At 39.2% G+C, this 70,542-nt stretch overlaps 1 protein-coding gene across 1 annotated transcript; it reads right to left on the bottom strand.

Annotated features, from left to right (window-relative positions):
- Positions 1–10,013: 10,013 nt before the first annotated feature.
- On the bottom strand, positions 10,014–42,757 carry LOC129733020 (fasciculation and elongation protein zeta-2). Its single transcript, XM_055694560.1, has 5 exons — positions 42,118–42,757; positions 15,081–15,436; positions 14,789–15,028; positions 10,850–10,939; positions 10,014–10,790 (listed from the first exon to the last, which is right to left on the bottom strand). The coding sequence occupies exons 1-5, from the start codon at positions 42,579–42,581 to the stop codon at positions 10,708–10,710; spliced, it is 1,233 nt and encodes a 410-aa protein (XP_055550535.1). The 5' UTR covers positions 42,582–42,757; the 3' UTR covers positions 10,014–10,707.
- Between the last annotated feature and the right edge of the window lie 27,785 nt (positions 42,758–70,542).

Here is a 70,542-nt window from a genome sequence, read left to right as displayed (position 1 = left end):
CGTTGTAAATCTGGAGTTTTGTTCAGTTTCCAAATCACGTTGAAATGAAGAGGCTCAAAAACTTGTTCATTGTGATGGCCAAGACCTCTTTCAGTGTCTCTGCAGAACTCTGGTACAGGGTACTTGCCCTGGAAAGATAAGCTTATTTTGACGTAAAATTGATGCATAAATTTCAAATAATTTAAGATGCAAGTTTTTGTTTAAAATTTGATATTGAGTGATCATTATGGTGGTAACACATCGATACATAACAAATACCAGAATTCCGTTTTTTGAAAAACGTGAACATATTCACACTATTCAACTATTTGGGTAATGTCACTAAAGCGAGGAGTCAAATTGACGCAGACTTTCTTCCTAGGGTTAAAGATGTGGTATTTTAAAAAGAACGGAAGTAGTAGCTTTTTTCAGCTGCTGGCAAAATCAGAAATTGTCTCTTTGAACCCATGCTCGAGACAAAAAGAAAACCATTTATTATACACTGTTCTTTCACTATCCAGAACCTGGAAATCGCACTAATAATTAAAAATTTGATAAAGTAGTAGAAACAAACATTTAGCAGCGCTTGTCTTTCTAATAGAGAAAATATAATACATAATTTTTAAAATCTAAGTGTTAATATGTTTACGTGTGTGAATATTTATATGTGTTTGTGAGCGTTGGTGTGTGAATTTGTAATAAAACACAATGATTAATTTTTCCACATTCACTTCACAGAGAGTAACATTTAAATTAAACTAGAGCCACTAAGCCATACAAATAACATGCCTTAGTCAATTTGGAGAGTTAAATCAGTGGTGAATTATCATAATTGTAACAACACCAGCAAGTATATTTTGGTATAAAATGATTTTGGCAAGTTTTTGGATGAATTTCGATGATATTGCATGAATCGAATAAGAATTATTTTGAAATTTATTAACTAACACACTAAAATTGAGATTTCTCGAGATCCAGTCGGTGGATTTTTTTTTAAATTTAACCAGAGGTGTAAAATGACCTCAAGAATTGACCCCTATACTTGGATTTGATGGACAATTTTTTTTTATAATAATGGTCCAGCGGGGCAACGTGACCCTAATATTACCTATTGGAATCATAGCTTTGTGGTCTTTTGCCATTAATTTAGATAATAAAATTCCGATGATAATAAAATAGACCACTTTTTTTATTGTTTTGAAAAACTCATTTTTTATCACTAATCCTGAACCAAACTTCACTTTCGCCAAAGTAGAGTAAAGCACGAGTCAGAACTTAACATGAACTTCGAAGTGGAAATGAAGTACGACATAGACTTCTCCTGATTAATCGTGCTGATTAAAGGTACGGATAAAATTCTAACCGAACTTTAATTTCCAGCGGTTTTTAAGGTTCACGTGTGAACTTTGTGAGAACTTCAAGGTTTCAATGAAGAGGAGCAAGCAGCTTCTCCTGAACCTGCGTGCTGATTAGGAGTACGGATGAAATGCTAACCGAACTTGAATTCTAAGGGTTATGAAGTTCACGTGTGAACTTTATGTGACCTTTAAGGTTCCAATGAAGAGTAGTAAGCAGCTTCTACTGAACTTTCGTGCTGATTAGAAGTACGGATGAAATGTTAACCGAACTTTAATTTCCGGGGGTTTTGAAGTTCACGTGTGAACTTCATGTGAACTTTAAGGTTCCAATAAAGGGGAACAAGCAGCTTCTCATTAACTTTTAAGTTGGTTTCAGGTGTAGACGGTACTTTATTTAGAATGAAGTTCGGTTTGTGAGTAATGAGTCTTGTTGTTCAGCAAGAAAGTTCCGCGGAACCAAATCCGAACCTTATTTGAACTTCTAAGTTCATTTGTTAAGTGAAATTCGAACTTCTGGTTGCTTGGGGTTGTATCTTAATTCATCTTTAAAAATTCTTTAGGAGGGAGTCAATAAGGATTTCACTAATTTTTTTCTTTCTATCCTCTGCTTGCACGAACTCATCCAAATTAATAGCAACATGATAAGATATAGGATTAAAAAAAATAAAAACAGTGTAGAAGCAAAAGGGTCAATAATGGATAAAGCAACTTTTTAAAATTTTGTAAATTCTGTATTCGAATAGGGCTGACTTAGGCGTAATTAAATATTTTTGATTGTGACCTGAAGCGAGAATACTATACATATTAAGTGATTGGCAGCTTGTCATATCTGTGATATATAATCTCCATTTGCGAAATTGACACGCGATTTAGAGAAAACCCATCTAAAGCAAAATCTTAAGCGAATAAATAAGCTTTGCCTAATCGTATTCTCACATGTTAGTTTTGTTCCTCTCATATTAGGATTCCAGTTTTTTCCACTTTTGTTTTCAACATTATTCTAGTTTATTCCAAAATGTTATTGATAACCCTGTCAGTGACATCACCGCTGCGGGTGGCCTTATTCCGCGTAACTCAAACTTATTTGAATTGACTGTCATTGAAATCCACGAAAAGAAATTCCGTGACACGTCTGTTTGTCTGCGGTGCGGTGATACCTTTGTTCGCGTTTGTACTAAAAAACCATTTGAACGTTGGTAAAATAAACACATTGATAAAATAATTAAAGATTGAACAAAATTGGATATTTGCATTTTAAATAAAATTGAGATTTTTAAATAGAGAAGTTTTTGTTAGATAAGCTTTTTCTCCTTAAGAGTGCTCTTTTTTAAATGTTCCGAAAAGTTTCAGACAGCGTAAAGGTGCTGCCACACGAAGCACAAAAATTATGAGCTTATGAGGCTTAAAAGTATGCGATATAAATGTATAGCATGAGATTGTACTGTCAAAAGCTATAACATAGAGACTCTGAACTAATCCGTCAAGACGGAATAGTTCGTAGCCTACCATGCTTTATACGAACAACTATGTCTTAGAAACTATTGCAGTGGTGTATTGGCGTCTGAGTGGCGGCACCTTAATTGTTTATCTAAGAATCAATTGTGATAGGAATTTTTTTTAAATCAGATATGACCTTTTTTTAAATCACTTTTTGTTTCTAAAGTAATTTTCTTCAATAATTTGAAATTAAATTTCTGACAACTTCCCAAAAGACATCCCTTGAAAATTTTTCCCTTGTTCAGTAGATAAATCGAAAAAAATCAGTCTTTTTCAAATGCTAGTCCACATAATATTTTGAAAAAAAAAAAAAAATGAAGCAAGTATGCAAAATTGCTTAATTGCCTTCCACCCACAAAGTTTCATTGAATTGAAATGAGAAGGTGCTGCCAACTACTCAGTCGAATTGGTGCGAAATCCTTCTAGGTTGTTGAAAGCAAGGTGGAAAGGCTTTCCGCAAAATCCGCGCCATGGAGTAGTAAAAACGCGCCAAATCCGCGAGAAACGCAAAATCCGCAAAAAACGCAAAATCCGCGTCGACTGTAACAACCCTGTAACAAGTTTGCATCGCTGGTTGACCAAACTCCCGAGAAAACGGAAAAGAAGGAGAAAATGCCGCCTTTCTACGTAAAAGGTTTCCCCCTTAGACTAAGGCAACACTTCAATGAACTTATCAGCAAAGGGCTGGTAGCTACCCTGAGGCTATGCACGGACGGCTACAAAATCGTCGTTCCATCCACCCCACATTACAAGGCAGTAGAGGCTTACCTGAAGCAAACAAAAGCGGAGTATTTCACTCACGATATTGCAGCTACAAAACCATTTAAAGTTGTACTGCGTGGTTTACCGGAATTGGAACTGGACGAGTTAAAACGGAGCTTGTCGCTTGCGGCCTAGAAGTGGAAGCAGTATTTAAAATGATAAGACACAACAAAGCCATCAAGTATCGTGATCAGTTATGCCTGATCCACCTCACCAGGGGGTCAACTACAGCACAGTGAAAACAATCACCGCCCTATTTAACATCATCGTGCAATGGGAGCGATACAAACCGATTCATCGCGATGTCACGCAGTGTTCCAACTGCTTGAACTATGGACATGGCACAAAGAATTGCCACATCAAGAGTCGCTGCATGAAATGTGCAGGTCCGCATCGAACAGTGGATTGTCTTGTTGAGGAAGCCGAACAAATCAAGTGTCTCAACTGTGAGCAAGAGCATGCTACGAACAGCCGTTCCTGTCCAGAACGAGCAGAATTTATCAAAATTCGAAGTGAAATTGCCAATCGCCAGCGACCGTCGAATAGAAAAAGTGTACAACCTAGCCTTACACCAACCCCACCAGCCGTTGCCGTTACCACCTCCTCCAACTGGTGGTATTCCTAGCCGGGACCCCCCGGGATTTTTGAGTTATGCACAGGCTGCCAGCATGCCCCCAGCAAGTAGCAATTTGTACTCGATGGAACAGCTAGCTACGCTTTTTCTTAAACTCGATCAGCAAACAAAGGCTTGTCGCACCAACCAGGAACAGATTGCGGTCATGATGACTTTTTACTACCGTCATGGATCCATTTTTTCGAATCCTTAACTGGAATGCCCGCTCTGTGGCCAACAAGAAGTTAGAACTTCTACATTTTCTGAACATACACCACATCGATGTCGCTGCAATAACCGAAACACATTTGAAGCCGAACATAAACTTCTGCCTGCCGGAACATTCGATAGTCAGATAGGATCGCACAACCTCAGCTGGGGGCGGGGTTGCAATCACCATAAGGAGAGGACTACCATACAAATCACTACCGAGTTTCAACACAACCTTTGTCGAAGCAGTAGGAATCGAAATTACCACCACTGATGGACCACTCACATTTATTGCGGTCTATTGTCCAAAGCAGTCTCGACGGGCAAATGGAACCACGGTGAAATTGAAGAACGACATCCAAAAGCTGTCTAGAAGAGGAGGCAATTTTGTCATCACAGGTGATCTCAATGCTCGCCACGCCGCTTGGGGTGACTCCAGGTGCAACTCAAATGGTAACAGCATCGTAAAAGATTCCGAAGCTGGATATTACTATCCCGCTCATCCGGAATTGCCAACTTACATCTCCCCTGGTGGTGTAGGCTCCAAGCTTGACATTTTTCTGACCAACATCACCGAACGATTTTCGATTCCGAAAACCATAACAGAGCTCTCCTCGGATCATTTTCCGGTCATCGCTGAGATTGGTGCTAACGTAGAACGGCGCCAAGTTCAACAAAGAAGAAATTACCATCGTGCAAATTGGGTTCAGCTGCAGCGGTATGTTGAAAACCATCTTGATGCGGACATCACTTTGAACAGCATTGGAGACATCGATCGTACTCTACAGTCCATGATAGACGTCATCCAGGAAGCAGAGTGCCGCTACATCCCATCTGTTCCAGTGACACGTAAGTTTGCGCAAATCGACGATAACACTAAGCGCATAATTTCCTTGCGAAACTCGCTGAGAAGGCAATACCAACGTACCCGCAACCCTAGGCACCGATTCTACGCTAGACAGCTGACAAAAATCGTTCAAGAGCGTCTGGAGAAAGTGAAAAACAGACAGTTTGCAACCGAACTACGAAATTTGCCCAACTGCTCACGACCATTTTGGCGTGTGGCTAAAGTGTTAAAGAACAAACCAAAACCCATCCCGCCGTTAATAGTGAATAGTGAAACTCTGCTAACTTCCAGCGAAAAGGCTTGTGCTATCTCTCAGCAGTTTGCCGATTCCCACAATCTTGGTCGTGATATTGTGAGTGGAATCGAACCAGCTGTCAGAGAATCGATAGTAATTCTGGCGCACACACCGAATATCTTACCACCTGATCAGCGGATAACAGTGGACGAGGTACAGAACAACATCAAATTCTCTCGAAACATGAAGGCTCCCGTATTTGACGGAGTGTTCAACCTTGTGCTCAAAAACCTTGGACCAACAGCCTTGTCTGTGGTGGAAAAAGTGTTCAACCGATGCCTTGAATTGGCGTACTTTCCAGCAAAGTGGAAACTGGCGAAAGTGATTCCCATTTTGAAACCAGGAAAGGACACATGCCCCAAAAGCTACCGTCCCATCAGTCTGCTTTCTGCCCTCAGCAAGGTATTCGAACGATGCATCTACAGCCGTATTCTGTGCCACGCAGAAGTGTACAACATATTCCTGGACGAGCAGTTCGGTTTTCGCAGAGGCCATTCAACAACATATCAACTGCAGAGAGTAACAAAACTCATCAATCGGAACAAGGAGCTATCTAAAACAACTGCCATGGCCTGCCTGGGCATAGAAAAAGCATTCGACAACGTGTGGCACGACGGGCTTATCTACAAGCTACAGCGCTACAACTATCCCGTTTATCTGGTTAAAATTGTGCAAAACTATCTTACGCTGCGCAAATCTCAGGTCTGTGTGCTGGGTGGCCTGTCTGACCCATACGACGTAGGAGCTGGTGTTCCACAGGGCAGCATCCTTGGTCCTGTTCTGTACAACTTATTTACATCAGATATTCCTGAACTACCCAATGAAGGCATCCTGTCGCTGTTTGCTGATGATACCGCCATTATGTACGAGGGCAGACAGATCAACCAAATAGTTAAAAAGCTGCAAACTGGGCTTAACGTCTTTGTGAATTACCTCACCTCATGGACCTTGGTTTGACCTATGATCATAAGCTACTTTATCGCCCCCACATTGAACAAACAGTAACGAAAAGTTTAGTGCTAATGAAGAAGTTGTACCCGCTAATCAACCGAAAATCGAAATTATCCGTCGTGAATAAATTGACGGTATACAAACAGGTCATCCTGCCGATGCTCCTATACGCCTCGTCGGTCTGGAGAACCTGCGCGAGAACCCACCTGCAAAAGATTCAACGGATCCAGAACAAGTTCCTGAAAATGATCTTGAACGTGCCCTTCGGAACCCGAACATCAGAAGTGCATCAAATAGCTGGTATCGATATGACCGAAAACATAATCTCTATACACGCTGAAAACACTGAAAACAATGCACTTAACTCTAGTGTGGTGCTCATTCGTGAGCTTTATTTATAAGTAGCTAGGTATATTTATTTAATAATTAAAACTCTAATGCCGAGCATTGAAATGTAAATCATGTACGTAGAAAAGGAAAAAGTAGTAACACTTATAGTACATTAAAAACATCAGAGTTGAAAAGTTGATAAAATTGAATCTCTCACAATGTTCAAAAAACAAATGTATAATGAAAATACCGTTAGAAAAATAAAGAATATTGAATCCGAAAATCTTAAGCAAATCAGTTTACTAGCAGCAGGCAGCAGCAGCGGACATAAACACCGATGGCAGTAGGCTAAGTGGACCAGCATCGGGCAACAGCGGCGGTGGTAGTGGTTAGCTGCAGTTCTTACCTCTATCAGTTCGACTTCCCTTGGATCTGAGTTGGACCCCACCAGCGGTAATCCGATTCAGATATCGTTGGGTGAATACAACCCGAAACTGAAAGAGACTCGCACCGCCAGGTGGTTTGAGATGCCACCATCATCCAGCGTATGTATATATAGGGTGTGTGCACAGAACGTTGTGTGTCCCTAATATATAAGGTGTGTGGCTTGCTATATAGCGTGTGTGGCTAGCGTGCCTGGCTGGCTATATAGCGTGCGTGGCTAGCTGTATAGCGTGTGTGTATGTTTATAGCGTGTATGTGCATGTCTTTAGCTTGTGTGGCTTGCTATATAGCGTAAGTGGCTTGCTGTATAGCGTGTGTGGCTTGCTATATAACGTGCGGCTAGCGTGCGTGGCTTGCTATATATGCTTTATAGTTTATAGCATGTGTGGCTTGCTATATAGCGTGTGTGGCTAGCAGTATAGCAATTGAAATTTTCATATATTCATAATTGCTGATAAATCACCTCATGTATAATTTAATTATCACTGTTAATCATCCAAAACTAAATATAAAATTTGCCATGTTGAAAAAAAATTATTCAGTTGTCAATAAATGGCATTGACAAACACAATTAACCTCAAAGTTTATCTGAAGAATTTCTGAGCTAGTGAGCCTGAATCACATAATTTTTCGTGCAAGTCTTACTAATTGCAGCAATCAGTTGTAAAATTATCTACACTATCGTAAAACGCAGAAAATTGTTATTTGAACTGTTATATCACAGATGGAGAATGCACTATTTGCCCTTGTCTATAGCCTCTTCGTAGCCACTGCCTAAATTAAGATATCTTAGTGCAACTTGATACAAAAGACAGCCACAAAACAATTCAATTTCATTTTTGTTTTGGATACGGCAGCAAGTGAAACCGCGGTGCCGGCTACAGAGGTAAACGTCATCTGGAGCAAAGAGACTATTAAATTAATAAACCCCAATTGAGTGTATGTATTCCCAAACCTATTTCAAGAAAGACATTGACATAAGACAGGCTGTCGTATTCTACGTTACCTCTACGGTCGTGTCTTATAAACAACCTCTTCAACTTTTTTTATATTATTGAATGTCATTAGCTTTCGCTTAACTGAAAAAAAAAGGAATAAAACAAAACACTGCATATTCCGATAGTTTTGTTGTTTGGAACACCAACACTAGTAATTTTAGTAGATTTCACTATTTATTTTCTCGCAAAACACACTTTAAAAGAAGATAATGTTATTCATATTATTATTTTTCTTATTATGTGGGATAAAAGCGCGCACGAACAATCGGCCTTGTTGCCAGTTTCTCTTCTCCTGGAACGAGCTATCGACACGCGGCGATAAAACACCCCAAAATTGAATATGCTTTGTTGTTCCAAGGCCTCATTGCGTCGATACTAATTCCGGCAGTCTTACTTGTGTGATTGTGTCACTGGCCGTTGCGTCTGTTGCTCTCATTCATGCCGTCTTCTCATTCTGTCCTCGGTCGCACCTTTCGACATGTCCCATGCAAGTCCGTCCGCGTTACTGCTTTGCTTGCCATGGTTCTTTTGGTTGTTCTGATGATCTACTAAATATTTTGTCTCGCAACCGCAAAAAAAAGAATGGGAGTGGTTAATGACAAAGCCGAAGAGTACTGTCACATACATCCACATTCAGACCGTCGACATATACCACCACCCAATGGAATTCATTCTACCAAAAACGTATAACTGATAGCGAATTTATCCACTCCACTGGGTCAGTGCCAACAGCCGGAATAATGAAACGATACTGCGACTCACGACGTAATCTAAAGAGATGCTAGGCAGTTGTCTTCATTCAAAGCTCATGTATTGGTGTGTCAAAACTGACTTAAAATACGCTGCGCAACTATCCATTTTAGAGTGCCAACTGCGCAATAATGGGTCGAATCAAAGCGAAATAGAATCGTTTTGACAGCAGTTCTAGCGAATTTTTATTCCACTGGGTCAGTGCAAATCTACCCAAAAATAAAGAAACGGCATCACGATTTACGACGCAAGTAAGAAAGAGATGTCAGATAATTGTTTATGAACTAAGCACGTGCGGCGGTGGATTGAAACTGACAAATTTACGGTGCGCTTTGGGCAGCACGCCCAAATAATAATTACTTTTTTTTACTGGGTCAAAATCAAGCAAAAGTGGGTGAGCGGGGTGGAATAAAGAAATTGCAGAAATTGCCATTAGATCGCAACTAGGATTGACACTGGGAACAAATAAATTCGCGCAGTTAAGACAGCTAAATGAGAAAAAAAACACGGGTACAAACACATACACATGCATACACACATGTATAGATATATAAAAATAATAATAATAAAAGTGATAGTAGTAGTTGTTGTGAGAGAAATGGGAAGGGTTAGTAATGCTACATTATATCTATAAGTGCAATGGATGGATGTCACGAGGTTTTGTTAGTGGTTTTACGGTTAGTATAAACCTCGATTAAACCCTACAGACCCCGCCAGTATTTAGCTTTATTATGTCATGTGAAACAAAACCCGGCTGATAAGTCAAGCGTAATTAAAAAAAAACAAGCGAATGCAATTATTGTGTTGATCTTAATAAATTGTTACTATTATGTTATTATTATAATGTTATTCATATTATTATTTTTCTAATCAAGCTTTGTGTTCAGAAATACGCTTGACAAATCATCGTCAAGTCCTCCACCCATGTATAGGGAGGTAGTATAACAGTCGCATATTTATACACAAAAAATAAAAGTCGTTTGTATCTATTTTATCTCAGGTATTAGCAGACAAAGAATTTTTATTTAAAGATAATTATACAGTCTAAAGCGCAGTGTGTAAATTTTACATCCAAAGATCGCACTTCTATCGCCATGTACGATTCTTCACAATTTGTCAACGATGCGTATCCTTCGAAACAGTTGCAATTATTTTCTACTCAAGTATTCTGGAGTGAAAATTTTGTTTACAATTTATACCTTAAGCAACTAGGTTTGTCAAAATCAATAGTAATGACTAGAATAACACTTTGGACTATTCGATAGAGTATTGCAATGAAATTTCAAGTTTCTTCGATCTTATGGGACTTACTGAGAAAAATACATAGAAAAAATCTGAAGAAATACAAGGTACTAACAGATATTTAACTTCCTTCAAATAAAAAAACTACGTTATCATTAAACAGAATTGATACGGGATATCCCCGAGGAACGTTTTATTCGCAAACACAAGATAAAAGTAATTGTTTAATCCAAGAAAAACTACTTACTCAATGAAAAAGAAAAATCTATTCGCTATTTGGAATATCCAGATTTCTTATTCTTTATACATTATATTAGCATTATTCGATTAGTAATCAGGCTACACATGAATCAATAGCAATCACTGGCGTGTAAGCATACGTTTTAGTTAAGCTTCATTTGAAAGGTTGATTAATAAATATTTCGCACTGATTAGTTTGGACAGAGAACTTTCAAAATATAATCCGTAAGAAGGGTCGGGACAGTAGGGCTGTCTTCATTGATGGCCTTCAATACTAAAAAATAATAAACATTATTGATAATTGTATCACTACTGTAATGGAACAATTATTACTTTTAATAAGAATTTGCAGTGTCTGGTTTTCCGGAGTTCCGTCCAAGTTGTATGGAATAACAGTAGTCAAGTATTTTGGTTCTAGGCCACCTGAAACAGAGTAGTTGAATTAAACAAGCTTTATGTCTTCATACGATGAAATAAAACTAAGGTTATTTTTAGCAATGTAAAAAAATAGCGGGGCAAGATAGGTCAAACAGTACAAAACTGTGTTTGAATCTCGAAACACGCTGTACGGGTAGCACAAAAATGCATTCTCTTGATAAACAACAAAAATGAGGAATCGTCACGTTCATGTTATACCACGGTGGTCCCACAGACCATTATTATAAAAAAATGCAACAAAGGATCTAAGTACAACATTCGATTCGTTGTGACGTCCTGAATCTCTGGTCGAAATTTCAAAATCGGTGTATGGTACATTTTCGAGTATGTAATGCCCTTTTAAAGGTCGTAAAGTGAAGTTCGAGTCTCGGCTCGGGAGAGACTGTTAGTGCTAGTAGGATCGTAGCGCTAGCCCCGCAATTGTCCTTTACTCTAAACAGTCGGCTGCGAAGTCTGTGTATAAAAAACAGAAGGTCAAATACCGAATCGGAGTCTAGCAATGGCTTTGCTTTACTTTGCTTTTTTTAAGTAAAAAAGGAAAAATAAAATCGACGAAATACTCATTGTTAGGCACTTTTTTCAACTATCATTTCAAAAAATAAACTTCAAAATATTATCTGCATATCCAAAGTATTATATTTCATAACATTTACGATTGGTGGAAAGATTAATTCAAAATTCTTAAAGTGCACAGTGGTCTAAGCTCGAAAAATCGTGATCGTTTTAGATTTGTCTGTGACAAATTGATTTTATGTACTTATTGTTTTCAGCAAAGGCGTCGTACACAAATTACGTAACGCTGGAAATCTATATTTCAGACCCCTTTCCCCCTATGTAACAATAAGTAACGTTCGATATGACTCCCCCTCCCTAGAACTGACTGACCAAACATTACAGTACGTAACTGTCTCAACTACACCCCTCTCCTGTATCTAACAATATATAACGCAGACTCAACCCCCTCCTCCCCATTTATGCGTTACGTAATTTGTGTACGACACAAAAATTGTTTCACATAACCAGGCCTTATTTTTGGTGTTTTCGGTTTTTCGATCAATCCATCTGAAAGTTAGATAAAAAAAAACCTTTTTTCTAATCTACAGCTCTATCGTGCAGCAGCCCAGAGGTTTAGTCACCACATTCCATTCCCACTTATTAGTTTCCCGACATTCTTTCACAAGAATAAAGTGTCGATACTAGACATTGCGCAATGATTAGGCAACAAAAAAAAAAGAATAGTGATAAAGTTTTCAATGCCAAAAATACAAAGCTATAAAAGGACAGGCGGAATATTTAGGAAAGAAAATTGATTCTCTCCTAAGTTTCAGCAAAATTTGTTCAATAAAATCAATCTAGTAACATTGTTGAATTCGAGCAGTCACATTTTTTTCGCACGTACAGAGAATTCTGTTGACTCCCCCTCCCCTCACACTTTTTTTTACATAGCTGACGTAACAACTAACATCATCACTGCGATAAAAACGCGTTTTAATTTTTTTAACTCGAATGATCATATTGAGAGACAAATTCAACAAAATATTCTGTCAATTCCATAAAGATTAACCGCAAATTGTTTGCATAGGTTGGCGCAAAAATCCTGAATACCTACTTTTACGCAGCCGGTTAATTATCAAATATCGTGTACTGATCAAATGTCAGTGAACCTTCATTTAAATGACACAAGCGGTTTCAATGACACAAGCACACACACAAGCATGCACACAAATACACATAAAAAGTTGCATATTCAATTTTGGGATGTCATTTCCATTCAATTGGTCGCGTGCCGATAATTCACTCCACAAGTACAGTTTTGAAATATGATGTACGACAAACTTGTAGTCCTTAAGTAATGCTACAAGTTTGTCAAAGAAAGCAGTGCTCTATCTCTTATGCCTAAAGTGTGAGAGCTCATATTCAGTAAGCCATTCAGCCAATATTCGCGGTGAATATCATAATATTCACCGCGAATATTGGCTGAATATTGCGCTGAATATGGGCTCTCACGCTTCAGGTTTAAGAGCTATAGCATTGCACTATTCGACAAACTTGTAGTACTACTAAGGGACTACAAGTTTGTTATGTATTGTTTCTCAAAACTGCACTTGTGGAACGAGCTATCGGCAAGCGTCGAAAAAGCACCCCAAAATTGAATATGCAACCTTGCACACATACACACAAACACACTTACATACATAAGGACTATGTGAGTCAAGTGAGAGCAATCGCTATATCGGAAAATGAAAACTTGACGACACAGAGCCAGCAGCAGCACAAAGTCTTCCTAGAGAGCTATCGATCAATTGACTTTTGGTAGGTTCAGGATTCTTTGGAGCCTCAAATGGAACCACAAAACTTTGTTTTAGCAAATCGATTGAGTTTACTCAATCTAATATACACACGCATTCTAAACGTTTATTCTGATGCAAATATCCACTACTAGGGAGAAAGGACACGATCACTTCAGACCTTCCTAGAGCGTGAGTGAATTTATAAAAATCAATATACAATACAAGAATCTAACCTGTCCCTGGATGAACATATAATACGTTTTCATCTTAGACAACTGCAACTTGTATGGAGTGACACCAGTTTTGAAACCATACCAATTGGCAGTTACGCAAAAGTTTTTCCAGTATTTATCAAAAGTATCAAAACAAAATGGCCATCGGTAAATGGCAATCCAAAATCAACGCTTCTCTCCATGGTTACCAATCAATTATTAACAAAGAGAGTTGACAGAGAATTATCAGTGAAATTTACCGCTTCACAACATTTAATTGAATAATCCCAATCGAGTGTATTTCTAAACCTACTGCAAAAAATACATTGACATAAGGCTGTCGTAATTCTACGTAACCTTGCGGTCGTGTCTTATAAACAACCTCTTCAACTATTTTCATCAGGGGAAAAATGAAGAGTCGGTATAATCGAAAATCTGGATGGAACACGCTGATGTTCCAAATGCCACTGTATGTTTTTTTTTTGTATGCACTTGGCGAAAAAAAATTCAAATTCAAATTCCCTAATTTTCCCATATATTTCCTGAAATATAACCTAATTTTTCAGCATTCGGTACAAAAAAGTGCAACGTAAATGAACGCACCTATGAAATCTTTTTTGGAAAAACTTTTCGATCAGATGTGATACCGAACGGTAGCGGTCTCGAGTTAGCGTTTCAGTCTTTGTGCTGAAGAACCGTTTCAAAAAGAGTCGCGTATCGGTTAAAAATTTTCCATAATTATTTTCCGGTTCTCCCTGATCAAAAAATGAAATCCTTGACAATCCCTGTTTTTCGACAATAGTTCAAATGTTGTTCGCGAATTGACCATGAATTGAACCATGCAACGATTTATTTGAACAGCACGAGCGTTACAGGTATTGCTAATAATAGCAGGGAAACACTTCATCTTTCATGTTGTTTTCTTCTACCCAAAGCTTTTGTGATCCACTTTGCTATCAAACCTTCTGTTTTTTTGTATACAGACTCTGTGGCCAACTGCGTACAGAACTTTTGCGGGGCTAGCGCTACGACAGTAGCAGTTTCTTCCGAACCGGGATTCGAACATACGACAACTGGCTTGTCAGACCAGTTAGAAGGCTTCTTCTATTGTCTCTCTTTAACATTCTCCCACACCTATATCCCTACAACAACGCAACCCCTATTGAGAATGTGACATGAGCACGCCAGACCACTGTTCAAGTTCAAAGGTTAAATTTGATAATGTTTTGATGAGAATCACAATTCACATTTTTTATGAACTGTTCCAAATAATTTGCTTGATTGGATTGTTCAAAACACTATATTTATACAGAAAAATCAAATTTACTTACTGTTAGAGGGTGGCATTTGTTTTCCTTGCCCTTTTCCCTTTTTCTTATCAACATGGAATTGTCTTCTGCGGTTTTGAACGGCTAACAACAATGAGATAAATGTGTTTTTTAATTCCTTTTCGTACTCTAATTCATCTCTCAAAGCTAGTTCAGCTATTAATGTTTCACTGAATTCTCTAATTAATAACTCCATTTCCATATAAAGCTCATTAAGCTGTGTGATTGTTAAAGAACGAAGTTCTAAAAAAAAAAGATTAGTTGAGGAATGAAGAAACGCGAGGCTGTTACTTACTTTCTTCATACAATGGTGATCCAAGGACCTCTTTGGCCTTTTCCATTATTTCGCTTTCATTGATTCCATCTTCAGAAGTGCTTTCATCCATAATGTCATCAATTTCTTTTATAACCTCCTCTGCTGTTTTGATTGGGTCATTATCTGTGTGTAGGCCACCTAGTATAAGAGCATGCATGTCCAAATCATTTGCCACAGCTTCATCTTCTGAGCTAAGATCTTGAATATCATTGTAGTTGGGATAATCTGGTGTTTTAGATAATTTCAATGCAGGAACATGCATTTGACGAGTATAGGTTTTTGACCAATCAATCGGTAATATGTTTCCGAAATTACCGGTAATAGTCCACCACATTCTGTGAAAAGACGACCAAACAAGAATCAGTATTTATATAACTGTATTGTGCCGTGTCAAATAAATGTTGTGTGAACAAAAAAAAAGTATTTATACAGTCAAGAGCCGGAGAAAGGAAGGATCAGAGAAAACCGGAAAACTTGAATTGTGTAATTAGACGCGCGATCTCTTGATATTTTTTTGTAAAACAGAAACAAAAATTAATCCCATCAGAGAAATTTCACCGCAAATAGAACAATGTAAAGAAAAGCAAAGCCTTGGCGCTACATTCCGATTGGGAACTTGACCTTCTGTTTATTTATACACAGACTTCGCAGCCGACTATTTAGTGTACAGGACAATTGCGGGGCTAGCGCTACGATCCTACTGACACTAACAGTCTCTCCCGAGACGAGACTCGAACCTACGACGACTGGCTTGTTAGGCCAGCATCGTACCTCGAGACCATCTGGGATAATGAACAATGTACATGAACAATTTTTTAAAGAAAATTTTTCATGACTTTCAAAAATTTTTTTTTCCTGCCTTTTCTTAGGAGTTTTCCTCGATATTATGAGAATGCTTTTTAGTTAGTCTTCAAAAAAATTTACTATATTTTGGAAAAAATATTAAACAACGCTTGGTTCATGAGTTAGTATTTTCAGGAATTGGAATACTAAGAAACTCGGAAAATTTCAACTGGAGTTTTTCGGAGATGTTGACTTGTTGACTGATTTTCATAGAAATCTGAGACTATCCGTATCAAACCCGTGCGATAATAGAAAAAATTGCCCGGCTAATTCAACAATACATTACATAATTATATTACATTACATTACATAATTTTCGCGTAAATCATCTAACCAAGGTGCATTATTTGTATAATACCGTCGTCATTTACTATTGTTGAATTAATCCCGAATATGCATTTTTTATGCTGGGTAGCCGCATCAACTTTCAAATTCACTGCCTTGATTTCAAATTTCGCAGATATAACTTTCCGCATAATTTCAGCGGCACGGCGAACAGAAGCATATTCCGAGTAATTTCGAGATTACACGCGGAATGGCTCTAAAAGCAACTTTGATCTACCTTGGCATTTTCAACCTGGGGTATGCGTATCCCTAGGTGTACGCGACATAAAAATCAGTAATGGCGAATAAAGCAATTTTTTCTCTATAATACCTGATTTGTTGTTCGACCTTGCTCTTGTAACATGACTGTAGCAAGCAAACAAACCATAGTTCAATTTGAAACCTGAGCTAGGCTACGACAATATGATCTACCACTACTCTCTGCCAGTTTGCGAGAATATTCAAAGCCAGGGGGTACAATTGATTTGGAAAATATCGCCAAGGGGTACGCGAACAAAAAAGGTTGGGAACCGCTGCCTTATGAAACGGTTGTGCTCCGTCACCATTTGCAATGTGCCCAGGCGCACATTACCCCGCGTCGTATCCACTGTCACTTTTTGTGATTTTTGCTTCACTGACACGGTACCCGGCGGTTACTTGTACCCGGTTCTTTGGTGTCGATTACAATGGTCGTGCGTTTGGCCAGTTCTGGATGGCTTCAATTTATGTGCCGTTTAAAGTTGTAAGCGTTAATTTTTTTCTGTTGTACGTAAACACATTTTCTTTCAGAGTCTAAATCAATCAAGCAACGTTATTTGCTTCTATTGGTATCGTTCACTTCTCCCACCACATCCAACAATTTTCGCTTTAGATTTTTTTGTTTGTTCTCGCTTATTTACCGTCGGTCCAGTTCCGCCACTGTTTTTGTGCCAATCACCGACGCCCGGGAAGGCGACTCCACCCAGGACCCTTACTCACGACCCGTTGGTTAACGGACCGGCGCCAACGGCTTTACTTCCTCATGCGATGGAAGGCGTGATCCCAGAGATTTTTCGCCTCAGAAAATCTCCCGGTGTCGGCTAGGATTGAATCTAGACCAGTTGGGTTGGTTGTGAGTGGATCACGCCACCCCACAACCATCGACACCTATGTCGGCGGTGGGATTCGAACCCAGGCGTCGAGCGTGGTTGGCGGAGACGTTACCAACCACGCTAGGCCCCCGCTCTTAGATTTTCTTCTACAATCGGCGGGTTCATTACTATGGCAAGTTACATCCACTACGAAATTCAAACTAAGCTTCAACATGAATACACGTCGCCTTAACCCCTTGCAGATGAATATTTCGCTTCGGATAGAGCGAAAGACATCGAGCAAAACGGAATAGCAGAGAACACGAACACTCTCTGCCAGTGATGCCACATATACAGATTTATCTACATTTATACAGATTTTTTTCGTATTTTTCATACAGATATCTGCATATACAGATTACAGATTTTCTGGACAGATTTATACAGATTTTTTTGGTTTTTCATGGGGTCGTAAATTGAACTTCTTTATATAGTTGAAAAACATAAATTAACTCAAATGCGGTGGAGCGTGTCGGAGGTTTTATTATATTCATATGCTACGCATAAACGTGTGCATGAATGAATCACGGAAAAAATGTTAAACAAGCTATATTGCATTTTTTTTCGAGAAGGATATGTCCAGTACATATGCAGATTTTATTTTACAGATTTTTTCAAATTTTACCAAGGTGATAAGATTTTTTGAGCCCCAAAATACAGATGAAAATGTGGCATCACTGCTCTCTGCTTATGAACAGCACGCGGTAAATCGGAACGAAGGCATCGTCCGGTTCGCTCAATAATAGATACAGAGAGCTTTGTCCGAACTAGCTCGGACAAGGTGTGTGCCTTTGAGTGGTATGAGGTGAATATCAGCAACATTGTCAATATAAATCAAAGTATATACAAGTGGAAAAGAAGAAGTTGTATGTATTAGTAGCGAAAAATAGGCAAACAACACGTGGTTTTGGGATGCCACGTAGATCTCCAAAAACATGCGAGTGCCATTTTAAATGATATGCCTCATTGTTTAGCAGTGTAGGAAGGCATTTTCAGACGAAACATATACCAAAACATGTGATAACTTCTTTGAAAAATCTACCGAATATTGATTTTGCTACCGTCTGCCGGGGTGAGATTGTGCCAAAAAAGGACACGTTTTTGTTTCTTAGCTTGTAATGCACACATTTAGGCAATGAGTTTGATACAAATCACGTCAATGCATACTTAAATGTTAAGTTAACGACTGCCGCAAATATGGTCAAGTTATAATAAACTATAATTTCGCTAAAATTGAATGAACTTTGGCCTAATCTCACCCCTTCTATGGGGTGAGATTGTGCCAAAAACAAAAATTTGAATTTAATACCTGTTTAATGAACAGTAGTGTATCTACGAATGATTCACATGAATAACATGATAAAACAGTAAGTATAGGGACGACCATAAACAACATGGACTATTAAGGGGCTGTAGGGGGTTGACCAGAAATTACGTTTCATATGAATTATAGAAAAATGTATGACTGGATCAAATCAATATCTTGAGTAATCAGTTATGAGAACGTGGCTCATGGACAGTCTCTAAACACATAGTGGCGTCTCCAGGTAGCTTAGAAAGGAAAACTTTAGGACATAAAGCCTGAGAAGACTTTTCGTTTCAATTATTATGTGTCATTGACCACTATATATTCCATTGGAGATCTCAAAACTGCTGGAAACGTAACCACAACCCTCCTTCCTTGCTTTAAAAGTCATCAGTTTATATAGAATAGGTGTACAAAATTTTGTTACATTCCATAAGTAATTTCAGTCATTTTAAATTTCCATCTAACAGTTGTTAGCTTACTGTTCTCAAGCATTTAGTCATTATTTCAAATAATATCATAGCTAGACAACATACCCTATGTAAACAACGCAAGTGTTTTGGTGTATACTGATATAATTTTGTCGTGAATGTGAATTCCGCACACTGTACCGTTCATTATAGCTTGGCACAATCTCACCCCAAAAGGGCTCGAAAAGTGTAAAGTTTGGAAAAACATTTTTTTCTGAGCCATCACAGGTTCAATGCATAATATTTACTCAACACATTGGACACGACATCCTACCGTACCATCTGAGCAGTAACTTGATGTAATTTCTTGATCGGGTTGGTTTGCATGGGACATTTTTTGGTAACGTTATTTACGCGTGTTTTTTAGCCTGTACTTTGAAACATTATTTAAGTAAAGCAGTTCACTAATACAGGGTGGCCAGCAGATTTCCAATTTCAAATTTCCGGTTTTTTCCCGGTTTTCCCGGTTAGAAATTGGTGTTTTTCCCGGTTTTAAAACGCATAAATATAAAAGTTCAACCACGTTCATTCATTCACAAAATAAATTTGTGAGAGAATTTGGATTTTAATATGTATTATTATTTCATTTAAAACTCTCAAAAGGGCTAACTACTTCGGCCAACACCTATTTGCTGTTGATTTTTCGAATTTTCATGGCTGAGGAATGCAACTGCAAATCATTTTCTATCATTTCAAGCCTTGAGAAATTTCATCAATTGTTCTTAAGCTTTATTACTGATTTTGGCCTTATTCAAAGTGCTTATTTGAAAATAAAATATAAGATTTTTTAACTAAATTCCCCATTTCTGACATCATTTTAAAACTTAATTTTAAATTGAATTGACTTTAAATTTTTTATTGAATTGGTATCAGGTAGGTCGGCTAAAAAGCCATGGCTTATAACGGCACGTTCCCCTTAAATGTGGAAGATTTGTGCCTAACCGTAGGAACCTTCTCATCATTTACCTGACAAAAAGGAAAAGAAGAGATAGAAGAAGAAGGAAGTATTATTAGTAGAAGAGGAAAAAGATAAAGAAAGGATTGGAAACATAGAAAAAGCATGGGATATTTCTAGAGAAACATTTCAAAAGGTCCTATCTGCTTTGATCAATTTTTTGATCGATCACTTTCATTCAATCCCCACAACTCATTAAAAACCTTTTATGACACATTCTTTGCACAAGTTGATAGCGGAGGGATCACTCTAGCCTTCTGGACGAAAACCACGCTTTGGTGAGTTACTAGAACTGAACCATTACCAAATTAAAAGACGCTTCGGAAAAACGATGAAAGCAGATGGGACCTTTTGAAATGTTTGTCTAGATTTGTGTCCTAGGAATTATCAATGACAAACCATAAAGTTAGTCTTCCTAGTCCTAGTCCCAGCAAAAATTTAGAAGGCACTAGAGTTCTTTCACGCAATTGAGAATGAACTGAAGAATATTTTTCAAATCAAGAGATCTATATTCAGATTCATTTATGAGATGACGACCGAAAATCCTGTAACGCAGTTGGGCAAGTCTGGGACAACTACATACTAGATAAAAAGAAGACCCATAATCGCCCTCACAGAGGTCGCAGCCAAAAGTATTCGAACGATGCATGCTTGCTAAATGATAGTTCAAACTACAGTGGCCAGTTAGAACTCTTATCAGCACATTGCAGTTCTTTTTTGATAAATTCAAAAGATAGTTGCTAACTTTTAGAGATAAGCTTGGCAAATACAATTTTGTTTGGCGACAGGAGTCAAGATTTGTCCACAACCTGTTATGCTCAGATAATATGCTCTGATAACTTTTTCATAGTCATTTTTAGTGAATGAGAGGAAACATTCTAGTTGTTTTTCAGAGTTTTCAAAATAATTAGAGCACATTTTTTTGACCCCGAATCGAGATAGTTTTTCGCCTTGCCTGAAACTGCAATGATAGCCGTTTCTGGAAATTTTAAATTTGTTTGAGAATAAATTTTTGCACACACTTTTCTAGATTCAGTTTTGAAATTGATTTTACATTGATGTTGTTAGTTTCTTTCAGGCTTCAATACAATTTTACTGCTACTTACAAACAATTTTTGCCTTTTGGAGCTAAATAAGAAGCATGCTTTGTGTTTTCTGAATCTGCGTTCTACATTTCCGAATTTTCATCAAAAATGTATTTAAAAAATTGAATTTCTTACTTTTATATTATAACTGATTTTTTTTCATGATTTTGGTGCATTTCTGACTTTAAATTAAAATCTGATTGCTGACTTTTATCGAAGAGCTTCAGAAATATTTGAACATATTTATTATCTTTTTCTAGTCTCTGTAAAAGTTTCATGGCAATTGTGAGCTGAATTATGAACAATTGTGTATATTTCTGTCGTTCAAAATATTTTTTCCGTTTTCTTAAGGATCTCTTGAGGCTCAATCATTGCCTTGACAATAGAGAAAGGACTAATTTGATACCATTGTTATCCTTACGTAGTAGTCTGACCAGACGTACCGTTTTGAACGGGACAGTACCGTTTTTTAGACTATTTTCAACCGTCCCGTCTTTTGCCATTTTGTACCGTTTTCGGGGACTCCTTTAAAAATTCTTAAATAAGGCTTTGCATCAAAATTTTCTGTACCGCACCACTGAAAAGGACATCTAGCGTGAACTGATAAAAAAGTCGCGATTGAAAGTTGAGAGTATATGCAATCAAATAGTCAAAATCTCAATCATCCATGTGACAAATTTGAAAAACTAAAAATCAAAATTTTTTGACGTAGAATACGTCTTACGGCAACAATTACAGGGACCCAATTTCAATACAGGGATCCAATTTCAAAACCGAAAACATCGCGTCACAAAAATTGTCCAATTTCAAACGTTTTAAACCCAGTCAGTTTCCAACCGATTTCTGTCATTTTTGCAGCAATCGATTGGAAAATCATTTGAGCATCCGTCCAAATGCAGAAAATTGTAATCCGATTGTTCAAACTATTGTTATATTGAAAATTGTTGAACAATGTCGAAACGCAAATGTCGATTTTTGATTGGTCGCTTGCTGCCTTTCCCTAAATAGGACGACAGAATGGAGTACCTAGTTAGCCGGGAATGCACTCTTTGGGCTATATAAGAGACTGTTTCTCCTCAAGCAAATCAGTTTACTAGCAGCAGGCAGCAGCAACGGACATCAACACCGATGGCAGTAGGCGAAGGCAGCGTGGATCAGCAGCGGGCAACAGCGGCGGTGGTAGTGGTTAGCTGCAGTCCTACCTCTTTTAGTTCGGCTCCCCTTCGATCTGAATTGGACCCCACCAGCGGTAATCCGATTCAGATATCGTTGGGCAAATACAACCCGAAACTGAAAGAGACTCGCACCGCCAGGTGGTTTGAGAAGCCACCATCATCCAGCGTATGTATATATAGGATGTGTGCACAGAACGTGTGTGAATATTTGTAGCGTGTGTCCCTAATATATAAGGAATGTGGCTAGTGTGTGTAGCTTGCTTTGAAGCGTGTGTGTATGTTTATGGCGTGTATGCATGCCTGTAGCGCGTGTGTGCATGTTTATAGCGCGTGCGGCACCGCCACCACCACCGCCATCGCCACCACCACCGCCACCTCCATCGCCACCACTACCACCGCTACCGCCGCCACCACTACCGCCGCCACCACTACCGCCGCCACCGCCGCCACCATCACCACAACCACCACCACCTATATAATGACTGTTTCTCCTCAAGCAAAACAGTTTACTAGCAGCAGGCAACAACAGCGAACATTAACACCGATGGCAGTAGGCGATGGGATCAGAAGCGGGCAACAGCGGCGGTGGTAGTGGTTAGCTGCAGTTCTCTTTCAGTTCGGCTCCCCTTCGATCTGAGTTGGACCCCACCAGCGGTAATCCGATTCAGATATCGTTGGGCAAATACAACCCGAAACTGAAAGAGACTCGCACCGCCAGGTGTTTTGAGAAGCCACCATCATCCAGCGTATGTATATATAGGGTGTGTGCAGATAACGTGTGTGCATCTTTGTAGCGTGTGTCCCTAATATATGTGGCTTGCTTTAAAGCGTGTGTGTATGTTTATGGCGTGTATGCATGCCTGTAGCGCGTGTGGCTTGCTATATAGCGTGCGTGGTTTGCTATATAGCGTGTGAATGTCTAGCGTGTCTGTGCATGTCTATAGAGCGTGTGGCTAGAGTGCGTGGCTTGCTATATAGCGTACGTGGCTAGCAGTCTAGCGGTTGAAATATTCATATATACACTACCCGTCATAAGTTTGGAATCGCTTTACTGAGTATTGCAACACCTTGTTTGAATATTGCAACACCCCGAAAAGTTTAGTATCACTCAAAATGGGCAAATTTCTGTAACTGTAACTGTAATATGCTTGACCAGAACTGGTGGCACAAGCCGAACACCGCAACTTTGTGAGTAGTAATGATCACGCGATAAGTTGAAGTCTAAATATGAAAAACTGCATGCACCCTAGCGCCGCATAGCGGGGTAATTCAGTATTAAATTGTCTACCATGTAGAAGCCTTTAGCCTTCTTAACAAGTTTGCTGAACACCGCAACTTTCTGGCAGGTCGGAATCGTGAGATTAGTTAAGTTCAAAATACGACTCATTGTGTGCCCACTAGCATCACATAGCGGTAAAATTTCACACTGAATTGGCCACCATACAGTGGCCTTTGACCTTCGGAACAAGTTTGCTAAAAACCGCAACTTTCTAGGTTGTCAAAAACACGAGATATCCGCCTATTCCAGGTGATGCTAAACTTTTCGGGAGGCGTTGCAATATTCAAACTGGGTGTTGCAATACTCAGTAAAGCGATTCCAAACTTATGACGGGTAGTGTAATTGCTAACAAATCACCTCATGTAGTATTTGATTATCACTGTGAATCATTTAAAACTAAATAAAAAATTTGCCATGTTGAAAAAATATTCACTTGTCAATAAATGGCATTGACAAACACAATTAACCTCAAAGTTTATCTGAAGAATTAACCCCAATTCAGTGTATTCCCAAACCTATTCCAAGAAATACATTGGCATAAGACAGGCTGTCGTATTCTACGTTACCTCTGCGGTCGTATCTTATAAACAACCTCTTCAACTTTTTTACACTCTTCCACGCTAAATTCCATTAAACGCTAAGCATCGTATTAATAATTGTTTGCATGCTTTGGTTGGTAAAATTTTTCAAAAATCAATTTTATCGTGTGTCCCGTTTTTTGAACCCCTTTGTCCCGTTTTTATCCCGAGAAAACCTGGTCAGCCTATTACGTGGTATTTTTCCAGGATTATTTTAAGTGAATAATTTTCGCTATGACCCTTATAGTTTTAACTTTTTCATTTGAAAAATAAGTCTTTCTGATTTTGGAGGTGTATGCAAGCAATTTGAGAAAAAAAAAGACAGTCTCTGCATTTTTAAGCCTCTACAATACTATTTCATAAATTTTGAATTTATTTATTTATTTATTTATTGTTCATAAGTCTTCGAAAAAAAATCGTACAGACATTTCTAATAACTACTTATTCTAAGTCTAAACATTGATTTGGTCATATTAAAATCGTACACGTCAGAAACAATATTAAACTTACGACAACACACTTCGAATGGATTGTTTTGAGCAAAGTTAGTGCGGTATCTGGAAATCCGGAAAAAATCGCTTCGTCGAGTAAGCCTTTGTGGTGCGTTGAACTGAAATTTACTGAGCAGTTCTGGGCTGTCTAAGTTGTTTTCTAACAGGTCGAAAACGAAGAGACGTTGAAGCATGGTCCTCCTACTTGTTAGAGTTTGTAGTTGTATAAGAGAGCAACGATGTTCATAGCGTGGCAGTCGTACTGGATCATTCCACGGCAGCATACGTAAAGCGAATCGAAGAAACTGACGCTGAATACGTTCAATTCGGTTGATATGTACAGCATGATAAGGTGCCCACACAATCGCCCCATACTCCAGAATGCTGCGCACAAGAGCACTGAACAGTGATTTCAGACAGTATATATCGTTGAATTGTTGCGTGTTTCTCTTGATGAACCCAAGTACAGCATAGGCCTTTGCGGTTGTAGCTGAAATATGCTGAGCAAAACTTAACTTGGCATCAAGAAGAATGCCTAAATCCTTCACAGTATTGACTCGGTTGATACTGGCTTGTGACATCCTGTAGTCGTACATCATGACATGCTTTTTTCTGCAGAACGAAACCACATTACACTTTCGCACGTTTACTTCCATTCCATTAAGAGTGCACCAGCTTAACAAGGTGTCGATATCAGCTTGAATAGCACAGCAGTCAAGAGCAGATGTTCCTACTCGAAAAAATTTGAGATCATCGGCAAACATGTATTTGGGAGATTGTATGGTATGGAATTGAATTTTAAATTATTTTCGTTACCTCTGGTCTTTGAAAACGTAAATTCTTTAAAATCGATTTTTGAAATTTCTGGCCTCAAGACATTTTCTCAAGCGGATTTAAGCTTAACCCATTCCCGGTGGAGAAAAATCAGTTTTTACCTCAAGCAATGAACTTTAAACTCTTATTACTAATCAACTATATGCATAATTAACACAAACTGTATTGCATATTGAACATCAATCTATTCTCTAACAATGCTGAATTTAATATAATTGTTGAACTCAAATCAAAGTTCGAATGTCAGGTGATGCCATATGGCATCACCCGCCGGGAACGGGTTAGGTTACGATTTTTTTTTTATTTCTGCTTATTTTCTGTCGGTCTATTTCCGCCACTATTGTGTCAATCCCCGACACCCGGCGAGGCTACTCCAACTAGAATCTTAACTAACGGCCCGTTGATTAACGGACCGGCACCAATGGCTTCAATTTCCCATGCGATAGAAAAATCCAAAGATTTTTCGCCTCAGAAAATCTCTGGAGAATTGAATCTAGATCAGTTTTGGTTGAGTGTGAGTGGATAACGTCACCACACAACCATCGACACCTATCACGTTGGTGGTTGGTGGTGGCGTTACTTGTTTTGGGTTTTAGATATTTTTTATCATAGTTTAGTTTTTGCCTATTTCAAGTTAAAATATAAAGCCTAATTCGAGGCCTAATTGGAATCATTCTTGACTCCTCTGGCCTTCAAAACATTTTTTAGTGATTTTAAGTTTTAACCTTCCCTGGGTGTTGTAAGTTTTTGTTGGCGATTTGTAACCTAAGATTCAAATCTTGTTTCTTTTTAAAGAACATTTTTACGTCAATTATGAATAATTCGGTACACAACTTTGAAACATACTCAGACATAAATGACATTAGACGTTGATCCTGTAAAGTGATGATTGTTTTGATGTTTGATCGCCACTTACTGTTGAAGCCCTAATCAGTGCGAATGAGAAGGTAGACAAATTAGAGAAAAACAATCGCAGCGAACTGTTAGTGTACAGAACAATTGCGGGGCTAGCGCTAGGATCCTATTGACTCTAACGATCGTCTCTCTAAGCCGAGATTCTAACATATGGCGACTGGCTTGTTACTCTAGCATCTTACCCCGAGACCAACTAAATGGTTCCTTGAGTCTTCCAGTGTTAGTGAGATGGCAGAAAATGTATAGCGTGTTGAACTTATACAACAGATCCCAAGCAAGTAGTAAATGAAAAATAATGTTTAAAAAAAAAAAATGACAAATTTCCCGGTTTAGTATTGAAATTCCCGGCTTTTTCCCGGTTTTCTCGGTTCATTTTCGAATTCCCGGCTTTTTCCCGGTTTTCCCGGTTCGCTGGCCACCCTGCTAATATTATCTATATTCTTTTTCAAGTTGTGAATAAATATGTTATGTTTCATACAGTATTGAGTTTGAGGCATTAGGTTCAAGAAATCTCAAGTAATTTAACATACAAACATTTCCCGTTTTGGCTCAATCCCACCCCGGCAGACGGTATATTGTTTTTGAAGTACTACATCATCTATGTTGACAAACAAAAGCCCTTTAAACCTGAGAATCAAACCATTCTCCATACCGATTAATATTCCATAGACCATTTCACGAGCTGACAGACAGGTGTCACGGAGCCTGCTGAGGTTGATATTGCTTTTACGTGCGTTATGTCAGCAGTTCTACCTATTTTTCACCACTAATACAGACAAATGTCTTCTTCTTCCTCACCTGTACATACCTCATTGCTATAGACTATTTTACGAACTGATAGGTGTTACGAAACCTGCTGATGATGATGTTTTTACGTGCGTTTGGTCAGCGGTTCCCCCAGATGGTACGATGCTGTCTTAACAAGCCAGTCGTGGGCTATAGACCCAAGCGACGCTATTCGCGTTTACTATTCCATCGGCCTTACTGTTCAAGTTTAAGTTTTTTTTTTCAATGGTTGCTCTAGGGCAGGGGTTTTCAGTCCTTTTGCTCGGCGGAGCACTTTTTTAAGCATAAATATTTGGCGGTGTTGCGAAATTTCGACACTGCAAAATGAAAATGATGCAACAGCAGTTTCACTCCCACTCTCTCGAAACTGATATTGAGTATCACCCGAGTCAATTATTAGTGAAATAAATGATATGTCTCAATCAATACCGAAATTATTTGATCTGAGCAAGTCCATTGCATGGTGTCTATGAAGTAGGTAGGTATCGTCATCCTCCACTGCATAAACAACGCTAAAGTACCGTAGCGTGTGTAGTCACAGTAATGCTGCCAGCCAGCATTTTCACTGAAAACTGATTGGAGTAGAAAGTAATTATCACTGTCAGCTCTACCACGTTGAAACTGATATTCGTAGTTTTCAGTTTCAACTGAGAATCTATCAATAACAGTGAAAATGTGCAACACTGGGCGGAGCAGATGCATTTTTTAATAAATGAGTATGGATTCAAAACTGCAGGTTGGTTAAAAAATTTTGATAAGTGTAAATCAAGGTCCAACGCGACCTGTCACCTCTAACGAGAATGTCCTCAAACTCTTCGGGCTGCTAACTGGAATACATGTAACCTTAGTGAAGATCAGGTCTCAACCCCAGTGGGAATCTTGGCCGTATGCTAACTGTGAAAGGTTTCCGTAATCGTTAATTCCCCTATGTTGTGCGGCGTATAACTGCGTCCTATCCAGAACGGACGACTGACCTATGCAAAGCGACATAAAGATCTTCACCGAGGACTCAAACGCATAGGTTATACAGAAATAGTTTTTCCGGTTGACCCTAAGCTACCAGTAATGAGAATGGTCTGAGGTTGGTGAATTTCTCCGTAGTCAGAAAAAAATAATCTGTAGCACATATTTCGTACGAAGAGATATCCGGAAACACACATGGCAATACCTTAATGACGAATCCTGCTTTCTGATCGACCATATTCTGGCTGACGGATGGCACTTCTCAGACGTCGTCTGGCAGAGCTGCATGGCACCGCGGGTCGACGTGTGGCAATCGTCGAGGGCACACAAAGCATGTGCGACTACTGACAGTATCTAACAGTCCCGGGCCAGCAGCGGGAGGTCGCCTAGGGGTGGTGAAAGTCAAACGACAGTCGACTCCTCGCAAAAGCCACAAATACCCGGAAACACCTCTGATGGAGCGAGTAGGGCGGCTACCATCACCCAAATGCACTAACCCGGTGGTTCGTATACCTCTCGTGTTACGTTGGTCGAAGCACTCTACGTCCTCTTTGACAATGATGCTACGTAATTGCCTTGTATGACACGGTTTGATACGCGCATGCGATTCTCAGGCACCTGAGTATGGACGTTGCGACGCTAGCTAGCAGCAAACGCCTGCTGTTAAATATCGCCGAGATATTCGACATCATGCGCGATAATGCCACTATAGTCGTGTAAGCTTTCTTGCAGGCGTAATCGATGTGGTTTCCAAACGTGAGCTTGTCATCGACCATCACCCCCAAGAGTTTCAAGGATCGCTTCGAGGCGATAGTGCATCCCTTGGCACTGATCGCTGTCTTCTGTTCCGATTTGCGGTTGTTCACCACAATGACCTCTGTCTTATGATGCGCTAACTCTAATTTCCTGGAGTGCATCCAATCCTCAACTACGCGTATGGATAGCGCGGCTTTCAACTCAGCCTCACTGACCGACTCGCCGTGGACCTCTAGAGTTATATCGTCTGCGAAGCCTACAATCACCGCTCTCGGTGGAAGCTTCAGCACACCGTCATTTATGGCATTCGACACCCAGGATGGAACCTTGCGGTACCCCTGCGGAATCGATTGCTTAACAGACCGGTTTCACTCTCGGTGAATCTTACAAGTCTGTTGAGGATTACCCTCTCGAGCACCTTGCCCGCTGTGTCTAGCGGACAAATTGGTCTATATGCCGATGGATCTCCCGGTGGTTTCCCGGCCTTCGGCAATAGAACCAGTAGCTGTCGCTTCTAAACATGTGCGCCGACCATATCATCGGCGGCGGCGGCGTAGAGAACATTTTACCTCGACGGCGACCGGCGCGCCGGCGTGACGCCGTTGGCTTATATCGGCGGCGGCGGCGACGGCGTGTATCGGCGTAACACTAATTACCACTTATAAAATATTGCGCATAATGTGTGCGCTGAACTCTCAAATTTTCGGTTTTTTCGTTAATTCAACGTTAATAAAAAAATATTGCGTCAGGGTTAACATGATGCCAAAAATATAAATAAAAATGGTAAGAAATCAAGTAAATAAACAACAACCAGAAAATAATAAACCAAGCAGAGAAAGTAAAACAAGTGTAAATCCCAAAAAAATTACAAGGAATACTATTCCCAAAGACGTTTAGTTTTAAAAAAAAAAGGTAGATAGTTTTTCGATAAGTTCATTTTGATTTCGAGGATCTTCTCAAGCTGGAAATTTTCTCGACTCAACACTAGGGCACGGTGTATCGTTGTACTTATCCTACAACATGCAAAATGTGCCGAAAACAATATCGATAACGAATTCTCTCAACTAATCTAGTTGATCGAGACCGCTATTAGCCCCAAGGCTAAGCGTGCGATATTGTTTGTTGTGATGGGCCGAAAGCGATCCATTCTGACCGAAAAATCCGCAAATATCACCATGGTAGTGGAAAATAGCTGAAAGTGTTTTTTTCGATGCCTTAACGTTCAAGCAACAAAGTAACGAGAATTCAGCAAAAATATAGTCGTGTTTGAAAATGTTCTTTCCGATAATTTTGTTTTTTTTTTAGTTTTAAAGTTATTTACTTTCTAGCTCATATGCGGTAGCTTAACGGAGCAGTGTTCACAATGTATTGGCTTTTAAATTTGAAAAGAAGCGAATTTTGTTAGAAGGAGTGATCGTTACGCCCAATTTACTGGGGTTAGTATGGCATTGCCATTTTCTGGTTGGGAATTTTAAGGTTGGGGGTTGCATTTGTTTTTAAAGAACTGACTAACATGAAAAATAAAACTGACTTATCTCTAATAATTAATAACTATTCGCTTATAACTAATATCTTATAATTTACTTAGTTTTTCGAATTATTGCATTGCTTAAGTTAGAAGCTTGTATCGTGGCAGAGTCTCGCTATGAGTGCCGCGTTGTTTCCGCTTTGTGTAAGCTTTCTGTATCTCCAGTATGCTCGTCAATCAGTACATAGTGGGTTGGGTATTCTGATGAATATATAAAAGATATTTTTTTCAAACGTTAATGTCGGCATTTTTTAGGAACAAGTATAGTTCTGGCATATACTGGAAATCACCGCTTCCCAGAATATCTCTAACGGGAACGTTCGGTTGTCTTCCTCGGGCCCGAAGGGAATCTGTTAGCTTGGACCTAGCACCAAAGAATTCGGTACACGACCAAACAACATGCTCGATGTCATGGTAGCCATCGCCACAAACGCAGTGATTACTTTCTACAAGCCCTATACGAAAGAGGTGCGTGTTTAACGTGTAATGATTGGACATAAGTCTTGAAATCACGCGAATGAAGTCTCGACCTACATCCAACCCCTTGAACCATGCTTTCGTCGATACCTTAGGAGAAATGGAATGTAGCCACCGTCCCAGTTCATCTGAATTCCATGATAATTGCCAACTATTGAGTGTTCTCTGACGCAAAATACTATAAAATTCATCATAAGCAATAGGTCTTTCATAAATATCGCCATCAATAGCACCCACCTTAGCTAAAGAGTCAGCCTTTTCATTGCCCGGAATCGAGCAAAGAGAAGGGACCCACGCTAAGGTAACCCGGTAATTTTTATTTGTTAAAGCACTTAAAAACCATCGTATTTTCCCCAGGAAATACGGGGTGTGCTTCACTGTCTTCATCGATCGCAGAGCCTCAATGGCACTGAGACTTTCTGTGAAGATGAAGTAGTGGTTTATGGGTAGGGTTTCGATGATCCCAAGGGAGTACTGAATAGCAGCAAGTTCTGCGGTGTACACGGAAGCAGGAGCATCGAGTTTGTAGGAGGCTAACTAACATGTTTGAACTTATTGGAAAAAATCTTAGGGATCTCTTGGGGTCGCAATTGATCCGGGATACCAGAAATGTCTTGTTTCATGGTGGTGTCGAAGAATATAGCATTATTAGAAGTATCTAAAAGTGCGACATTGGAGGAATCGTATGAAGAAGGATTAATATCTTGAGCCATATAGTCAAAATATAAAGTCATAAATCTGGATTGAGATTGAAGGTCGACCAACCTCTCGAAATTTTCAATTACTAATGGGTTCATAACTGTGCATCGAATTAGCAACCGGTAAGAGAGATTCTAAAAACGATGTTTCAGCGGAAGAATACCCGCTAACACTTCAAGACTCATCGTATGGGTCGACTGCATGCAACCCAAGGCAATACGCAAACAACGATATTGTATTCTCTCTAATTTTATAATGTGCGTGTTCGCGGCGGAGCGAAAGCAGAAACAACCGTATTCAAGAACTGATAATATCGTTGTTTGGTATAACCTTAGAAGGTCTCCTGGGTGGGCACCCCACCAGGTTCCGGTATTCGTACGAAGAAAATTAATCCTCTGTTGGCATTTTTGTGTCAGATACCTAATATGACAAGCCCAGGTGCATTTAGAATCGAACCAGACCCCGAGATATTTAGCGACTAAAACCTGAGTGATCGTTTTACCCGTTAGTAGGAGCTGCAGCTGAGCTGGGTTATGCTTCCTCGAAAAAACGACCAGCTCAGTTTTCTCCGGAGAGAATTAGATACCTAGCTTAAGAGCCCATTCTGACAAATTGTCTAAGGTATCTTGCAATGGTCCTTGCAGATCGTTAGCCTCGCTTCCAGTAATGGATACAACGCTATCGTCTGCAAGTTGCCGTAGCGTGCATGAATTTGCAAGACATTCATCGATGTCATTGACGTCAAAATTATATAAGAGAGGGCTTAAACATGAGCCCTGGGGAAGACCCATGTAACTAAGTCGGGAAGTTGTCGAATCACCATGTGAGAAATACATATGCTTTTCTGACAACAAATTGAGCAAAAAATTATTCAAATTTGGTGAAAGTCTCTGCGAATGAAGTTTCTCGGTTAAAACTTCTACAGAGACAGAGTCAAAAGCCCCCTAATGTCCAAGAATGCAGAAGCCATTTGCTCTTTTCGAGCAAAGGCGAGTTGAATTTCAGTAGAAAGCAACGCTAGGCAGTCGTTCGTCCCTTTGCCCTGGCGGAAGCCAAATTGAGTATCTGAAAGTAAACCATTTGTTTCGACCCATTTGTCTAACCGTAAGAGGATCATTTTCTCCATTAATTTCCGGAGGCAAGAGAGCATTGCAATCGGCCTATGAGAATTGTGATCAGAGGCAGGTTTTCCGGGTTTTCGAATAGCAATGACTTTTACCTCCCTCCAGTCGTGCGGAACAATGTTTAGCTCAAGAAACTTGTTGAACAAGCCCAACAAGCGTCTTTTTGCAGAGTACAGTTTCCGGTACAGAGTCCGGGCAGACCTTTTTGGCAAAATCGAGTATCCAGCGGCCTGAATATTCCTCGCTCTCGTTCGAAACATTACGATTCCGCATGCGTCTGGCCGTGTCCCAAAGAGTGCTCATCGCTGTTTCCCTCGATAACGCGTTTACAAACCGCCGCCAGTATCCGCGTTTTTTCGCTTTAATTAAACTCGTCATCTGCCTATCCAGTACATCGTACTTTCGGAGCAGATCAAGAGTACCGTGTTTTCGCAAGGCCAAATACACCGAGGACCTTTGCGCGTACAGTTCAGAGCACTCTTTGTCCCACCACTTGTTGGGGGGACGCTGTCTAATCGTTACCCCGGGTATCGGTTTCGTCTGAGCTTGAGTCGCGGCGTCGATGATCAAGCCAGAAAGAAACGCGTATTCTTCCTCCGGAGGAAGTTCCTCGTGAGACTCGATAGATTCCGCTATGATCGTCTCATATGACTTCCAATCAATATTACGAGTAAGGTCGTATGAAATATTGATTGGGTCCGGGGGAGTTGAACCATTAGCAATTGAGATAACGATTGGGAGATGATCACTACCGTGGGGATCATTGATTACTTTCCACCGGCAATCTAACGCTAGTGATGTCGAGCAAAGGGATAGATCGAACACGCTTTCACGAGCTGGAGGATTAGGTACACGTGTCGCTTCCCCAGTATTCAAAAGTGTCATATTGAAGTCGTCGATTAAGTTACAGATTAAAGAAGATCGGATGTCGTCGTAATGCGACCCCCATTGCAAACAGTGGGAGTTAAAATCTCCCAAAATCAAAAAGGTGCGGGAAGCAATTCTGCTATATCAAAAAGTTGCCTCTGTTCAATCCGCACGGATGGAGGAATATATATCGAAGCAAGCAAAGGTCTTTTCCATTCGTATTCGTTCGAATGGCAACGACTTCAATATTCGAGAGCGAGGGGAGGTTGATTCTGAAAAAGGAATAGCACTTTTTGATCCCTAAAAGTACCCCTCCACCGTGTGAGTATCGGTCTCGACGAATTATGTTAAAATCGTGGAAATTGGGTTGGTCATTTGAATTAAAAAAGGTCTCGCAGAGCGCAAACGCATCACAATTGTATGTGTTTATCAAATGAGAAAATAGATCGAATTTGGGGATGATACTTCTGCAATTCCACTGTAATACATTGATAAAATTCTTAACCTCTTTCGCCGTATTAGTCATCGAAAGATATGATAGCTGGAATGAGGGGCCAAGTTGCTGCTAGTTGCTTCAAAAATGTTTTCACTGTAGGGAGAAGGGCAAGAAGAATGTTTTTAAGGGGATCTGTTATGTTGAATGTTTTGAATATCCAGTCCACAATATCAGAGAAATTTATAAACCCTGTTTCTTTTTTATCCTCTGATCGAGAAATGGGTGCACGAGGGGTTTTTGGTGCCCCGGGAAGCGGTGGATACTCCTGGTTTGATTTGAAGTTAAAACCGGGAGGTACTTGCTTCGGCTTTTCTTCACCGCTTCATTTTTGTGTTGGCTTATTGGTCATTCCGCTAGGGGTTATCTTGCGACCTTTGCAAGAAAGATTAGGAGAGTTAATAATTCTCCTCTTCCTAGATCCTTCTGGCATGGCATAAGAACACCCTTCGACGGGATCGTCAGATGTACCCTCATCGGTTGGCAAAAAGGAAAAGATGTTTCCTGTCGAGGGTGGCTCAGCCCTCTTAAGCATTTCTGCAAAAGAGCGCTTTGATCGTTCCTTGAGGGAACGCTTAATTTTCTCCTCGCGCTGTTTGTACGCGGGACACGCCGAAAGGTCATGCCGGGGACCACCGCAATAAAGGCACTTTTCAGTGTCCTCACTGCAAGCGGTCTCAACTACAAATAATATTTGTAAAATGTGAAAACAATTTTCCAAAATAAGATGTGTTAAATAGAAAAAAGACTATTGTATTGAGAAAAAAATATATATATAAAAAAATAATAATAATAAAAACAAATGTGAATACTTCACCAGACTATTCCAATTTCGACCTACGCGCCTCACTAGCTGATAGTTGGGTTGATCCAGTAGGTGGCAGGAATCGCAATCAGTCTCCTTCAGCTGAGCCAGCACTAGGGACTAACCAGCGGTTGGTGGTGGGGGAAGTATCCTTCGGCAGCTGAACGGTTTATATAGTACTGCACTGATAGCACAAACGACATGTGACCGTCTACACACAATGCACAGTTACCACACCGCTAGGGTATAGCCGGCGCCCAGCGGCGCGGGGGGTTTGCTTCCAACGGCTTTTGATTTGACTCCAGTATCGATACCAAAAACACAAGTAGCACGAGTATCGTCTGGAGACAATGCACAGTCTTCTGTGCCACAAGAAGTAACCAGCGGCCGGCGGCACGAGAATTTGCTTCGACTGCTGGACGTCTATTGTATACTTCACTATACCGAAAAAAACAAGCCACGCGCACACCAAACGGTATTGTTTGTTCGAGCGAGCAAAGAATAACGGAGCTGTGTTCAAATGCTTCCTTTCGCAACGGTAGCAGGGAAGCGAATGTCCGATAATTTTGATTGGTATGAAATTCATCGTGAGTTTTTGCGAAAAGAAAAAAAAAACTATCTACAAAAAATCTGCGAATGATAATCAAATATTTATTTGACGCAAGATTTCCAGTGAATTCTCGCATATTGATCTAAAAAAACTTAGTATTCTATAGAAAACTTAGGTCCTTACCAAAAAAATTGATGAAAAACCACAAATCATTTTTTCTAAATTTTTTGAACATTTCCTGACTGCTCATACGTTTACATAAAAATTAAAAATAAAGATAAACATAAACACATATGTTATAATGACTAAAACAATATTCTCGAAGCAAACTGGCCCCGTGCAAATCATTGATAATGACTTCAAAGTTTTTAATATCTTTCCATGAAAAAGACTTAAGTCTAAATATTTCATATCAAATATTGTATCAAATTTCCACAAATTAAAATAATTTACACTTGAGGAACAATCGTAAATGATGACACCCCGTTGAGCATACACACGGGAGGCATACGGACGCAAGGCATAGTACGCTAGGCATAATGGATGGCAGGCATACGGACATGAGCCATATTGACGCGAGGCCGAAGGGACTCGAGGCCGAATGGATGCGAAGCCGAATGGACGCAAGGCCAAGGGGAAGTGAGGCGGAATATGGCATTATCTTCATCATCATCACAGCCCTCTTTAAATAACATGTATTTCGCTTCAGAATGTCATTTGGGAAGTAATACACTCGAGGCCTTCGACCGACTCGCTGTTCGAACGAATGCTGTCGTTACTCGCTACCGCTCGTTCGGACTTAACTAAGGGAAAGAAACTCTGTTTGAGTAGATCTAGCAAACCAGTAGATCAGTCGTTAGTGTGCAAGAGGCCGCCGCTTCCGACGGCGGGTCGGCGGCCGGCTCGGACTGTGAAAACCACGGCGGCTTAGTGCCACCTCGTTTCCTTGCCCTCGATTATGCGTTTACGCCGCATGATTTAAAAAAATATGCCCAATCTAAACTCTTTAGGAATATACTTACACTCGAACTACTCATACGTAGAGTAAAAAATATCTGAGTTAAATATACAATTTATTAAATGACGCTTCTTTTCAATCATCAAGGGTACAATATATTTTTCAATAGATTCTGCTGCGCAATGGATGTTGCAAATCCGGAACACATAGTCACGATAAGTGGATCACATGCGATCATACAATATCGTATTCGGCCTCGCGTCCATTCGGCCTTGTGTGGTTTTGTCATCGATATACCAAAATAAGACTATTCTGGTTTGCTGTCGACATTCGAATGATTCGGTTTATTTTCACATGGGTACAAATGGTGTTTAATACAATGTAGACGAGAGCTTTTGGAAAGAAAAGAGAATAGGAGAGAAGAAAAAAAAGGAACCTGGTAACCTGTACTTGAATTTTATGACGGTCGGTTACCCGTCGTGTACTATCGAACTCTGGTAATTTGATATAATTATGGGTCATTCCATACGAAGTGTACATGCCACTTGGACACGACCATCACGGATTTGGCTCAAAGCTGGGAGAATTATTCATCTAGGTTCACTATGAAAAAAATTAATTAAATTTACATTTTTCGGCAAATGCAGCCATTTTTATTTTAAATTTGATAATTTCATCGTGTTCCTTGGAAAATTTCACGTAAGAAACAACTATCATCCCGAGGTAATATGAGCCAATCTCGAGATAAAACATTTTTACGAAAATAGTTGTAAGTTTCGTAATTAATTTATTTTATAGTTTATAGCCGTAAGACACCCGAAAAATAGTGATGAGTGAATTTTGAAGAAAATAAACCAAGGAATCCAGAAAAAATATAAGTTTAGACCGGAAGTGTTGCCAGATAGATTATTTTTCTATTTTAAAACTAAATTTGCATTTTTCGGCATATGTAGTTGAGGTTTATTTCAAATTTGAAGGTTTCGTCGTGTTTCTCGGAAAATTTTACATAAGAAACACTTATCACTCCGTGGTAATATGAGCCAATCTCGAGATATAGCATTTTTACAAAAATGGTTTTAAATTTCGTAATTAGTTTTTTGTCCCACAGAGCGGGGGGTATTCCAATCGACACAAAAATTGGGATTTTTCATAGTAAACCTAGATGAATAATTCCCCCAGCTTTGAGCCAAATCCGTGGTGGTCGTGTCCAAGTTTATTCTTTTCCGTGGTCACTTCGTATAGAATGACCCTTATTGAGATTTCAAAGCTAAGGTATGTTCTCGCTAAATTATCAATTTATTATACTTTATTATATTGTATAGTGCTTAAACATATTTCATACATCATATAACACGGGTGGGAGGGGCATCAGGGTATTAAACAAATTGATGGCTGGAGGACAGACGTGGTGTGACAGCCTGAATCACCTGGGAGAAACTGTTTTTCTTCCTAAAGGCCTGAGAAATGTTTAATGCGCCCTTCTAACAAACAAACCATCAGGCAAGTTCAGTTTGTACGGCGAAGTTGTTAATTAGGTAACTTGATGTTTATGTTGGAGGGGATGTCTTCACTAACCGTGGAAAGCGCGTAAGAGAATATGCTTACGGGTAAAGGGTTGGGCGGACCCTTCGGAACAACATATACGTGAAGGTTGCCGAATTAGCAAATTCGATTCTACAGTCAATCTTCTTGCATCCGTAGGCATAGCCTTGAACTGATGGTGGCTAATACTTACATACATACATACATACATGGTCAGGAGGGAATACACTGAGGCAAACACGTGTATTTCACCTGCTATCCCTTACTAACACGCAGAGAATCCTTCCCCAGGATACCTATAACTCGGTGACGGAATCGTGAAAGGAATCGCAAACACGATCCGGAGTAGCGAACCTATACATTAGAGAAATGACAAGACACTCACCGTTAATGCAACTGTCAACATCAAAACGGGCGAGCTGTATAAATTTGCATTGCCGTTATCCGTTTTGATATTGACAGTTGCCTTAACGGTGAGTGTCTTGTCATTTCTCTAATGTATAGGTTCGCTAATCCGGAGGATTCCCACTCACAATTCTTATTCTGAGGATTCTTTTTCAGGAATGCTTTTCAAGGACGCTCAGGAATCCAATGTGAGGAATCCTAAAGAATCTATGCGAATCGTATGTGTTCGTCCGGGATGTGTGATTTAACCCACACATGCTCAAATTCTTTAACTTTCGTTGTTTTGAGTGTTTTTGAACTATAGTTAGACGAAACAGCTATCTGTACTCCGCCGCCTGACTTCTTTTAGGACTCAACAAAATTCCTATCATCTCGGTATACGTTATAGGCGCTACCAAAAATTTCTTCACTTTTTCATCCCAGCTGGTTTCAGTTGCCAGAATAATAGAAAAGGATGTGATAAATTTCCTTCATTTTTTCTTATGCTATAACTTATGGTTTGCTTCCAGCGTCTTAAGGATATTTTGTGAGATGTTTCTGAGATGAGATGTCAGAGCCTTAAGATTTAGTTCGGTCACGAACTTTACCTGGCAGTCCAGGCAAAGCGGCAGCATGAAGGTGCGCAGAAATTTCTCGTGATTTCTTTGTGCACCTATGCACGCAGCATAAAATGTTCGGTTACAGATTCCGTGATAACGCCAGAGGTAGCGATTATCACCTTTCGCGCAGTTTACGATACCGCACTTCATTGCACTCGCGACGTTAACAAATGACCGTATCAAGAAAAAACAAACTATTTTTGAATGCTTGCGCGCGTTCCACACGTGGTCGGTTGAAGAAGAAAAATCACAGGAGGGTTGTGTGCAAGGCCACGACCGCAAGGTTGAAGTAGAATACTTTTAAACAGCTCTACTTACGGCTGTACATTAACCTACGGCCTAATGCGCACGGCCAACACAATAGAAAGGTGTTTTCACATTGAAAATTAGACACGGCTTTACTGGAGTAAGTGTTGGCAAATGCATCTACCGCTAATACCGCCGCTATCGTACGAAAGCGCCTCGTTTCATGTGGGGAATAATATCAACAACGAAAAATGACGCGCGTCTAAGCACACCCGAACTGTTTCGCCGTGCCGCTTCCATTTACTTTCTTATAACATCGGCCTCATGGAAGTACCGGCTGCACCTACCGCTGAGGCTGTTACCATACTGCTACTGGTACCCAAAACTATTAATTCTTCAAATCAAGTGTTTTATTTGTCCTCAGAAGAACAATTGGTCGGCGTGCGACCAGACCGAACCAAGCGCCAAAAACATTATTTCGAGTAATCGGCGATCAATGTTCACTCACCCCGTATGCTTCCTGCAAGCTGCTGCAGAGAAATTTTGCTATAATACCATTATAAACTGTTCAAATGATTTCGTTCCTTCGTGAAATATAGATTATCAATTTTAACATCCACTAGTGTTAAAAACTCAATTTTCAAAAAAATGGCGCTTGGTTCGGTCTGGTCGCACGCCGACCAATTGTTCAATTCCATATCGGATATAATGCAATCGCATCTCTGTAATATTACCGACAGTAATATTCTTCTGAACACAATGATCCAACTTTTCCATTAGAGGAAGTGCCGGCTGATGTACGGCAAAAATCTCGCCCGATCGCTCGCGTTGGCGTTCGTTCTCAGGCAGAGGCCTGAGACGTGGTGACCAACCACAGGGCAAGTGATTTGTTTATTTTGAAGGCAGCCACAGGCGCGACCCGCTGCTATGGTCTGTTACTGCTGAGTGCCGATATCTGCTGCTGCTGCTGCTGACAACGTTGTGGACGGTCCATCCAGTTCACCTTCCGACTAATGAATGTAGCTAGTTTTCCCAGAAACACTCTTTTATAGCCGAAGGGTGCTACGTAAAAGGCCACGCCTTTCAGTTCAGTTTTACCATTTCCTAATGTTCTTTAGACGAATTATTCCACAATTCGCATTTGATTTTTGTATCCAGCGAATAAACACCGATGGTGCTCTCACACACGCAACGGTTTTAACCCGTATCTTATTGCGATTTGTAACATCAAGCGATTTCGTTTGCTCGCTGTTGCGTGTTGCATCATGTTGCAACTTGGCAGCTGGGAGACGACGAAATTCTGTTAATGCTGGGGGAATTAAGATACACGGACAACATGCACTGTGGAAGCTATTTCACATACAGTAAATTAGACGGGTGCGACAAATTTAAATTGCTAGGATCCAACACAGAATCTTGCTTGCGTTGTCAAAAATTATTAACTTTCAATGACTTGTTTATTTGCCTTGAAAAAGGCATTTTGATTTCCAAAATTGGATTTCCTGATGGCAATCTTCATGCTGCCCCAACACGGGGGGAATAATAGCAGTCTGCCGACACACGCTGAGAAGAACCGCGCTGCTCCTGAGACGCGGTGACCAACCACAGGGCTAGTGCTGCTGCTAAGGAAGGACGACTGCTGTTGTCGCTGTCTAGAACTATTATGAGCGGCTCTGGCTGAAACAGGCTCTTATATAGGCCAAATAGCATGTTTTCAATTGCAAGGTATATGATTCTGTCGACCGTGCTTGGGAAGTAATCATATAACGACCAATCAGAGGTCGAATTTTTCGTTTTGACAAGGCTTGACTATTTTCAATAGTACAATAGTGTGAATAATAAAATTACAATTATCTTATTTTGGGAAGAATCTTAGAAAATTTTGCAATCTATTGCTGCAAGAACGAAGCAAATCCATCGGATACTAACCGATTTATTAGCATTTGAAATTGGACATATTTTTCCTTTTTTTCGGTTTTAGATTTTCATTTCACATCCCTATGTAGCAGAACTTCCTGAGAGAAGTATTCTACTTCAAAAAATGTTGAGGTACAAAAACAAGTAAACTAGTGAAAAAAAAATGTATACATATATACACTAGAGTACCGCACGCGCGTCCGAACTCGACGACGGTCCGTTAGTAATCAGTGGACACACACTAGGCATGCATGACCTCGGCGGTCGCCGAGTGCCGATTCTTGGGGGCGAGCAGCTCTGCTCTTCCTCGAGTCTAGACAATAACATTTGGTGAACTTTAAGAGTGTAATTTTTAAATTTCCTCCGATTTAAAACTTCTTGAATTATAAAAAATTGTTTATGTTTAGTGTATTACAAAAACCAAGCCTATTCAAGTAAAAAAAACTTTGAGTCGTCGCGCGTATAATTTTTATAAAACACTAATCATACTAAACTGAAAACCATTTTGTTTAATTTTTTGCAACCTGAATGAACCGAGTCCATAGTTGTTGAAATAAAAATTTAACTGTTTCGAAAATATATGTTAGTTTTAATATTTATATTGCCAGGATTAGCAATAAAATGTACAGATTCGGTCAAAACAGCCTCAATTTTGGTTTTTAAAATGCGCTTTACTTTACGCAATATTTTTGGCACTTGGTCCGAAATTATTGTACGCAGACCATATAATGTTCAACTTTTTCGTTGGCCTCAAGGTATGACCAGTCGAAGAAGGTGTCATTGTCACTATCGTAATGCTAGCCATCTTCCTATTTTCAGTCCAATGAACTAATAGTTTACTGATACATTTTCTTTTGTTCTAGATTTTTTTTTGTATTCTGGTACACGCAAAAGAAACGCACAAAATGATACTTACTGACATTCATTCATGATTTCATCTTGAGATCTCACTTGCACAGGGGCTAATTCTTCAACCGACTGCTCATAATTTCCAAAACACTGCGTAATTTTTTTATCGAATGTATTAACGAGATCTTCCAGACTGCCCGTAAAACCTTCGGCAAAATTATCAACGTTGTCTCTCATAGTATTGATTTTGTTGTTCATGTTCACTTTGCTTACTGCCAGACTGTTACCGTTGTAGCTTTTGATATCCAAATTATTATCGTTTACCTCTTGAAAGTCGTTATTGTCAATTTCACTTTTTATTGCTACACTATCTTTGTTTATAACTTTGACTGTGTTGATTATAGTAGATTTTTTTAACATACTTGAATTCGACGAATGATATTCAACTGGACCCCATTCGTCTGCTTCTTCACACTGAGCAAGAGGTGCCTCAAACTTCAGCTCTGCCATCTTATTTGCAAGATCCCGCATTACTATCTACAATTACAAGCTGATCTATGGGACAAATTGTTAAGCACTCAAGTATTTGATACTGCACTTTATTGAACTTGTGTAATAAACCATATTAGTCACTAAGCCTTTTTTACTCAAAATGCAAAACGTCAATGAAAAATACTTTGTGCTCTATTGATTTTATTTATAGGCAGAGATGCCAGATGTTTTTAAAAAATGTCTGCAACTGCTCGAAAAACCGGGAGAAATCTGCTTGGAATCTGAAAAAAAACTATCCGTGAATCAAACAAAATTCGCTCGCGCAGGCAAAAGTCTGCGAAAATCTGCACATATGTTGAAAAAGTCTGTGTAAATATAAGGAGACTCTGACAAAAATCTGCAGAAACTATCAAAAATCTACAAATATCTGCGAATCAATAAAAATCTGCACACGGACTCTAAAATTCTGCGTTTTGCAGAGAATCTGCACATCTGGTTTCCCTGTTTATAGGCACTGATCAGAGATGCCGGATGTTTTTGAAAAATGTCTAAAACTGCTCGAAAAACCGGAAAAATGTGCTCGAAATCTGGAAAAAATCTTTCCGTGATCCAAAAAAATTTCGCTCGCGCAGGCAAAAGTCTGTAAAAGTCTGCACACATTTTAAGAAAATCTGCGCAAGTATAAGGAGACTTTTACAAAAATTTGCAGAAACCGTGGAAAAACTGCAAATATCTCCAAATCGATAAATATGCGTTTTGCAGATAAATCTGCACATTTGGTGTCACTGGCACTGATAGTGAAGGGCAACGATGCCAAGTTGGAAGACATTACATTTGCTTGCTTAAGGCTATCCCAGATGGTGTTAGGTATCAAATTAACATCGGAGCCAGAGTCTACCAGCAAATCAAGCTCAACACCCCCATGGAACCACATTACCCTCGTTCCCAGAATAGAACGTATAGTATGTTTTCATTGCTGGTTCAACTGCATCATCTTTCAGTCTAGATGTGAGTTCCTCGACAGTCCGTACCTTCTTCACGACGGCATTTGATTTGGAGAGCTTACGATAGCGGCACCGTGATTCGAAATGGCCAACGCGCTTGCAGCTGTGGCATATTTTACCTTTTGCCGGGCAGTTTTCAGAAGAAGAAATGTGATCTCGGCGACCGCAGTTGAAGCAACTATATCCATCCTTGCCCTCAAATTTCCGTTTCATGACACCGGTATGCTGACGTAATCCTCTTGTGAAAAAACCAGGTTCATCCCGAACTCTGTGCACCTGTTGGTTCTCCGGTTGATTTGTTTCCGTCAGTTTATGCTTTCCATCAAAACCTTTTACTTGATAATCAATTCCTTCCAACGTAACACCCAAAGATTCAATTTCAGTAAACGGTCGATCTTGCTGTAGGATCCTGCGACGCAGATCTTGCGAAAGGCAACCACAGAGAACAGACGTTCATCTTATTTTCAAAAGATGTGTAAAAACATGCAACCGTCATTTGACAGTAAGTGGTAATGCTCCCGCTATGTGGCGCTCGTGTCACTTAAAAACCAAGCACATATATCGATAAAATATCGATACAGCGATATTTATGCAGTGCAACTGGGGCACCACAAGACAGATGTTGTTAGTGTATTAATGTATTTGGATTCAAATTTTTACACACGATTTTCAAATTTCTTTATATGAACATGAATGTCTGTTCTCTGTGAGGCAACCTTCGACCACAGCGTCAGTTAAAAATACTTCCGTCAAAATTGCTTTAACGTCCGCCGAATATTTATCAAATCCGCAATCAGAAATCTGCTGCCGCAACCGAAGAACAAAGTCAGCAAATCGTTCACCTTCCTTCTGTTTCATTTGCTTAAGCCTGTACCGTTCCAGGCAGTCTTGCCGATGAGGTTGGAAAAATGCATCTAGGGCATTGATGGCCACGTCGTACCATTGTTTCTCTAGGGAAACCAACGGGAAATTTTCTCAATCAGGTAAATTTTGAAACACGCGTTGCAGGCCACCGAGATGTAGAAGTTTAGCCCTTTTTTGTTTTTGATCATCAATACCGTAAGCGTCAAAGTAGCATTCTAAAGCACATTTCCAAATTCTCCATTACTTAAACAGTTTATGTTTTTCCACTTCATCGCATCGAAAAGGTGGTAGTGGACGAGAATCTTCCATCTAAAACAAATAATAATAACATTTTGGTTATGGTTTATTGCCCTGGTTATTGAGAAAAAGGACCATTGCATTTTCGTTTTTGTTTATAAGATCCACATTAGAACAGAAATTATTTGCACCTTGATTCAATATTCTAACATATCACAATTAATTCACATGACAACTTCCCGTGAACAAAATATGCTCACCTCCTGTTCTTACAGGTACATTCATAAAAATATTTTTGAACCCGAGAACATAACTGTACTCCTCCTGTATAGAACAGGTACACACTTATCTTTTTTTTCCGTGAATCATTCTCCTCCTGTTCATCACAGGTACACGCATTACTTATTTTTGCCCGGGAATAAACATCATTATTCCCCTCCTGAAAGGTACATTCGATAACTTAAAATTACTCACCTCATCATTTTTTTTTTTTGTAAAACACTATGATAAACGTCAGTTTAGGTTAAATCCTCAGGTTAACATTTTTAAGCTACTTTCATTCCTGCTCGAATACATTTTTATGTTTCACGCGAAAAAAAAAACGATGGCTTTTTTCTTTGTATCTCACCAATACAATTACGAGTCAGGCTCTGCGTCTAACCGCACCCGCGAAGAAAAAATCTCCCAGAAGCCATTTTGAACACTATCGATTTTTATTTGGCATTATCACAATTTTCCCGTTGCTCCGAATAATTCAATTCTTACCTTCTTTCCGAATCCTCGTCGCCAAATTGTAGGGTTCGAATAACGATTAAATCAACAAAACTTCGCATAAAACACAGTATTTAATCAATGTACTTTCGCGTCACCGTTTTCGCGATTCCTCTTCCTGTAAAACGATCTCTTCTTCCTCTCTCTCTACGTTTATTAATCGCTACAGCTAAAACGAGGGGCCCGATCCTACACCAGGCTTTTTGCTCCAAACGTGATTGGCTGATTTTGATAGCACGCGTGTGGGACGATATTCAAAAGAAGTTCAGCTTGCCGTGTTGCTAAACAGCTGGTGCTCGACCCAATCATTGAATAAGTGAGAGTGAAATATTGTGCACACAATTTTAATTTGGTTGCGACAAATAAAAGCAAAAAAGAGTTTGAATGAAGTGCCAAGCGTTTGGTCGTAAATTTTATCGATTTCCCAAGGATGCAGAACCTTATCGACAGCGGCTGAAAATATGCGTAAAATCTGAAAAAGATATTCCAAATTTGAAAATCTCACGCAATAGTCGAATATGCAGTGAAAGGATTTCTTTTTATTATTATGTTGTTTATTTAGTTGTTCGTGGAAATGTTAAATCAAGTTTTCTTCATAAACAAGCAATTTTCCCCTTGATTTTGCAACTGGAATTAAGTGTTTTGAATATTTTTTATTGTGCTCTCTATAAAAAGTCCGGAGAAGTGAGAAAAACAAGATAAAAAAGTTTGGCAGTGGTATATTTTCATTGTTGTGTTTTTTGTTAAATAAAAATAAATATATCAAATAAATAAACTTTTCTGGTTGCACTGGAATTTGCGTAAGGCAGACGAAAATAATGTTCAACCGGGGATATGTCGCATAGCAAAGAAGAAGAGAAAGAAGCCACTTGGCCACTCTTCTCTTAGGTAAAGTATATAGTGACTTGACTATTCGGGTTATTCGCGTTGAAAGAGATTTCGAAGGCTGTTCGCACCTACGTGAACTCTCATATGCAATTGTCAAAATGTGCGTGATGACAAAAGCAAAAATATTTCCTTCCTTCTTTTTCGCATGCAAAAACCAAACAAATATCAGCAACACCGTCAACGCGAATAATCCTTATCTGCCACCCTTCACCAGAGATGCTAGGTCATTTTTCGAAATGTCTTCCCGAACTAATAAAAAATGTCTTCACATGTCTTCCAACCCAATGGCTCGTTACACGGTAAGATTCGAAAGCCGATTAATGGGTATTGTTGTACCAATTTTTTTCTGTCATATGCGGCTTTCAAAAGAATGGGTAAATTTAAAAATGTGAAATGGGTAAAATTGTACGCATTAGAAAGACATGTTCTTAGAAAAAAATGGGTCATTTGTTTACCCATTAATGGGTGAAAAAATACTTCAAGCATCGTTTTAGTTTGCTCTGTCGATTAGTTCGCACGCGTTATTTCTACGATCTGTTTTGTTTATTATTTGTCAACAATTGTCATGGAAGGACTTTAAAAGAGATTCGATACTGCGTCGTTTAAGAAGTTGCAAGGTAAACAGTATGTTATATCAAGTATTGAACTTTACAATGTGAGATTTGTTTTATATTAGGTCTAGAATGTTCACTATCCGTCCTTTATTAGCTTTGTTGCAGAGAATAGCGATTCTGACAATTGATGATAGCAGATAAAATACTCCTGTTTTCGTAAATAAGATTCATTTTTGCAAATAATTAAAAATAATTGATTTCACTTTCACTTCTTTTCATTTTATTTTTTTGAGTGATAATCACAAAATTTCCGTTTATTTAATAATGGGTAAAATTTCACCCATTTCTTTGAGAAAATTCATTTCTCAAAATGAGTGATTTTGTACCCAGTTTTTGACGTTTAATCGGTTTACCCGTTAATGGGTAAATCGAGTTTACCCACTAAATGGGTTGGCTCACTTTTTGGCGAAATGGTTGAAAAAGTACCCATTAATGGGGTTTCGACTCTTACCGTGTAGGGTACCGACCAGACTGAAAAAGTTACCGGCAAATCGAAAAGTATCGAGCTAAAAAATAGGTCACCACCTCTGCAAAATGCGGGTCATATCACATATTTTCATATGTCTTCACATATTTTTGAATGTCATCCATTTGTCTTCACAAACAAAGATGTCTTTACCGCAGGGTAAATGTCTTCCATTTGAAGACATGTCGTTATACGATTGCTTTCCCAAGCACGGTCGGCAGAGTTATGGACCTAGTAAATAGGGAATGCATCATTTGGCCTATATAACAACTTTATCAGATAATAAACAGACATTTCATCGGATATTAAATTGAACAACAGAAATTTAAAGAACAAAAATGAATATTTGAAGAGTTAATATTTTCTCGTTTTGCGCTATAATCCGAAGTTAATTATCTTCATCTACATGCATACTCTGACTATTATTACGTGTTACGTGCGTCGCTTAGTGTTTGTCTACGGTTATGCAGAACGCAAATAACGGCGCGATGCGATTCGGCAAGATGAAATGTGTTGAAATGTATAGCTCTACTTCGCCTTAAAAAGAGCTGTACATTTCACCACGGTAAGGCGAATCACATCGCGCCGTCATTCGCGTTCTGCATAACCGTAGCCTCTGTTCCGTTCCCGTTTAATGATGTCGTATTTAATGTGCATATTACAATTCGGCAGCACTTCAACTTCTTATTTGCACAAAATTTAAAAATATTCAATGAACTTCATTCAAAATATCAAACAAAAAGAAATTACAATACTGCCAATGAACGGTCAACGTTTATTTACTAGAAAAAATGACTGACACGCAAGCAGCCAGGTTATCTTTCTTGTAAAAGTATTCTACTTCAACCTTGCGGTCGTGGCTTTGCATACAACCTTCCTGTGATTTTTTTTCTAAGAACATGTCTTTCTAATGCGTACAATTTTACCCATTTCACATTTTTAAATTTACCCATTCTTTTGAAAGCCGCATATGACAGAAAAAAATTGGTACAACAATACCCATTAATCGGTTTTCGACTCTTACCGTGTAACGAGCCATCTCGGGTTGGAAGACATGTGAAGACATTTTTTATTAGTTCGTGAAGACATTTCGAAAAATGACCTAGCATCCCTGGTGAAGGGTGGCAGATAAGGATTATAGTCAAGTCACTGTATACTTTACCTAAGAGAAGAGTGGCCAAGTGGCTTCTTTCTCTTCTTCTTTGCTATGCAACATATCCCCGGTTGAACATTATTTTCGTCTGCCTTACGCAAATTCCAGTGCAACCAGAAAAGTTTATTTATTTGATATATTTATTTTTATTTAACAAAAAACACAACAATGAAAATATACCACTGCCAAACTTTTTTATCTTGTTTTTCTCACTTCTCCGGACTTTTTATAGAGAGCACAATAAAAAATATTCAAAACACTTAATTCCAGTTGCAAAATCAAGGGGAAAATTGCTTGTTTATGAAGAAAACTTGATTTAACATTTCCACGAACAACTAAATAAACAACATAATAATAAAAAGAAATCCTTTCACTGCATATTCGACTATTGCGTGAGATTTTCAAATTTGGAATATCTTTTTCAGATTTTACGCATATTTTCAGCCGCTGTCGATAAGGTTCTGCATCCTTGGGAAATCGATAAAATTTTACGACCAAACGCTTGGCACTTCATTCAAACTCTTTTTTGCTTTTATTTGTCGCAACCAAATTAAAATTGTGTGCACAATATTTCACTCTCACTTATTCAATGATTTGGTCGAGCACCAGCTGTTTAGCAACACGGCAAGCTGAACTTCTTTTGAATATCGTCCCACACGCGTGCTATCAAAATCAGCCAATCACGTTTGGAGCAAAAAGCCTGGTGTAGGATCGGGCCCCTCGTTTTAGCTGTAGCGATTAATAAACGTAGAGAGAGAGGAAGAAGAGATCGTTTTACAGGAAGAGGAATCGCGAAAACGGTGACGCGAAAGTACATTGATTAAATACTGTGTTTTATGCGAAGTTTTGTTGATTTAATCGTTATTCGAACCCTACAATTTGGCGACGAGGATTCGGAAAGAAGGTAAGAATTGAATTATTCGGAGCAACGGGAAAATTGTGATAATGCCAAATAAAAATCGATAGTGTTCAAAATGGCTTCTGGGAGATTTTTTCTTCGCGGGTGCGGTTAGACGCAGAGCCTGACTCGTAATTGTATTGGTGAGATACAAAGAAAAAAGCCATCGTTTTTTTTTTCGCGTGAAACATAAAAATGTATTCGAGCAGGAATGAAAGTAGCTTAAAAATGTTAACCTGAGGATTTAACCTAAACTGACGTTTATCATAGTGTTTTACAACAAAAAAAATGATGAGGTGAGTAATTTTAAGTTATCGAATGTACCTTTCAGGAGGGGAATAATGATGTTTATTCCCGGGCAAAAATAAGTAATGCGTGTACCTGTGATGAACAGGAGGAGAATGATTCACGGAAAAAAAAGATAAGTGTGTACCTGTTCTATACAGGAGGAGTACAGTTATGTTCTCGGGTTCAAAAATATTTTTATGAATGTACCTGTAAGAACAGGAGGTGAGCATATTTTGTTCACGGGAAGTTGTCATGTGAATTAATTGTGATATGTTAGAATATTGAATCAAGGTGCAAATAATTTCTGTTCTAATGTGGATCTTATAAACAAAAACGAAAATGCATTGGTCCTTTTTCTCAATAACCAGGGCAATAAACCATAACCAAAATGTTATTATTATTTGTTTTAGATGGAAGATTCTCGTCCACTACCACCTTTTCGATGCGATGAAGTGGAAAAACATAAACTGTTTAAGTAATGGAGAATTTGGAAATGTGCTTTAGAATGCTACTTTGACGCTTACGGTATTGATGATCAAAAACAAAAAAGGGCTAAACTTTTACATCTCGGTGGCCTGCAACGCGTGTTTCAAAATTTACCTGATTGAGAAAATTTCCCGTTGGTTTCCCTAGAGAAACAATGGTACGACGTGGCCATCAATGCCCTAGATGCATTTTTCCAACCACATCACCAAGACTGCCTGGAACGGTACAGGCTTAAGCAAATGAAACAGAAGGAAGGTGAACGATTTGCTGACTTTGTTCTTCGGTTGCGGCAGCAGATTTCTGATTGCGGATTTGATAAATATTCGGCGGACGTTAAAGCAATTTTGACGGAAGTATTTTTAACTGACGCTGTGGTCGAAGGTTGCCTCACAGAGAACAGACATTCATGTTCATATAAAGAAATTTGAAAATCGTGTGTAAAAATTTGAATCCAAATACATTAATACACTAACAACATCTGTCTTGTGGTGCCCCAGTTGCACTGCATAAATATCGCTGTATCGATATTTTATCGATATATGTGCTTGGTTTTTAAGTGACACGAGCGCCACATAGCGGGAGCATTACCACTTACTGTCAAATGACGGTTGCATGTTTTTACACATCTTTTGAAAATAAGATGAACGTCTGTTCTCTGTGGTTGCCTTTCGCAAGATCTGCGTCGCAGGATCCTACAGCAAGATCGACCGTTTACTGAAATTGAATCTTTGGGTGTTACGTTGGAAGGAATTGATTATCAAGTAAAAGGTTTTGATGGAAAGCATAAACTGACGGAAACAAATCAACCGGAGAACCAACAGGTGCACAGAGTTCGGGATGAACCTGGTTTTTTCACAAGAGGATTACGTCAGCATACCGGTGTCATGAAACGGAAATTTGAGGGCAAGGATGGATATAGTTGCTTCAACTGCGGTCGCCGAGATCACATTTCTTCTTCTGAAAACTGCCCGGCAAAAGGTAAAATATGCCACAGCTGCAAGCGCGTTGGCCATTTCGAATCACGGTGCCGCTATCGTAAGCTCTCCAAATCAAATGCCGTCGTGAAGAAGGTACGGACTGTCGAGGAACTCACATCTAGACTGAAAGATGATGCAGTTGAACCAGCAATGAAAACATACTATACGTTCTATTCTGGGAACGAGGGTAATGTGGTTCCATGGGGGTGTTGAGCTTGATTTGCTGGTAGACTCTGGCTCCGATGTTAATTTGATACCTAACACCATCTGGGATAGCCTTAAGCAAGCAAATGTAACGGTATACCAATGCAAAAAAAGGAAGTCAAAAAGTTCTCAAAGGGTATGATAATCCTTTGCCAATCCTTGGCACATTTGTAACAAGTGTAACGGCAGGTGAGAAAACGGTTCGTGCCGAATTCTTTGTCATTCAAGGTCAATTCGAGGTCAACGAAGCCTTCTAGGTGACAAGACGTCGAAGGAATTGGGAATTTTACAAGTGGGTCTACAGATCAATCGCATTGCTGCTAAACTTGTACCGTTTCCAAAGATAAACAATGTGCAAGTACATATCCATACTGATCCACATGCCAAACCTGTGTTCCAACCAGTTAGACGAGTACCAATACATCTTGAAACAGCAGTGGATGAGCAACTGGATCAACTATTAGCGAAGGATATCATAGAGGTGAAACAGGGTCCTGCTAAATGGGTTTCACCTTTAGTAGTCGTCGGGAAGAGCAACGGGGAACCACGGCTCTGCCTCGATTTACGACGCGTAAACCAGGCTGTTTTGCGTGAACGTCATCCCATGCCAGTTGTTGATGAGTATTTAGCCAGGCTAGGGCACGGCAATCTGTGGAGTAAACTAGATATTAAGGATGCCTTTCTGCAGGTAAGAGAGAAGTAATTTCGTAATATTTTACAAATAAAAGGGTTTTTGCAATTAGGAATTTTATATCAAGATTTATTAGGTTGAAATGGCACCAGAATCGAGGGATGTAACTAGCTTTATTACACACAAAGGCTTGTTTCGGTTTAAAACACTTCCTTTTGGTCTGGTTATTGCTCCTGAGTTGTTCCAGAAGGTCATGGACCAAATATTATCTGGGTGTAAGGGACCTTTTTGTACCTAGATGATGTGATCATCGAAGGCAGTAGTCAGTTGGAGCACGATGAACGATTGGAAGAGGCGCTTAGACGTTTGAAAGAGCGTTCTGTTGAATTAAATTGGGATAAATGCGTGTTCCGTTCCAAAAAATTGAGTTCCTTGGGCACACGATTTCTAGTGACGGTATATTCCCATTTACTACGAAAATTGATGCAATTTTGTCATTCCGACAACCAGAAAATGAAGCTGAGGTGTGAAGATTTTTAGGCCTGGCAAATTACTTAAATAAATTTATACCTAACCTAGCAACTCTCGACGAACCTTTACGAGCCCTTATCAGAAAGGGTACCACATTCGTTTGGGATGAAGAGCACAAACAGTCTTTCGAGCAAATTAAAGCCGCAATATATAGATATATCAGGATGTAGCCGAATTGTAAACTGTGCGTCAAAATCGCTGACTGACACAGAGAAAAAATATTGTCAAACCGAAAAAGAGGCTTTGGCAGCTGTATGGAGTGTAGAGCGGTTTTACAAATACTTGTATGGTAGAGAATTCGATATTTTGACAGATTGTAAGGCTCTAGAGTTTCTATTTACTGTTCGTTCAAGGCCTTGTGCACGAATCGAGCGGTGGGTCTTGAGACTCCAAGCGTTTGATTACAAAGTTGTCTATATACCAGGCGAACATAATGTTGCAGATGTTTTGTCCCGACTTGGTACACTGAAGCCATCTCCATTCGATCCCATGGAAGAAATTATTATCAAACAAATTGTGTCAGATGCTGCTACGATGGCAGCATTGAATTGGAACGAAATTGTTAAGTCATCACAAGAGGACGACGAAATCTGTCAGGTACTTGAGTGCTTAGATCAGGATAAAAGCGATGAGTTGCCGCTAGCTTTCCGCATAATAGCCCATGAACTTTGTCGATGTGACGATGTACTTCTGAGGACTGATCGAATTGTGATTCCGGTGGCCTTACGAGACAGAGTACTTAGCGTAGCTCATGAGGGGCATGTGGGCATGCGTATGATGGAATCCCACCTTCGAAGTGCCATATGGTGGCCGTGAATTGATTCTGATGTGGAGGTTTTTGTAAAGAAGTGTCGCTCATGTACGCTAGTGGCAGCTCCGGAACCACCCGTACCAATGATTCGTAAAGAGATGCCGTACGGACCCTGGGAGGATATTGCTGTGGATTATTTAGGTCCACTTCCGGATGGACAAACACTCTTCGTCGTGGTGGATTATTATAATCGTTTCATCGAGGTCTGTGTGATGGCTCAGACTACAGCAAAGGAAACAATCCTGCAACTTTCGAAAATATTTAGTCGGTATGGTGTACCACTAACCCTCCGTGCAGATAATGGACCGCAGTTAAATACAGCATGTGAAGAATTCAAATCTTTCTGTAACGACATGGGCGTTCGAATGATAAACACAATTCCGTACTGGGCTCAGCAAAATGGAGAGGTCGAAAGGCAAAACCGATCGATATTAAAAAGATTGAAAATAGCGCAAGAATTAGGACAGGATTGGAGGAGGGTCCTTGATCAATACTTACTATCATATCATTCGACGCCTCATCCTACTACTGGTCGTTCTCCTTTCGAATTGATGTTTGGAAGGAGGACTCGTAGCAAACTGCCACAGATCCCTCGAGAAGTTCACTGTGATGAAGGAGTTAGTGATCGTGACCGTCAACAAAAAGAAAAAGGAAAAGTTTATGCTGACCGGAAGCGACGGGCACAGCAAAGCGAAATAAAGGTGGGAGATCAAGTTTTGGTCAAACGGTTCCGAAAAGAAAATAAGCTAAGCACAGAGTTTTCTCCAGAAGAGTTTGTGGTCTCTCGACGCTCGGGTGCAGATGTAACACTACGGTCAGAGGAACCCGGTAAAGAATGCCGTCGGAATATAGCACATCTCAAGAAATTACCGAGCGATTCTTCAGCCTTAACATATCTGGCCAATCCGGGTTCATTATCAGAGCAAATACATGAACAGGAACCAGAAGAGGAACAATCTTCCAGAATACAAGAGACAGTCGACAACGAAGACACAAAGCAACGCTCAGAACGTTTGAAGCGAAATCGCAGGGAGCCTTCGAAGTTCCTTGACTATCTACCACACTAAATTTAATGTAAAAGGGGGATTGTAGGATCGGGCCCCTCGTTTTAGCTGTAGCGATTAAAGCCTGTAGTACACTCTTTGACCGAGCGTCAAATATTTGTCTCTTTTTGACAGATAAAAATTTGGTCAAAAATAATTATTTGTCACTCTTCGATTTTAACATGGGGCAAACACGGGCAAACAACAACCATGATGTCAAATAAATTTGACCATTATGTCAGAAGGTCAAATATTTGACCATTAGACAAAGAGTGTACTACAGGCTTAATAAACGTATCGGGAGATTAGCTGTCAGAGAGAGAGAGAGAGGAAGAAGAGATCGTTTTACAGGAAGAGGAATCACGAAACGGTGATGCGAAAGTACATTGATTAAATACTGTGTTTTATGCGAAGTTTTGTTGATTTAATCGTTATTCGAACCCCACACCTGGAGCAAAACGAGGAATCATCTTGGCCACTCTTCTCTTAGTACTTTATAGTCTGGCGGAGTAAATTCGGGAACCAATTAAAACTGTTATAACGGGAACCAGTCCTATAGAATCTCCATTGATTGGTTCTCGTTATAATACTTTTAATTGTTTCCCGAATCCACTTCGCAAGCCTGTAAATATAGGGACTGTAATGAAGATTAGAGTGCTGTAAATATATATAGAGTGGCGACACTGTCAAAATTGGAATGAAAATTATCTGTCAGTGTCATTCAAATTGAGCAAACAACCTACTAAACACGTGTGGGGAAAAGAGAAAGGATGTTCAGTATTACCAGCGTTACTTCGGATGACACGGCGCCTCTCTAGTTCTATATAGGCACTCTAAAGCCTGTATTACACTCTTTGACCAAGCGTCGAATATTTGGCACTTTTTGACAGATAAAAATTTGGTCAAAGATAATTGTTTGTCACTCCAATTTTTACATGGGGCAACCACGGGCAAACAACAACCATGATGTCAAATAAATTGACCATTATGTCAGAAGGTCAAATATTTGACCATCAGCACAGAACGGAAGGTCATCTGTGATACGAAAACTGCTAAGTGCTCAGTGAATTTGGCAGCGCTCCCTAGGGGTGGAAAGAACGCTTTTTACACGGAAAATAAACAGAATTTATACTACTTTTATCGAAATCAATCAAACACACTGGTATAAATCTGTCGGCGAAAACACTACAGGTTAACCCTGCTAAGCATCTGTAAGAAGGAAAACACATTATTTCTAGGGGCTTGACAACTTTATTTCATGAAAAATATTTCGGTAATATTACACAATATTGGTTGATATATATATTAATATCTATCATTTATTTATCACATTAACTTCCCAACAATAGCGTATAGGACATGGTGAAACGGTTTGATCAACAAGTAGGCACGAGCGGGGAAGCATTTTTTTGTTTTGTACGGTTGGAGACGAAGCATCACCAAGCGACAGCGGATAACTTTTTCTACTTGTTAATAGATTCTTACTAACTAAGCAAATGAAAATCGCAAATTCATGTGTTTCAAGTTGTGAATTGCTTTTAAAATGAATGAATATCAGTAGCAAGGTATGCAGCTTTACCGGATTCATAATTTGAATGCATCGAAATAGTATATTATAAGATGCGATGAATTTTGGTCATCGGTTGTTTTAATAAACAACTTAAGTTTTTGGCATTTTTTTGTAATATAGCAGGTTGTACTTTTGACATACCGTTTTACTATGTTTCTATACACCAACATCACACAGACGATAATATGACTTCAAAGAGTTATGATGTAACTAGGGGAGTGTCTGAAAATGCAACGATAAGCACTTAGTAACAATGAATACAATCGAATTTTGCTCGTTGCACTGAATTCGTAGCCCAACTAGTGAAAGACTTTCACTCGTTGGGTTGAGCTATCCAGGTTGCAAGATAACACCGGTTGTTTCCTTTTGTTAGGATTACTGATCACCTATTGGGTTACGCAGTGTCTTGCCCCTAGCATCCTGCAAAACAGCTGACTCAGATACCGGCATAGATAATTGTAGAACTGTTCCTTTATTGTTTTTCAGTAATCTACTCCTTTTAACTGTGAAAATAATCAGATTATTGACACTTACACACTTAACCTTATTCTGCTTATTTTTATTCGAATGGCATGTCGCATGTCGCATCAATGAGTAGAAAATCTATATTCTCCAGAATGGACATATAGAGTCAATCGGCAAAACATGTAATATGATCTAATAAGAGGATGAAACTAGTTTATAAATTTCATTTCCCCTTACATCTGTTCCCCTAAGCATCTGTAAGAAGGGAAACACATTATTTCTAGGGGCTTGACAACTTTATTTCATGAAAAATATTTCGGTAATATTACACAATATTGGTTGATATATATATTAATATCTATCATTTATTTATCACATTAACTTCCCAACAATAGCGTATAGGACATGGTGAAACGGTTTGATCAACAAGTAGGCACGAGCGGGGAAGCATTTTTTTGTTTTGTACGGTTGGAGACGAAGCATCACCAAGCGACAGCGGATAACTTTTTCTACTTGTTAATAGATTCTTACTAACTAAGCAAATGAAAATCGCAAATTCATGTGTTTCAAGTTGTGAATTGCTTCTAGAATGAATGAATATCAGTAGCAAGGTATGCAGTTTTACCGGATTCATAATTTGAATGCATCGAAATAGTATATTATAAGATGCGATGAATTTTGGTCATCGGTTGTTTTAATAAACAACTTAAGTTTTTGGCATTTTTTTGCAATATAGCAGGTTGTACTTTTGACATACCGTTTTACTATGTTTCTATACACCAACATCACAACGACGATAATATGACTTCAAAGAGGTATGATGTAACTAGGGAAGTGTCTGAAAATGCAACGATAAACACTTAGTAACAATGAATACAATCGAATTTTGCTCGTTGCACTAAATTCGTAGCCCAACTAGTGAAAGACTTTCACTCGTTGGGTTGAGCTATCCAGGTTGCAAGATAACACCGGTTGTTTCCTTTTGTTAGGATTACTGATCACCTATTGGGTTACGCAGTGTCTTGCCCCTAGCATCCTGCAAAACAGCTGACTCAGATACCGGCATAGATAATTGTAGAACTGTTCCTTTATTGTTTTTCAGTAATCTACTCCTTTTAACTGTGAAAATAATCAGGTTATTAACACTTACACACTTAACCTTATTCTGCTTATTTTTATTCGAATGGCATGTCGCATGTCGCATCAATGAGTAGAAAATCTATATTCTCCAGAATGGACATATAGAGTCAATCGGCAAAACATGTAATATGATCTAATAAGAGGATGAAACTAGTTTATAAATTTCATTTCCGAATAAAGATGTGATTCATTTATTATAAACATTCGGAAAGGTTGCGTTAAAAAATCCATCTGTGCTATGATTTTTAAAAACTCAAAGTACTTTCTTGAGTTAAAAACATCGAATGTTTTGAATTGACGGTTATTTCAACAGTTTAACCCGTTTAATACAATCTATTACGTTCGATGCAAAAACGTTTTGGGAAAAATTCGCAATTATTCACATTTGTGGAGTTTGTCATATTACGATAGTGTAACGAAGGTATTGTAATCGACAAATGTTTATTTGAAACACGAACAACAATCAATGTTATTGAAAAATCGTGCGTTGTAAACCGTTAATGTTGCGATTCTTCCTTTTACAATTGCACAATGTGTTATCGACGGTTATTTTTGAAAATTGTTAAAAAATAAAATGCAGCTCGTGGGTTTTTTTTCAACTCAAAAAAGAACTTTGAGTTTTTAAAAATCATAGCACAGATGGATTTTTTAACGCAAACTTTCCGAATATTTATAATGAATGAATCACATCTTTATTCGGAAATGAAATTTATAAACTAGTTTCATCCTCTTATTAGATCATATTACATGTTTTGTCGATTGACTCTAGTCCATTCTGGAGAATATAGATTTTCTACTCATTGATGCGACATGCGACATGCCTTTCAAATAAAAATAAGCAGAATAAGGTTAAGTGGGTAAGTGTTAATAATCTGATTATTTTCACAGTTAAAAGGAGTAGATTACTGAAAAACAATAAAGGAACAGTTCTACAATTATCTATGCCGGTATCTGAGTCAGCTGTTTTGCAGGATGCTAGGGGCAAGACACTGCGTAACCCAATAGGTGATCAGTAATCCTAACAAAAGGAAACAACCGTTGTTATCTTGCAACCTGGATAGCTCAACCCAACGAGTGAAAGTCTTTCACTAGTTGGGCTACGAATTTAGTGCAACGAGCAAAATTCGATTGTATTCATTGTTACTAAGTGTTTATCGTTGCATTTTCAGACACTCCCCTAGTTACATCATACCTCTTTAAAGTCATATTATCGTCGTTGTGATGTTGGTGTATAGAAACATAGTAAAACGGTATGTCAAAAGTACAACCTGCTATATTGCAAAAAAATGCCAAAAACTTAAGTTGTTTATTAAAACAACCGATGACCAAAATTCATCGCATCTTATAATATACTATTTCGATGCATTCAAATTATGAATCCGGTAAAACTGCATACCTTGCTACTGATATTCATTCATTTTAGAAGCAATTCACAACTTGAAACACATGAATTTGCGATTTTCATTTGCTTAGTTAGTAAGAATCTATTAACAAGTAGAAAAAGTTATCCGCTGTCGCTTGGTGATGCTTCGTCTCCAACCGTACAAAACAAAAAAATGCTTCCCCGCTCGTGCCTACTTGTTGATCAAACCGTTTCACCATGTCCTATACGCTATTGTTGGGAAGTTAATGTGATAAATAAATGATAGATATTAATATATATATCAACCAATATTGTGTAAAATTACCGAAATATTTTTCATGAAATAAAGTTGTCAAGCCCCTAGAAATAATGTGTTTTCCTTCTTACAGATGCTTAGCAGGGTTAACCTGTAGTGTTTTCGCCGACAGATTTATACCAGTGTGTTTGATTGATTTCGATAAAAGTAGTATAAATTCTGTTTATTTTCCGTGTAAAAAGCGTTCTTTCCACCCCTAGGGAGCGCTGCAAAATTCACTGAGCACTTAGCAGTTTTCGGTTCACAGATGACCTTCCGTTCTGTGGAAATTGTCTAGTCGTTGCAATCGTCACACATCTGACTTTTGGATCCTAAAGCTATCTAGCTTTGTACGCACCATAATGGCGGTCGCTTTAATGCGTTTTTGTAATATGCGAACCTCTCTGTTACGCCAGTTTTGGGTTTTCTGAGGAATTGGCAACACAAATGTTGCCAGATTTATTTCTCTTTTGATAAAATATGTGAAGACTTCAAATTGAAGTGAGTAGAGTCGCAGACAGACGTCCAAACTGAGTTCCAAACTTGTGTAAAGTTTTTTGTAGTAGCAATCCGTAACCAGATAGCGCTACCAGTACCGCCAGCCTCGTACACCAGCGAAAAAAAATGTATTGTAGCGATAAGGTCACCAGGCGGCGCTAGTGTACAAGTGATTTATAACGCAATTTACTTTGGAAATTTACACGGAAATTTTGATCAATGTTGTTCTTGCTTGGACGTCTGTCTGTGGTAGAGTTGTCAAAAGGGTGGGTGATATTTTACAAACTTTGCATTACGCGTCCGCCATTATGGCGCGTAAAATGCTGTATACCAGTTTTTATATATCATTTGAAAAAGCCGTTTTTTCTGAGCAAAACGTGATTTTTAGAAAATGTTTATCACTTTCCTTCGATTTTAAAATGAAGAATAAAAATTGCTCGAAATGTCTTGAATGACATTTCGCACATGTACGGTATGGGATCATTCATATAATACATATCGCGCTCAGGGGTGGGGGGTATTCAGCGAAGTGTTACTTTGCGTGTGGGTATTGCAAATTGCCAAATTCCGCGTTATGTAATATTTGAATGGTTCCTATATGAGAGAACTGTCATTTATGGTATTTTGAGCAGTTTGTTATTCTTCATTCAAAAATCGAAGAACAACGATAAACATTTTTTAAAAATCAAGTTTTTTTCAGAAGATTTCACTCGGTTCAACTGATATATAAAAATCAGAAAACAGTGTAATTTATTCAGGGTGTGGTACCATCCGAGTAGTTCATTTTGTACCTTTTTTTTTGGAAGATTTCTTCCTGAGTGTTACGTATGTCTTATGTATGTGGTTATAGCGTGTGTGCGGATAGCTGTTGCGTGTATAATGTATGTAGTGTATGTATGGGTAGTTATGTAGTGTATGTATGGGTAGTTATGGCACATGTTTGGATAGCTTATGCGTGTGTATGGGTATTTGTAGCGGATGTATGGATAGGAATAGCATGTGTATGGAAAACTTTTGCATGTGTATGGATAGCTATAGCATGTGTGTATAAATAGTAGGAGGGTGGTATTCAAGACACGACCGCATGACGTTGACTACCGTATTCTTATATTCCATTAAAACAAATAGTAGAGGGAATTGCATCGCTTCTATTGCAAAACTTCGAGGCACCAAAAGGTACCAGTTGCCGATTATTCTTGTTTACTGGTTAGTCCGTCCAGAATTCCAGACATTTTAATATTTTGCAGTTACCATGTACTACTAACAGCCACCAGCATTACGGATGAAACCGGCACGAGATGACCGGTACTATTTCGTCTTTCCTCCTTTCAGCTGCTAACACCTAGCGTCCGTATGTACGGTTTAGTAATGAAACTGATGGGGTTTGATTGATTGATTTCTTTTGAAGGGACTTCAACCCCAAACGGTCATTCGTCCCTCTGCTTTGCTCGAGGAGAAACAGTTTCTTATATAGCCCAAAGACATATGCTGGATGATGGTGGTTTCTCAAACCTGGCGGTGCCAGACGCGCTATAAACATGCACACACGCGCTACAGACATGCATACACGCCATAAACATACACACACGCTATATAGCAAGCCACACACGCTAGCCACACACCTTATATATTAGGGACACACGCAACAGATATTCACACACGATAGGAAACATCCATAAATGACGTAGCTTTTTTTTAAGTTTTTTGGGCCCCCTCCTCCCCCATCGTAGCATTTCGTTACAAAGTCAGGACCCCCTTCTAGATAATCACGTAGCTTTATGACAACCCCCCCCCACCACATGATATTTTTTTGCAAATTTTATTATCCGACACATACCTTGAGTCATAAATGAACAAGAAAAGACAAGGAAGTAATATAAATGACCCTAAACAGACAAAACAGTGATAAAAAGGAACAACTAGAAAAAATCCAATTTTTTTTCTTAGTTTCATGTTTGCTACGTAGCTTGGCTTGCACAAAACTGCAAACCCCTCCTTCCCCCCTCAAATGCTACGTCATTTATGAATGCTCCCTTATGTGCACACACCCTACATATTGGATGATGGTGGCTTCTCAAACCACCTGGCGGTGCAAGTCTCTTTCAGTTTCGGGTTGTATTCACCCAACGATATCTGACTCGGATTACCGCTGGTGGGGTCAAACTCAGATCGAAGGGAAGCCGAACTGGAAGAGGTAAGAACTGCAGCTAACCACTACCACCGCCGCTGTTGCCCGCTGCTGATCCACTTCGCCTTCTACCATCGGTGTTGATGTCCGCTGCTGCTGCCTGCTGCTAGTGAACTGAACTGATGGGGTGAAAGGTTCGAACGGTACCTTTTATAACAAGGCTTCGTCAGTTAGTTAGAAAGAAGAAGGGGATAAGTAGATAATGAAATAACAGGGAACGAAAATAAACATCGGAAACAGAAAGCGACAACAACAATAACAACAAAGTCAGATCGATTGTATCCGTTAGTGTCGACTGTGCTTGGAAAGAGAGGTAGTGATTGGCTGCGCGGTATGATTGAGACAATCGATATTAGTTACCAATTTCTCAATAGTGTATCTCAAACAATAGTTTGTTTTGGTTACATAAATTAAACCGTAGAAGAATTTCTGATCGATCGTAAAACCTCGTAAACCTGATTATAAATGACTGAAAAATAAGCGCTCAAAACCTGACCACCTGACCTACAGCGTGTGTATGAATAGTTTCAACGTGTGTATAGATAGTTAGGGGCCGTTCAATATTTACGTAAGCAAATGGGGGAGGGGGCTTATGCAATTTTCTTACGCAATCTTACAGGGGAGGGAGGGGAAGAATTAATTATCTTACGTAAGAAAAATATTGTTATTGCAGCTGTTCGAATACCCATGTTCATGAAAGCGTGGACGGTAAAATTCATGGAAGGAAATTACGGAATTACTCGAATAAAGGACAGAAGAGGAAACGAAAAACTGTGCTTGCTTCATAATGATAAAACTAAAATAAAAAAAACAACTATACATGCTGGTAGTAAGATCTTACTATGGAAGAGGGGGGGTATCAAAAAATCTTACGATGTCTTACAATACAAATCGTTCCTACTCGAAAAATGCTGCATTGATTTTGTAAATAAATTTTTGACAGTTCCTTATGGGATTTTCTTTGGGGCTCGATAAGGCTGAGAAAAAGAAAATTCATTTGGTTCATTATTTATCGAGCAGTTTGACTAGGCGAGGTACGGAGTACTATTGGGCAACGTGTACCAGGAAAAAACGCCAGTGTTACGTATGTCTTATGTATGTGGTTATAGCATGTGTGTGTGGGTCTTTATCAAAGATTTTTATCATCATTAAAATATTGAAACGCCTTAACGATTACAGTTGTAAATTGGATTTTACAGCAGCGATTTAAACTTCTCCAGCCAATCTTTATTCATCGAGGAAAAACTACTGCCGATGAATGATCAACACTTATTTACTAGAAATTTCATTTAGATCAAAACAGGTTTTTTTTGAGTATCATAAATAATTGGTAGAAAGAGTTGAGAGTATTTCGTTTTTGTTTCACGGTGCGCGGTTTTGATTGTGTTTCTCGCACACAGAGAAAAAACAAACTTGTCGCTATCGTGAGAAATAACAACACAAATGGGTCGTTTAGCTATTCACGGATTTCTGATTTTTATATACAGTCGCCGTTCGATAACTGCAAGACTTTTAACTGCAACGCTTTTTAACTGCAAGACCGATAACTGCAACAACTTTGCAGTTATCGGACCGCAATCCGTCAAATCTGATGTCAAAGTCATATTTGACATTGAAGTGACAGATCTCGTGGGGGGATTCTGAATGCATTCGAAAATGAAAATTGTTGAATCTCTAGAAACATTTCAAAAGGACTCTTTCATATCTCTCGATTTTTGACGTGGGACTACGTCTTTCTTCACTATACTAAGGTACATTCTGTGAAAGCTGGATTGAACATGTAACGTTTTTGGTTGGCGGAATGGAAGATTTTAGATGCTAATAGCGCTCAAACAACTGTTCCGATTTCAATAGTTAATATACCGTTGGAAAGCTAAAATATACAAGATTTGTATAACATGATAATTTTAGTTACCATTTTCTTATTACTCCGTGAAAATTGCGGAAAAGTTCTAAGGTCGTATATCCACATACATTTTTCATACGATTGGTATATTTCCCTAACGCAGACTTCAAAAACATAGACGAAATGATTCCACGAATTCAGTCATTGGCTAGCAATGCCAGCCAATTGGCGTCGCATTCATCACCCAACGTAAGCGACGAAGAAAAAAAGCGGAGATGCTTCCACGTGATTGGTTCTTCCCTCAATCACCCAAGTTCCCCACACTGAGTGACGCTATAAGAGAACATTCCGTGTTGAGAGAAGATCATATCCTGGTCGACCGTCAAGGCGAACAGTTCGGCTTCTCTTCGATCTGAGTTGGACCCGTGTGTGTGTGTATGTGTGAATAGCGTGTGTGTATGTGTGGGTGGCGTGTGCGTGTATGTGTGAGTGTATGTGTAAGTAACGAGTGTGTGTATGTGTAAGTAACGAGTGTGTGTATGTGTAAGTAACGTGTGTGTATGTGTAAGTAACGTGTGTGTGTATGTGCAAGTAACGTGTGTGTATGTGTAAGTAACGTGTGTGTGTATGTGTAAGTAACGTGTGTGTATGTGTCTGTGTGTATGTATGTGTGTGTGTCACTGTGTGTGTGTCACTGTGTGTGTGTGTCACTGTGTGTGTAAGTAGCGTGGGTGTGTCTGAGTAGAGTGTGCGTGTGAGTAGTGTGTGTGTGTGTGAGTAGTGTGTGTGTGAGTAGTGTGTGTGTGTGTGAGTAGTGTGTGTGTATAACATGTGTGTGCAAAAATGCATTTATCCGAGGTAAATATATTTATGACAGAACACTTGTATAGGCAACAAGTTAATTATTTTTCCTATTAGTACTACAATTGGTATTTCTATGATAGTGACCATAATTTTATGCTAGTTATTTTCAGCACTGAGCTTTTTTTGCGTTTATTTGTAACATGGGACTGACCAATGTTTATTTATGTAAATGTAAATGTAAATTTATGTGGTTCCCGTGGCTCTGTGGTTAGCGATGACGGTCGGCTAGCTCTTCCACACGGTTGTGATATCGGGTTCGATTCCCGATCGAGTCGAGGATCTTTTCGAGCTGGAAATTTTCTCGACTCAGAACTGGGGCACGGAGTATCGTTGTACTTATCCTACACATGAAAATGTGCCAAAAACAATATCGATAACGAATTCTCTCAACTAATCTTGTTGATCGAGACCGCTATTAGCCCCAAGGCTAAGCGTGCGATATTGTTGGGAATGACCAAAATTCATATTTTGACGTTGACTAACGTCTATATCGAAGTTAGGCCCCTGAATTTGAAAATCTAGTAATTCAACCAGGGAAAACCAGAGAAAAGTGGTCAGGTTTTGAGCGCTTTTTTTGCAGTCATCTATAATCAGGTTTTCGAGGTTTTGGCATCAATCGATCAGAAATTCTTTTACGGTTAAATTTATGTAACAAAAACAAACTTTTGTTTGAGATACACTATTGAAAAATTGGTAATTAATATCGATTGTCTAAATCATACCGCGCAGCCAATCACTACCTCTCTTCCCAAGCACAGTCGACACTAACGGATACAATCGATCTGACTTTGTTGTTATTGTTGTTGTCACTTTCTGTTTCCGATGTTTATGCTGCTGCTAGCGGAAAAAACCTTGCAAATATGCATTTTTTTGTTGGTGTTAATTTTACGACAGCGGCCGGCGCCCCATAATTCTGATTCCAAAACCGCACCAGTGACATGCGAACGCTAGGTGATAGCAGCTGAAAGGAGGAAGTACAAAATAGTACCGGTCATCTCGTGCCGGTTTCACCCGTTATGCTGGTGGCTTTAGTAGTAAATGGCTACTGCAAAACACTTAAATGGCTGGAATTCTGGACGGACTAACCAGGAAACTATAATCGGCAACTGGCACCTTTTGTTGCCTCGAAATTTTGGTACAGAAGCGGCTAATTGAATTTTCTGTTTTACCAAATGCTGCTGCTAGCGGAAAAAACCTTGCAAAAATGCATGTTTGTGTTGGTGTTAATATTACGACAGCGGCAGGCGCAGCTTTCAAGAAACATTTGTCTCTACCATTCCATCATCTATGTAGCCCCGCCTTCTTTCTAATTATCTGACGAAGCCTTGGTATAAAACGTATCGTTCGAACATATCACCCCATCAGTTTCACTACTCAACCGTACCGGATACATACGGACGCTCGGTGTTAGCAGCTAAAAGGAGGAAAAACAAAATAGTACCGGTCATCTCGTGCCGGTTTGACCCGTGATGCTGGTGGCTACTGCAAAATACTAAAATGGCTGGAATTCTGGACGGAAACCAGTAAACAAGAAATTGGCAACTGGCACCTTTTGGTGCCTCGCAGTTTTATAATAGAAGCGGTTAGTTGAATTTTATGTTTTACAATTGCTGCTGTTAGCGGAAAAAAACCTTCCAAAAATGCATGTTTATGTAGATGTTAATTTCACGACAGCGCTAGGTGTTAGCAGCTGAAAGGAGAAAGACAAAATAGTACCGGTCATCTCGTGCCGGTTTCACCCGTTATGCTGGTGGCTTTAGTAGTAAATGGCTACTGCAAAACACTTAAATGGCTGGAATTCTGGACGGACTAACCAGGAAACTATAATCGGCAACTGGCACCTTTTGGTGCCTTGAAATTTTGTTACAGAAGCGGCTAATTGAATTTTCTGTTTTACCAAATGCAGCTGCAAGCGGAAAAAACCTTGCAAAAATGCATGTTTGTGTTGGTGTTAATATTACGACAGCGGCCGGCGCAGCTTTCAAGAAAAATTTTTCCTTACCATTCCATCACCTATGTAGTCCCTCCTTCTTTTTATTTATCTGACGAAGCCTTGGTATAAAACGTACCGTTCGAACATTTCACCCCATCAGTTTCATTACTAAACCGTACCGGCTACATACGGACGCTATCTTGAAAGAATTCTGGACGGACTGACCAAAAACATGGATATATTCGGCACCTGGCCCCTTATGGTGCCTCGAAATTTTGTTACAGAAGCGGCTAATTGAATTTTCTGTTTTATTACAAAATGCTGCTGCTAGCGGATAAAACCTTGCAAATATGCATCTTTTTGTTGGTGTTAATTTTACGACAGCGGCCGGCGCCCCATCATTTTGATTCCAAAACTGCACCAGTGACATGCGGACGCTAGGTAATAGCAGCTGAAAGGAGGAAAGACAAGAGTACCGGTCATCTCGTGCCGGTTTTACTCGATATGCTGGTGGCTGTTAGTAATAAATGGCACTGCAAAATACTAAAATGGCTGGAATTCTGGACGGACTAACCAAAAACAAAAATATATTCGGCACCTGGCCCCTTTTGGTGCCTCGAAATTTTGTTACAGAAGCGGCTAATTGAATTTTCTGTTTTACCAAATGCTGCTGATAGCGGAAAAAATCATGCAAAAATGCATGTTTGTGTTGGTGTTAATATTACGACAGCGGCCGGCGCAGCTTTCAAGAAAAAATTTTCCTTGCCATTCCATCACCTATGTAGCCCCACCTTCTTTTTATTTATCTGACGAAGCCTTGGTATAAAACCTAAATTAATCCACCTAGCGGTCAGACTCAGCCTTTCTCATTCAAACTTATTATTTGTAAAAATAGATTTACATGAATCCTTAAATCCAATGAATGTTTATCCACTCTTTGGGTTCTAAAATATTGATGTTGTAATTAAAGTATAAAATATGAAATTTGACGTAATGTTAGTACTTAAGAAATAGCGAAATAAAAGCAATGACTCTTAATTTCGAACAATTTAATCACGAGCGATGCCGGGTACGTTCAGATAGTACGATACCACATTTAAATCGTGTTGAGGCCATATATATTGATCGAAGCAGGTAAAGTGTTGAATAGTCTTTGAATTTCTTTTCTTTCTAAAACTTTTAAACAGCATATCAAATTGTTATGAAGTTTGTTATTTGTAAGTTTGAGAGATGACTCATTTGTATGACACTAGTTATGTTCAAATAAGTCGTGTAATACTTGAGATAATAGACTTTCGTTGTTTTACAAATTAGAACATAACGCTTGCTTAAGTTTGATTACAATCAAATGAAAAGGTAACTTATGGGGCAGCCAAACTTTGAAACCACGTGTTCAATCATAATTAATCAGTTAACCCTTAACTAGCCCGTTCATCTGATATCAATATTGTTCAAATCGGTTGTGTAGTTTCTAAGATAATGAAGTTTCGTGATTATCAAATTTCGATACATTACAGACGAAGTTACAGTCCGATTACTGCAAAATTCAATAGGGTGTTATGAGGTAGGTAGACCTTTTATTTGATACTAATTCTGTGGAAATTGGGTCAACCATCTCTGAGAAATATGAGTGAGTCCAAGTAAGTTGTCTTGATATATGTTTCTTTTCATAGCTGCATTTCACATTTTTAAACATAACAGGCAAAGTAATAATCCGTTTGTAAAAAAAATCATTAGGGTCTTATTAGGCAACAAGACCTTTCATATGACACTAATTTTATAAAAATCGGGCCAGCCATCTCTGAGAAACATGAGTGAGATTAAATAGTCTCCAGAACACGTTTCTTTCCATAACTTCTGAACCACATGTTCAATCTTCATAAAATTCAAAAGTTAAAGGTTTTTAAGGTAGCCCGTTCATTTGAAACTAATTTCAATCAAATCAGATGTGTGGTTTCTGAGATATTGATGTTTCGTGATTTTTACACTTTGATACATAACCTCTAAACTAGAAATCAGATTACAATAAAATTCAATAGGGTCTTATAGGGCAACTAGACCTTTCATTTGCAATTAATTTCATTGAAATCTGTTCGGTCAGACCATCTCTGAGAATAGTGAGTGCGAAAAAAAAGTGCACATACACACGTACACACCCACACACAAACATATACACCTATACATGCTTATATGCAGAAAATGCTCGATTCGTCTAACTGAGTCGAGTAGTATATGACATTCGGCCATTTGGATCACTTTTCTACCTTTTAATTAGCCAGTGATCGTTAGGAGGAAGTCAATATGTTTACTTTCATTATGTGATTTCACATTTTCATGAACAACGGACAAAGTTACAAGTTTGACCCGTGATGCTGGTGGCTTTTGCAAAATACTAAAATGGCTGGAATTCTGGACGGAAACCAGTAAACAAGAAATCGGCAACTGGCACCTTTTGGTGCCTCGCAGTTTTATAATAGAAGCGGTTAGTTGAATTTTATGTTTTACAATTGCTGCTGTTAGCGGAAAAAAACCTTCCAAAAATGCATGTTTATGTTGATGTTAATTTCACGACAGCGCTAGGTGTTAGCAGCTGAAAGGAGAAAGACAAAATAGTACCGGTCATCTCGTGCCGGTTTCACCCGTTATGCTGGTGGCTTTAGTAGTAAATGGCTACTGCAAAACACTTAAATGGCTGGAATTCTGGACGGACTAACCAGGAAACTATAATCGGCAACTGGCACCTTTTGGTGCCTTGAAATTTTGTTACAGAAGCGACTAATTGAATTTTCTGTTTTACCAAATGCTGCTGCAAGCGGAAAAAACCTTGCATAAATGCATGTTTGTGTTGGTGTTAATATTACGACAGCGGCCGGCGCAGCTTTCAAGAAAAATTTTTCCTTACCATTCCATCACCTATGTAGTCCCTCCTTCTTTTTATTTATCTGACGAAGCCTTGGTATAAAACGTACCGTTCGAACATTTCACCCCATCAGTTTCATTACTAAACCGTACCGGCTACATACGGACGCTATCTTGAAAGAATTCTGGACGGACTGACCAAAAACATGGATATATTCGGCACCTGGCCCCTTTTGGTGCCTCGAAATTTTGTTACAGAAGCGGCTAATTGAATTTTCTGTTTTATTACAAAATGCTGCTGCTAGCGGATAAAACCTTGCAAATATGCATCTTTTTGTTGGTGTTAATTTTACGACAGCGGCCGGCGCCCCATCATTTTGATTCCAAAACTGCACCAGCGACATGCGGACGCTAGGTGATAGCAGCTAAAGGAGGAAAGACAAGAGTACCGGTCATCTCGTGCCGGTTTTACTCGTTATGCTGGTGGCTGTTAGTAATAAATGGCACTGCAAAATACTAAAATGGCTGGAATTTTATAAAAAATTTTATAAAAATCGGGCCAGCCATCTCTGAGAAACATGAGTGAGATTAAATAGTCTCCAGAACACGTTTCTTTCCATAACTTCTGAACCACATGTTCAATCTTCATAAAATTCAAAAGTTAAGGGTTTTTAAGGTAGCCCGTTCATTTGAAACTAATTTCAATCAAATCAGATGTGTGGTTTCTGAGATATTGATGTTTCGTGATTTTTACACTTTGATACATAACCTCTAAACTGGAAATCAGATTACAATAAAATTCAATAGGGTCTTATAGGGCAACTAGACCTTTCATTTGCAATTAATTTCATTGAAATCTGTTCGGTCAGACCATCTCTGAGAATAGTGAGTGCGAAAAAAAGTGCATATACACACGTACACACCCACACACAAACATATACACCTATACATGCTTATATGCAGAAAATGCTTGATTCGTCTAACTGAGTCGAGTAGTATATGACATTCGGCCATTTGGATCACTTTTCTACCTTTTAATTAGCCAGTGATCGTTAGGAGGAAGTCAATATGTTTACTTTCATTATGTGATTTCACATTTTCATGAACAACGGA

The sequence above is a fragment of the Wyeomyia smithii genome, chromosome 3 (assembly GCF_029784165.1).
Source record: "Wyeomyia smithii strain HCP4-BCI-WySm-NY-G18 chromosome 3, ASM2978416v1, whole genome shotgun sequence".
NCBI lineage: Eukaryota > Metazoa > Arthropoda > Insecta > Diptera > Culicidae > Wyeomyia > Wyeomyia smithii.
Note: the sequence above shows the minus strand (reverse complement) of the source record. Positions and strands in the feature narration are given on the sequence as shown.

What these genes read in the sequence shown, in the direction of transcription:
- LOC129733020 (XM_055694560.1), bottom strand. Translation starts at nt 42,581, where the DNA reads ATGCGGGATCTTGCAAATAAGATGGCAGAGCTGAAGTTTGAGGCACCT. An exon ending in GAAATCATGAATGAATGTCA is followed by an intron (nt 15,437 to 42,117) that starts GTAAGTATCATT and finishes GTCTTTTCACAG; the next exon opens with AATGTGGTGGACTATTACCG. An exon ending in ATCACCATTGTATGAAGAAA is followed by an intron (nt 15,029 to 15,080) that starts GTAAGTAACAGC and finishes TTTTTTTTTTAG; the next exon opens with AACTTCGTTCTTTAACAATC.